At 45.3% G+C, this 72,089-nt stretch overlaps 1 pseudogene; it reads right to left on the reverse strand.

Moving 5' to 3' along the window:
- Nucleotides 1-1,190: 1,190 nt before the first annotated feature.
- LOC147710935 (MYCBP-associated protein-like) lies at nucleotides 1,191-48,135 on the reverse strand (annotated as a pseudogene).
- Nucleotides 48,136-72,089: the final 23,954 nt, after the last annotated feature.

Raw genomic sequence — 72,089 nt, forward strand, 5'->3', positions numbered from 1 at the left:
CATAGTCAGTGGAGGCCTGGAATATCCGCAGTTCCATGTCGATACTACTGTTTATGTTATTCCAATGCGCAGGGCCTAGTGGGAAACTAGGAACTACACTACAGTATCCCCCATTGATTCCTGTGGGCCTTGAAGCCCATAGGAATCAATAGTGAATATTCCGATTTTTGCACGGGTGCAGGGGGTGTCACTTTGACACCCTCTGGCACCCCAATTCCGGACTTGTGTGCCATGCGGCACACAGACATGCCCTAAGGGTGTCACATTGCACAGGTGTGCATGCACAGATGTGCATGCACACCTGGATTCGGTATTTTACCACCCAATTGGATTGGGTGGTAAAATACCGAATCTGAAAGGCCTGCGTCACTCAAAGATGTGCTACCTACATGTGCTTTTACAGAATCAGTATTTTTACCGAGTCTGTATTTACCGATTCGGTAATTTTACCGATTCTGTAAAAACAGATTCGGTAAAATACCGATTCTGTAAAGCATGCTCCTACATTAGAAAACCCTAATTCCAGTCGGAAACGGCCAAAATCGGCCGTTTCCGACCGGTATTAGGGCTCCTACATCGGGCCCCTAGATCCTTAGCCAGTGAGAGTGGTATCAGCATACAGTTTAACTCCCCAATAACTCAAGTTGTGGTGGGTGTGTGAGCAGGTAGACAAGAACAACCTCATTCTCTCATGCACATTGTTAAAACAAGGAAAATCAACTCTCACGTGAGTTGGTTCTTTCGTGAGATCGGGAGCCATGTTGGACACTGCCTCGTTTAAATAGCCATGCCCAGAATGACTATTTAACAGTTAGAAGCAACTTACCTGTCAATGCAGTTGGATCATCGCCAGCTCTCTTAGTGACGGTGTGATATTTGTACCTCCCAACACCTCTACATTCCTTGAAACCTTTGTCAATCTTTTTGGACTTCATTAGTTCCCGATCCCGAACTCATAGAAAAAAGCAGGGAAAACCAATGGAAAATTATCCTGCAGTTTATTTATTTATTTTTTTTAAACTTATAAAGCGCGCAAATGCCCTGGGGCATCTCGGCGCTGCGGACTTGGCAGAAAGAAAGAGAATTATTGATTAAACAGCCATGTCTTAAAAAGACCTGTTGCAAACAGAGCAGCTAGCAGCGTCTGAGATGATTCCAGGCTGCAGCGTCCGCTTCGAAATAAATCTATTTTACATGTACAGTTCTACTTCCTCCCCTTCCGTCAGGACAGTTTCATTCTTCAGCCCTTCTGATAAATACACCAGGCTCTCCACTAAGGACACCAGGAGTTGGTACACCTGAGTGTAGAGTTTTTCCTGGTACTCGGCCTGCACTGCTGGATCCGAATGCTGCATTTTGTGCTCCGGGGCTAGGCGATCCAGACTGACTGTGGAGGCGGTCAGGTCTTTAAAATCCCGGGATATCCTAACCCCTCTCTTGTCTTCCTTTCCTTTTGTCTTCCTGCTCACAGGACGATCCTCTTTCTCTGAAGATCGATCTTTCCCTGGAGGCTTCATTGCTCCTTTTTCTCGACTACCGGTTTTCTTTTTCTCTTCTTTCATGCCACCTGGACAACCTCCTCCAGCGACTCCTTCTCGGGCAGGCCCAGAATAGACCGGAGCATGATGGAATGATTGACAAGACCATCTATGGCCTCGCGCCACAGCTGCAAGCATGTCTGATAGAGAAGATCTGGCTGTGTTTCCTCCAGTGGAAAAGAAAGGTCTAAAAACCCCTTATTTAACTGGGATAGGATTGCTTCTCTCTGTTCCTCATCATGTATAGAGAGCATAGCCTCTGTGTATGGAAGATTCTTGAGATCCGGAACCTCTGTGACGGAGAGCACCTTGGAATCAACACCCACTTCAGTGGGGTGGATTTTCGAATCTTCATCTTCTTCAACTGTGGGAAAATCCACTTGGTGCTTCCACACTCCATGCATCTCTCTCACCACATGATCTTCGTAGTATAACTGTGGATTCTTCATTCTGAATAAGTCCTCCTCTGAAACATAAGTATTTATTGGTGACGGTGGTCGCTCAGGGCTCCGTACACCGCTGAGCAAATCAAGCAACAGCTCCTCTGCAATAACAACCGCTTCCTTAGCTTCCAGTTAACTCTCCAGCGCTTGTCTGAGCTCCGCTGTCTTATCCTCATACAGGGAGACACCGAATAGTGAAAGCTGCAGCGAAGCCCCTCCAAGCAGCACCGGGTGAGTGCAGAATTCTCAGGATTCGCTGAAAATTCCGGGACTTAGAGATCGGAACAGGAAAGAAAACGCCTTGGTGTCCCCTGGTAATATTACACCTGAGTTGGTGTTGAAGTAGAAACGCTGCATGCATCGGTCAGTGCAAATCTCTGGAAGGCCGGCAGGGTATGGAAGTCTCCGCCATTCATACCAAATGGCACTTGTGCCATCATTGGCTACTTCCATGACAGATGTGGCCTTGGCTCCTGCAACTGCCTCGAACGTCATGCGTGCTGAGATGCCAATCTCTTCCTAAGCATGGGCGGAAAATCCGTTTCGCTCGCGGATTTTGCGGATTTTTGGTAAATTCGCAATCCGCGAGATTCGCGAATCTCCCGCAAAATCCGCAAATCCGCGAGCAGCGGATTTTGCTCGCACTGTTCGCACTGTTCGCGTGAGTTTGCGCCCCGCGAATAAGTGCAAAATTGCAGAAATACGATCTTAGCAAAACTGAAAGTAACTACTTACCAGGTTCAAAAGTTCAGGCTCATCATTAGTAGCCATTTCCTGTAGTGCTTCCTGAGGGGCCCCTCCAGAGTTCAGTTGCCAGTTGAAACTATTATGTGACCCTGCTCTGAACCTCAGAATAGTTACACATATGCCACAAAGGTCCTGAATTACAGCTAAGGGAGACAAGCAGGAGCCAGGCTGGAAGTTCAAATCCATTAATCAGCCCCTAATGCATTATTGTCAGTTGGGGCAGGGCAGGTGTTGTAACTAATTTTGCAACAATGAAAGCACTTAGCAAGTGCAAAAGATCACTAATCAGGAAGCACTAAGGAAGCAGGTGCCAGCTAAAAAAATATTCTGTGACACATTAATCAGCCCCAAATTAATTCAGGTCACTTGAGGCAGGGAAGGTGTGCTTGCGTTGCCACAATAATGTACACTGACTGGACAACCAGAGGGTGCTGTGATGAAACAGAGGGTGGCATGGGTGGGCCAGAGGGTGGCATGAGTAGTCAGAGAGTGGCAGTGGTGACAGAGAGTGGCAGTGATGAAGAAGAGTGTCCCAAACAGGCTGGACACGTAGAAACAACAAGTTCGCGAAACTTGCGACCCGACAGGTAAGTTCGCAATTTGCGACATTGTAAAAAACCCTCGCGAACTGGCAGAAACCCGCGCAAACACACAAAAAAAAAATCCGCAAATTCGCGAGAATTCGCGGATTTTGCGGATTGCGAGTTCGCAAATCCGCAAAATTCGCGAACGCGAGATTCGCAAAATTCGCCCATGCTTATCTCTTCCCTATGAGAGCAGTTGCTCCCAATCCAGCGGGCTGGTTGACCACAAAACTGTATTGATGGTCCCAGAACAAGCTCTGGAATAACATCTGGGTAATCCTCCAGAGGGTCAAAGTTTTCTTTTCCATTCTGTGGCAATTCCTCCTTTTGCTCATGTAGACAATGATTCCATACAGATGTGGAAGTGTAAGGACGCCCCTTGCCAATAACTTCCAAGCCTTCAATTTCCGGCTCTGTAAAGTTGAGTTCCTCCAGAATTGGTCGCAGTTCAAGCCGTCTTTGAAGTAGATAAATACTCTTATCCCATGAAGCACTGACACAAGATCTCTTTGTAGGACAAACAGAACCTGCCTCCGGTTGAATAGTTCTTGGTTTTCGCACATGAATGAGGGGCTCTGGATATCCCTGCTCCTTCTGAGTTAAAGTTGCAGTCAAGCCACTGAGTTCATCTCCTATGTGTGTAGGTTGGTTCCAGAACTCACTTCCAGCTCAATAGCCCTTCCCGTCTTGTATTGCAGGGAGGCAACGATCAATGAGATACCTCTCTTCCTGGAGCATCCTGTAGTCATCGATGTTCATGAGCAGCTCATTGGCAGGTTTCGCTAGATGCTTTGACAAATTCCTCATCTGCTCTTTCCTCAGGCCCATGTGATAGTTCCAGTTTTCCAGCGCCCTGTGTTGATTTGGAGGAGCCCAGCAGCTCTGGTCCGTCCCTCTGGTAATGCAAGGGCACAGATTGCTTGATGTTTGAACTGCAATATTCAACCACTTAAGAAGGCTCGGCTGAGTTCTAGTATACAAGAAAATAGTCAAAACTCTCATTAGAGGTTACAGAGATCGTCCCTGTATTGTTTAAAATTAACAGTGCATATTATGGCAATAACCCTTAGTGATGGCCCTCAACCTTGCATCTCGCAAAGACTTTAGAGGTGCAAGGAATGTTGTAAATTCCTGGATTGGGACCTCATCTTTAGCTGCATAAGTGCCATACTCAGGTAATGGCGAGAGTAGGGAAGGTGCCATTGGGTATCTTTGGTGAAGATAAACACTGATTTATAGATAATTCCTATTTCTCATTTCACACACAGGACCCTCACTGCTTGTAATTTCAACATACCTCATACTGTCAGCAGGAAAAAGGGAATGGAGCAGTAGGCCCCTTTGGCTTCTCTCATTAGTGGGAAACGTTTATCAATGAAGCTAGATAAAAGTCATATGCACACTCTAACATATTGTTTATCCTCATACAATTCGCCAACCACCTTATCATGCCAACAGTTCGCCAACCACCTTATCATGCCATGCCCATAGGCGTGAGCTAAATTCAGAGGATGACTCAACAGGACAATACCGGACCACAGAAAGACTTCATAGAGGAAGTTTTCTTCTTTCACATCTTATTCCGATTTCCCCACAGCAGGGTGACGGATTCCCATTCAACCTCTAAATATTGGGTACAGTTAATCATAGGGTGGAGGTCGGACCTGACTTGGTGAACCCATCCCAGCCCCACGAGATAGTACTACTAAAATGTTTAGTGCTCTGCACCTTGACAGTTACATTGTAAGGGGAGATGATTTATACTGTGTGTTAGAAATGGGGATTTCTGGTTGGCTAAGGCTTGCGCCAAAGCCAGCAGAAACCACCACTCTAGTCAGGGCAAGGAAGTTACCCGCCAAAGATAACCCCTGCTCACCCCTTGGTAGCTTGGCACGAGCAGTCAGGCTTATTCTGGAGGCGATGTGTGAAGCGTTTGCAGGCACACCCAGCAACAACACCCAAGGCCCACCACAAAGGAAACTCCACACAAGGTTATATATAAAAATAGCCTTTGTATAATACCAAACACATTAGATAATAAACATACAATTTACACTGTGCCACTGGCACAGGCGGAATTTACAGGGGATTATATACACAGGACAGGGCCACATGGACCACTGTCAGGAATAAGCACTTGGTAGAACTAGCACTTTGTAGAACTAGCACTTTGTAGGAATAGCACTTAGAACATATAATAATTGTAGCACCAAATAACAATTGTAGCACACAACCAGTAACCACTGGTAGAAGCTAAGTACACCCTACGCAATCCTTACCACCTTGGCGTATATCACGTAGGGAACCATGAACTCACTAGCATAACTATACTAGGTAACACAACCTCCTAAGCATAAAAATACATTTAGTGGTATAGACAACAAAGCATTACAAATGATGCAGAAATCACATTAGGTAGGTCATCACATTTGCGCCAAAAATCATATAACTGACCCCAGGCCAACTTGGCCTCTCAGGGGCTCACCAGCCCAATATCCAGAAGCCAAAGAAGAATATGCAAAGGTTCAGGGCCTAAATGCAGCAGCTGCCCACTGAGTGCTGGACAGCTGGGGAACTGAGCCTGGGCACCAGCATGCTCCCTGACTCTCCTCTGGGGCTCTGAATATAGGAATGCGGCCAAACACGACGTGGGAGCCACGCAGGCTCTAAGCTCCAAAATGCCTCCTAGTACAACATGGGGCCTCGTGGGCTCTGCAGGCTGAAAATGCTGCCCCACTGGGGGGAGCGGAACGCTGCCAGCCGGGGCCGCTCTACCCTTTGTAGTGCCCCCTTCGTTGGAGCCTCGTGGGCTCTGGAACAAATGCCCCCTTGGAGCCTCATGGGCTCTAAATAACAAAATGCGCCCTTGGATCCATGTGGGCTCGATACAATAATGCCGTCAAACTAGGGGAGCGGCCCGCTGCCAGCCGGGGCCGCTCTACCTCCCGAAATGCCCCTGAGACATTGGAGTCCCCCCTCTGGGGACTTGGAAATCGACAAAGACTCTGGTGTTGGAGTCGCGCTCTGTGGACTCGTGAAACAATGGCCCCCGAAGCCCTCTTGAGCTCTGTATGCACAAATGCCCCCGTTGGACTGAGATTCGAAGGGGGAGAAGCCCGCTGACCAGTTGGGCCACTCGACACACACGGAGAACACTGTGCCGCTCTCCCGCACTCCAAACTTTCCCGGAGGTCTCCCCCGCCCGTCAACACTCACCAGGCGGCTGTCTCTCAGTGCTCTTCTCCCACGCCTCTGGAGACCGGGGTTTCGTTAGGGAGCCCACGAGGCTCCAGATACCTTCCGCCTCATGGCGCGGCTGCTGCTCTGTCCCTCGCGGCTCCTCTTCTCCCGGTTCCTCCTCTGGGACCGGGACTTCGTGGGGGAGCCGGCGAGGCTCCGGCCGTGTCGGGCGGAGTGGGGTGAGCTCCCCTCCTCCTGCCTCTCTTCCTCAGCACAGGAGCGGGGGGTAGGCTCCCGTCCACTTCCTGCTGGTGCTGGTGGCCCCGCCCACGTCCTCGGCAGGGCTGCCTTACTTCCTGTGTAGCCCGGGCTGCGACAGTGAACTTGATACCGTGTAGGCTCCCGTTACAACCAGACACAATGGCCCTGGTGGGGTAGGCACCCATCAGGGGTCAAAATAAAGGGGCAAATGCGCGGGGTAGGCTCCCGCTAGGCAAGGCACAGAGGTGAGGGGGGTCCCCACACGGTGCAGCTTCGTGCTGCAGGCCTTCAACAGCCCTCCTGGGGCAAGGCACAGCACTCCTTAGCGCGATAAATTGCTTCTCCAGCCAGGGAAGCAAGAAGTCCTCTCAAGGAGGAGAGCTAAAGTGCCCCCAGGTGCTGGGGCCCAAAGTCCAGGGAAAAGTCCAGCAAAAGTCTTTCTAGGAGGTGGGGGGCAAAGGCAGGGCCCAGAGGCCAGCTCACAGGGCCCTCCAGGCAGGGTGGCAGTCACAGTGGCGGTCCTCCTGGCGCCCAGAAACAGAAGGCCCCCCCACAAGGTAGGATCAGGAAAGAGAACATTTTCATGGGGTCACAGCCCATCTTTTATACACATAATTCCTTTGTCTCTAGCTGTAGGGTTAAGGGAAAACCAGACGCAGCTGATTTTGGAGCACTCTGTTGTGCTCAGCTCCTCTCCCCATTCAGATGATAGGCTAATGTCATCAGTCGCACCACAGGGGGTGGAGCCAGCATTGTGGAGGGAAAGCCCAGCCCTATTCAGGTCCCAGGTGCACTCCTACCTCCCATCAATATGCAGATCTCTCCACTCACCACTGGGGCAGACCCATCCTGACTCCTGAAGCCAGGCACACCAGCCAGCTCCAGCTAATCACAAGCCAGACAGTCAATTTACATTTATTACACATACATGCCAACTTCTAGAAGTGGCACTTCCACAATAGACACATGAACGCCACACACATCATCGCGCAGCATTCACTCTCACGAGTTCGCACATACCAAACTCGACCCCGCACTCCCCACACATCAGGAACTACCATGGACACTCACATTCCCAATGCTTTCCTATGGGAGGGTAGGCCAACCTCACCACACACACGCACTTTACACTGGGACACAGTCGTAAAGTGTGCAGAAGCCAAAAATCACTAACACCAGATCACAATTAAAAGCAAAAAGTTTAGGGGTGAACCTGCCAGAAGGTCCAAGTTAAGCATGGGCGAATTTTGAGAATTCGCAATTCGCGAATTTGCGGATTTGAGAATTGGCAATCCGCAAAATATGCAAATTTGTGCGAATTTGCGGATTTTTTTATTTTTGAGTGTTCGCGGGTGTTCGCGAGGCGCTTTGCGTGTTCGCGGGTGTTCGCGAGGCGCTTTGCAATTTTGCTGTTTTTTTTTTTGCCTGCTTAATCACTGCCCCCCTCTCGTTTTTTATGCCCATCTGCCCTCTGTACCACTCGTTTCTGTGCCCTTCTGCCCTCTGCCCGACTAATTTTTTGTCCCCTTCTGCCCTCTGTCCCACTTTTGTGCCCTTCTGCCCTCAGACCCACTTAGAATGGCGCAGGCAAGCTGCCAGCGCCATTCTAAAATAGCTAGAAATAGCTTCAACAGGAAGCACTAATAGATAAAGTAAAGCCGGTGCTGCAGTTGAAGGTCAAATTAAGTTACACAATCATTAATCACCCGAAGTTTGGGGTGATTACTGATTGTGTAACTGAATTTGAGCAGCACCTGCTTTACTTTATAATTTAGAGCTTCCTGTTGAAGCTGGCTTTTGTAACTATTTTAGAATGGCTCTGGCAGCTTGCCGGCGCCATTCTAAAAGAGTTACAAAACTCAGCTTGAACTTTTGACCCAATCCGTTCCGCTCGCGGATGTTGCGGATTGCGAATTTACCGAAAATCCGAGAAATCCGCGAGCGGAACGGATTTTCCGCCCATGCTTAGTCCAAGTCCAACACAGTGTGAACGACATTAAACAGAAACAACATTTACCATTTACATATATATGATTGAGAAACACTCTGTGAATGATGTTACTGTTTTGCAAATACGTAACTAGTATAACATTTGTGTGGAAATGAAGGATACATATATTAATAAATTGAGCATAGTATGCTTAATTGTTACATTACAGTTGTGCAACAGTATTGTATCAGGATGATGTTTGTTGACAGAGGATTATCCTTCTTTCATCATTGACATAACAATGTCTAAACGAAGTAATGCAGCAATAAAACTATCAGTTCAGAAGCAAAATGTGGCATCCAGCCAATAACATACCTTCAGTTTCTGACCTTGGTTCTCGTCCTAACACGGAAACCTGGATAGGGCTGTAGTTTACGATTGATGTTTATATGTATGGCCCTTCAGATGCTGTTGTTGGGCAACATACTATCACTATCTTACCCACAACTTCAGGGGGGTACAGCAGCATCCCCACTGTATAGTCAAAACAGATGAATTTCAACTTAAGGATATCAAAGGTGAACTTAAGAATGGTTTGTGTATGCCTGTGTGCCCTGTTTAGGCTTTGTGGTTGATTGCTGGAAGGGTTGGAGGAATGGGGAGAGACAGCTTAGTCAGCAACACATACAAGAAAGACATAGGATATTTCTGAAGATGTGGTTGTATTTCAAATGTACTACATCATTCCTACATGCATACCATCATTGTTAGGTTTGTGCATTTCTATTATGTAAGTAATGAGTATGTTTGACAGGCAATCACCAGATGTACATGCAGGCCAAGTGTGAGATGTTATAACAAATATATGGGAGGCATCTCACCAAAATTATGAGCAACTAACCAACTTCCAAGATGTGATTTACAAAATACACATCGGTCATGTGTGCTTCAAGGAAAGGCAGAGTACATATCAGTGAAGCAGCCCTTGGTCACACAAACAGCTTGCATGTCCATGTAGTGCTAGCAGTGTCAATTGCTAAAAAGGGGTTGCATATGATGAGGTGACTGGGAGCAATCAAAGGTAACTAATACATGAAAGGAGTGGGCAAAGGCATAGAATCCCTTGACATCCTCTCTCTTCCCGCCAGTGACTAGGCTATAAACCGATGTGCTCTAGTGCAAATATATCTCAGTGCCTGTCCAAGCATCAGCATTGGCCTGCCTGTGAGTTTCCTATATTGTCAAAAGTGACACTCTAGACAAGATCTGATAGCCTTTGAATGGACTGAATGCAGTAATTTGACTTGGGCAGGCATCACCTGAGCATGTAATGTAACGGAATCAAGCCCCTGCTCCCAGTCTGCAAACATGCCAAGGATCATGTCAGGTGACATGTGGTATCTGGCAATGACTGTTTCCCTGGACATGCCAGTGGCATTTTTCCTTTGCTTGTAAACTATCTCTCCTTCCCAAAAAATTGTTCCTCAGATTAGGGTAAAAGCTACAAAGACATTCACTGACATAGTGAGCCCATGGAGTTGTTTGGTATGTGACATTTCTTATATAGTCAACCTGTCTTTGATATGTTAGTGTTGTAAAGCATATCACCTGTAGATGGTGGATTCCTAAGTAATCACTCATACCCCTTGCATTATCAGGTGTGTTCCATGTGCTTGGAGCTTTATTTCAATAAGTTTTAAGAAATATGTGTGTTTAAAAATTTACAAATATTTTTTGGCAAAAAGTGTACATAAGAAAATATTTATAAAAAAATTAATGAAGCTGTAATGCATTTTACTATTACTTCTTTCATATTTTCTCTATCTGTTCTTAGTCTTTGTCCATACTGATTTGTATGAGTATGTGTTGCAGTAACTGTGATTGGCCATGTGTGGTGCTTGACTTCAAGGCATGGCTGATGTAAATTTGATTCTGGTTTGTCTCTATTACAGCTGTAGTAGAATTAAAAGTGTACAGAAATTGACTTCCTCTCTTGTCGGTATGTTTTATTATTTGCATGTCCCTCCATAAACCCCTCCTTTAATATCCCTAAACCCCATCCACTTTGCAGCAGCAGTTCACCATTTTCCTGCCACTTTCTCTTGTCATTCCCATATTTACTACAAAAACTCTACCTATACATGCTTATATGTCCACACATGTGGAGGCGATTTCCCTACAGAACATATGAGATTCGAGTTGGATGTCTGAACGTGGGTTTGGGAATTCCATTTTTTTTTGTGTAGACATCACTACTGCAGTACTATTGTATGTACTCCAAAATGCAGTTTGTGATTTTTCCCACAGTGTTAGACCATTAAACTTCAGTACTCTTCACTTGCTAATACTTTTTATAGGACTAATACAAGTAAAATATCACAATGACATAGCACATTAGCTTTCGAGATGCGAGTGACCTCTTTTAGAAAAGGCATTCAATATTACTTGCGAAGGATCAAGATAGATAATTATGAGAACATTTGTTTAACATTCGAAAAGTTTTCTGTCGGAGGGCTAGACATACATTCCTCAGAGAGGCTTTTTCTTTTAGCATCCATAAATCCTATCAAAAGGACTGTAATTAAAATTGTGTTTAACAAATTACAACTAGAAAGAATAATGGCAATGCAATTCCCCAGCAAACAAATGCAGCAATGTTTTTGAATTTACAAATAGATTGAGAACAAATGTGTCTCAAAAAAGGACCCCTTTTAAACCTGGCTGATTTGAAAAAATTGTTTCTGCATACTTTTCAGAGCTGATTTATAGAGTGGGCAATCACATTTTAACCTAGAACAGAACTTAATGAGCTGCCATTCTCAACCAGTTCATTATCAAAATATTGAATGTGCGACCCAGTGTACCTTAAGGTAGAGCAAAGCTCTAACACCTTTAAATTAAGACATTTTCTTACATTCAGACGAAATTATTAAATGTAGTTTGCAGTTTTTTAAAATAGATTTTTATTAGATTTTGACAATGGCAAAACATCAACAAATTAAGCTCATATAGCATCATCCTTTTTCAGAAGGTTAATCTTCACCTTATGACAAAATTAGCTTCGATAGTTTGGTTTCAGAGTGCAGCTATATCGCCAGACAATCATGTAAACAACAGAGAGGGACTTTGGCTCCACCCATATTTTTGGAGCTAGGAGTACATGTTTTGATTGGGAAGAAGCTGTGTGTTTCCACAAAAAAGTGCTTGCCCCCCACCCATGTGTGATCTGCTTGTATATTTATCCAGCTGGCTGAGGTTCAATTTTCAGGGACACACACATGCCATTGTAACTGTAAGTTTCTCAGATAACTAACCCCTTCGCAAACTACCTTTATAGTGCTGCACACGTCCGTTGGCTGACGCGGCCCTGCTTACGGCGCTGATCTGCCGCGGCGGAACTGCAGCTGCAGTTAAACGGCTAAATAATTTATGGTGTTTGTCGTTCACTGTCAGAAGCACAGATGGTAGGAGAAAACAACCTAAAGCTCTACACTGATAAGACAGAAGTAACGCTCATTGGAAACAAGAGCTCACCCTGGTACTGGTGGCCCAAGGAACTAGGACTCACACCCACTCCAACAGACCATGCCAGAAACCTAGGACTTAACCTGGACAATAAACTCACCAAGGCATCACAGATCAATGTCCTCACCTCCTCATGCATTCACATCCAGTGCATGCTGCAGAAGATCTTTAAGTGGCTCCCATTGCACACCAGACACACCATTACACAGGCTCTCATCACGAGCAAAGTGGACTATGACGATGAGCAATATGCAGGATTCTCAACCCAACTACTCTGCAGACTACAAACAACCCAGAATGCCACCAGACCAGACTCGTCCTTGACCTACTTTGTTGAACACACAACACACCGCACTTCAGAGAACACCAATGTCTCCCCTCACAGAAGTGATACCAATTCAAACTTTTCACACACACATTTAAGGCTCTGCACAAAATAGGATCCACTTACCTCAACCACCGCCTACACTTCCAGCAACCCACCAGACACTACGCTCAACATCACTCTCACTTGCACACAACCCCCGCTTTCAACAAAAGCTCAACTGAAGGACATTCTTTCTCATTCACAGCAGCATAGACCTGGAATAACTCCCCCCAACACATCAGGGCCTTCTCCTTGCTTCTTGAGTTCTGAAAGAACCTGAAGAATGGGTTGGTAGCGCACAGCTTGTCAATCACGGGGGTATCAAGGCACTGAACAGGTGTGTGGGAGTGAGACAGAGTCTTAGCTACAGGATGTCTCTTCAGGTCCCGCATGAATATCGATTAGTTGAAGAACCAGGTCTAACTATTCAATATCCAAGCGGGACCTGAAGAGACATCCTGTAACTCAGGCTTTGTCTCCCTCCCACACTTCTGCACACACATCTGCTCAGCACCTAGGTACCCTCATGTGTGAAAAGCTGTGCTCTACAGATCAATTTAACAGAACATAACAGCCATCATTAACCTACATGGATATTTAGATCTGACTTGACAGTGCAATTGTCACCTGACACCCTACACCAATATTTTTCTACAGTTCTTTGCTTCCACACAAATGCATATTCTTGCCCATGCTATTACTTCGTAATGCTTCATATTATCATACAACATTCCTTTAAAGCCTGACTTATTGTCATTGTCAGTGCTTGTTAACTTTATTCATAACTAACATAAAGTAGGGTTGAAAATAAATTGTGCAATAGACATGTGCTCTCAAGTTTCTTGCTCCATCTTTATGTCAGATCCTTTGGACCGAATTCACCAAGATAGTTTTATCCTCCTATACAAATGACGATAAAGTCACATAGATGTATCTAAGTGTGGAAATAATAACATAAGTCTAATATCAGATGACAAGCCTGCAACAGAAGAGAAGGCCATCATTTGGAAGGATTCTTACTGCCCAGCAGCATTTCGATACTAGTCAATTCTGTAATCCTTCAATGAATATGGCAGCAACATGGGTACAGTCTTTTATTGTTTTGTATTCTTGTGTCATTTTTGGATGATGTCATGTGGTGTAACACATTTGTGCCCCCCCTGCAAGATACAGGAAAGGGGCCTCATTGGCATCTACATGCCAGCCTCACCCCCTGAATTCACAAGGAGTCTCAGAGCTGTACTAGTTACACAGACTCGCAGTCTGGAATTCATACTACTGGTCTATCACTATATAACCCGCAATTCTTTTTCTCTCTTGTGTCTCTGTGCGAAACACTTACATGATGTTAATCCTCTTGACACGCCATGCACCTTCTTTCCAGAACCTTCGATCGTAAAATAAAAAAAATGAGAAAAGACTAGCATTAAGGCAGGGAAAGAAAACAGAGAAAGGCTATCGACACATGTGCATATAGAGATCAGAAAACTCCCCACAGACGGATGTGCATGATTTAAAAACACAGGGCCTGGGAGCTAGCATGGATGCGGGAGGAAGTTCACTGACCCTGAGACGCAGGCCAGCTGAGGAAGATGTGAGGGTCACTGCAGAAGAGAGAGATACCTGACTGGAGATGTAGGGGAAGACTATACTCTACGTCACCACGAGGAAGGAGCATTGAAAGAAGTCTAGGGGCAAAGACAGCACAAATGCTCAACCAGTCCAATTGGTGATACATAGGAATTTCCACTCTACCACCGATGGTTTTCGATGCTGCAAAACCCTCTCTACTAACAATTGTAGAAATGGATTTGTGGCAAAAAAAAAGATAAAACCTCTTCGAGGCAGGTGCTAACTAGAAAACATGTTCTAATTTCTCCTAACTTTTCACACATTTCAGTTATGCTGCACTGTACAGCACACAAACAATTTGGGGGGAAAATAATTTAGGTTTAGGCATAGCATTTTGTACTGGAAAGGTAGCCTCACAGTTCAAAACATGAGTTTGACATAATGTGCCCACTTTACACTATCGTGCAAAGGTGGGTGGGTGACACCATGCAGCCTGAAAGAGCACCAGGTCTGAGGAAGATAGCAGCAGCAGTATATTATAGTGGAAATGTTGCTGGCCTGTTCTCTCCTCTCACCACAATGAGGGCAGAAACGTTGGTTGCTCTGCTACTTTGTGCTCTAAATTGGTAAGTCTTCCCCTTCATGTTTGTTCTGCATATTTTTCAGAGGTGACATCGCTTGATTGAACCTTTTTTCATCACCGAGAAACAACACAGCACAGAGTATATGATCCTTCTAAAAAATAGATGTGCAATGGAATAATATTGCAAAGTTATAACAGTGACCTCTGAAACAGAATTCACTTGTATTACTGTCTTCTGCCCAACCTTTGTAGAGATGATTGTGTGCTATTTATTAACTTTCAACCCACCATGACAAATTATTGTCTATCTTCAGATCTTTTAATTTTGTCGTGTTTCATTTTTGTTCCAAAATGTAAAATGTATTTTCATTCTTTTAACATTTGAAAGATTTTGCAAAGCTTGACTGCTGTCATAAATGGAAGCGACGGTGACAGTAGTGACTTTCATGAAGATAAGGTACTTTTCAATGTACCTTAGCACCCTTTGTGTCAGCACGACTACGTGGTCCTTATTTAAATTATTTGTGAGGGGGCACAATGAAAGGGAGAGAGTGGAGTACAGTGAGAAGTAATTATGGGGGGAAATAAAACGGAGTTAAAATAACAGTTAAGGTAAGTGGAATTAAAAGATTTATGGGCCGGCCTGGGTATAATAATCAGGCATCGGCAGCCATGGATAAAAAGAATATTAAAATCAACTTGCTAGGTCAGCTCACTTCGTGTCTCTTAAGCAAGATGCCCCTGGCCTGGACCCATGCGTAAATCCGGATCTAGATGCAAAGCAACGAATTGTGCACAGATTGGTGTTGTACACGATTTGTGTAAGGGGGCACGATTTCACTTCTTTGGATTTTCCTTAAAAATAATTAAATGTCTTTTCATTGGGATTCAAATGATTCAAACCTGTATGATATTGTTTTCCATTTTAAAACTAAACTTCTGTTTTGAAACCTTTTCAGCAATCATTAATAGTAGTCAGTGCATATTGAAATCCAGAATTACCATTTCAAATTTACCGTGTTAGATGTGAACAATATATATTAAAATTGGGTTTGCCAATATCTTATCATCGCCTCTCACGTCGTTAACTTGAGATGATGTTAAAGCCATTTTTAATGGAAAGATGATCAAATTGCACGCTAGCTTATTGAACGTTGTCAGCTGCAAATAATCACCCGGAAACTGTTATAAAGGAGGCTTCTCAGAAACAAAGGGTGGAAGTGAGAAGGCATTAACAGAATTAAACAGGTGTTAATGCCCATGGCTTGCTATGTAGAGGATGTCACTTATAAGTGTGATCGTGGTGATTGGTAAGCGGATGCTTTAAAAAGCTTTCCTCTAATTTTAAGAGGTGCTAATTATTATCTTTAATTTACGGCTGCCACAGTTTACGTTCTACCTTTTGGCTCCATTTGTATCAATAATGGTGCGTTTGTATACTTTGACATATAGGCCTTAAAGCCCTACTGTGATATTCTTTTATTTAGAAGTAGCAAATCTTTTCAAACAATTGTTTCTGGGAGCATTTTCATGTATTTACACTATCACCGTAAGTCATGCCTCAATACAGTCTCGTTGACAGCTCTGCAAATCATTATGGTTAATACTCAAAGGGGTATATTCACAAGAAGGTGTGATAACTACGGCAAGAGTAGCGTAACGCAGCTTTCAACATCGCAGCCTATTGCGGGATAATATCCCTGTGTCAACGTGGAATTCACAACAAGGCGGTAGCATGCGATAGACACCAGATAACGCGGCAAATGTCTGCATGACGTTCAATGCCACGCGCTAAAATGTGATACGCGAACGCAAAATAAATGCGATGGGGCCAAACGGGGTACTATAAGTAGTGAAAATCAGCCACAGGCCTGCAAATCCCATGTGTATGGTAGGACAATGCACCATGAAAACCACAGAAAATATACACCAGAAGCAAGCCAATGCAGATAGCAACATGGATGCACCATGACCCAGCGCAGAGGCCAACTTGAATACAACAACCCCCACAGACCAATAGCAAGGAACAATGGGGTCAGGGAAGGCCAAGGAGAAGAGGGAGAGGAAGACAGTGTGCAGACCGCAGGAAAATAAGACCAGCGTCACTGAGATCACAGAACACTACCAGCAACTGACACACTACCAGACCACCTGGATTGCAGTCGTAGTGCAGAGGAGGCCAATCCAGGAGCCCAATAGGTGCCGGCATGATGTGACTACCTAAACCAGGGACCAACCCGCTGTCAACAGGAAGGCAGCAACAGCGACAGGAGGTGGCAGTCCAGCGCCCCCGGAAGATTTGGGGGAAACCAAGGCCACAGTCACCTGTGAGGAGATGGTGCAAGGAGTAGGGAGTAAGACCACAGCTCGAGGGGACTTGACACAACATCAACAGGGAGTGCAACGAACAGGGACTGGGGGAACGGGGGGAGATGGGCACAATGGCATACATGCACAACGAGGCATAGCACACTGCACAACCACCCGGGATTATGTCCCAGATCCCCTTGGCACACTGAAGCACACACACATAGCCCAAAGAGCACACCCACATTGACGACAATGTGGAACAATGCGCATAGCCAACACTGCAGAACAGAGAACACAACTGTATCCGCACATACACAGAAACATGCCCTCAACATCTGACAGTGCCGGAAACAGGGAAATGGAAATGTATGCGTACAACCTCACATCCATCCTGCAGTCAAAATGTACACTGTCCGGCAGAAGAATCCAGCACCCACGAAACAGTCCCAATGTACATCGCCATGCAGTCTGCATGAAAAGCAGCACAATGCGCCAACACATATGTCAACATAAATCCCCCACACACCTCCCCTTCACATTGCAGAGGATCACATAACACCTTCAGCAGAGCACAGAACACAACACATCAGTGATGCCGGAAATGACACCCTCCGTCGTCACCGACACCCTACAACAGCCCATGGACATCTCACGCAACCGCCACCAAGACCTAGCCTGCAACAGACCACACAGCACTTAAGCACCTTCAAGAACAGCTGGCTCATAACACTTCACCCACCCACACATGGCACCCCAATGCAATGTGTCAGCATGCCAAAAGGAGGTGGCCCACCAGGTGTGGGTGGCAGACAAACCCATGGAATGCAAACCAGGACACAAATGTAAGGGTCTATCACCCTTCAGGGCCCACCCACACCCGACTAAGGAGACCCACACTGCCATAGAGACACACACAGATGCACATTCACAGCACAGAACCACGTCCGGGGGAACGCAAATAGCAATCACACACCCATGTTGACTATGCGTACAACGGCCCTGGCCACTCCCATCACAAACTGAGTGGGTAACGACAAAGCTACATGTCCAAGCTCCAACCCGCTGCCTGCGGTGACTTGCAGATGCACATTCACAGCATAGAACCATGCCCAGGGGCACGCAAATAGCAATCACACACCCATGTTGGCTGTGCGTACGATGGGCTTGGCCACTACCCTCACGATTTGAGTGGCTGATGACAAGCTACATGTCCAAGCTCCAACCCGCTGCTTGCGGTGACATGTCTGCATCCGATGTACACAGCACAATGTAAAGTTGTAGGGACCAGGACCCACATGCATACTACAAAACCACAGGGACAAATGCAGAGATAATGGTTAACTGGCTATGGGCACATGCGCCCGACCCCTTTATTAGCAGTGCCACATGTACAGAGACACCTGTGCTGGATGTGTGTGGGGTGAGTGTAAGCCAACCCGCACGGAATGTCTGGTGCTGTCAACCACTTGAACATTGGACACCAGTGCAACAGAAACAGAAAAAACATGCAATACAGAGTCAACTGCTGAGCAAAATGGAGTGAGCAGGATAAAGTCCAGAGGACAGCCAACATGCAAACAGAAGTGTCTGTGAGTTGCAGTACACTGGGCTTTGGACACTAGAGATGAGCGCGCTCATGTGCAGAAAAAGTCTTGGATTGTGTCCCTTCGATATATTCCTGATGCAGGTGCAGTGGAGTGTGTTAGACCTGCATCATATTCTCCATCAACATCTCAGAGCTCCCACAATATTTGAGGTGACATACCTGTGCAACCGCTCCACAGCACAAAACACAATCAGCAATGGACAATGGCCTGCGGTGCACTGAGTCACTGGCATCTGTAGTGCTGAGCGGGAAATCAGGCCGATGATGGCATCTACGACAGGCCTGAGCAACTCCAAAGTCTGTCAGGATCACCACTTCAACTCTGCCAGATGGCATTTGGAGGTGGTTCTTGTGGTGGTCCGTGTGCCTCCTGCGGTGATGCGTTGTCCAGGCCGGTCTGGACTCACTTTGGTGTGTGAGCCCTGGTGGGTGGCATTTGGGCCCAGAGGCTGCGTACAGTGCAAGGCCACAGCGTAATGGCGTTGATGACCCCAACGCCAGAATTCCAGACAGGACCAGCACAGAGTTAGTGGCCCCGGATTCACTGCAGCTGGCACAGGAACCCAGCCATGGGACGGTGACTTGCGGTGCAGTCAGATGGGCCATGCGACCTGAGCGGGTCACCATCAATGTCCGAAGTGTATGTTTCGGAGTGTTTCGGGGGACAGTGGAAGGTGTCCTCCAGGACAAGATGCAGAAAAGTTAGATTTTATCAGGAAGCGGCAAATGGAGGAGTGGAATACGACAGCCTTGTTGCCACCACCAATTCCGTATCAGCTACATGGGGATGAAAACTGCCCCTTAGTCCATAGGCTCAGACGCCACCACTGGTCGACCAGAGAGTGTCCATGAATGTCGGGGAACAGACTTGGTGGTATAGGGGCTGAGTGGGGATGCAGACTGCGATGATGTCGCAACACTGATATTGTCTCTGCCATTGCTGAATCATGACTCTGTGACCTACTGGACCGCAGTGTAGGCCGTAGGCAGCGGTCAGCAGTGACCCTCAGCCAAGTGATTTTGGCTCATGATGCACAGCACTAGTGACACCAGGACTGTTGTCGGTAGTGTACAAACACCTCCGTACCAATGATCCTTTTCTCTCCACCAAGTTGCAAGGGAACATCCTCTTAGGCCTCTCCTTGCATGCAATGATCTGTAATCAGCCTTAGCATGCTCGAAGTTCTGTTCCAAATCTGTGGCCTACTCAAGCACAGCCTAGGCTGAGAGCAGTGTAGGCCGGAGGCATTGGACAGCATGGGCCATTCACAGAGTGTCGCCGGCATAGGTTGGTGGCCCCACCGGCCTGCGTAGTTCAGGTTCAGTGGCACGACGTGTTCGGTCACCTCGGTGAATGTGACCCGGCTTTTTTCCGGGCTGAGTCGCATCTTCCTCTTACTTCTATCCATGTGTCCACTGGTGTGGACTCAGCCATTCATGATTTGCGACTAGGTACTGAATGTTAGACCTACTGGTCCGCAGGGTTGTCCTGGTCCCTCATCTACGGTTCGCTGGATGTCGTTGGAAAGGGTTTGTGGCAGCACAGCTCGCCAGATGGTGTTGGACAGGGTTTGTGGCAGGATGTGTTGCAAGAAGCGCATTTGGCACCATGCTTCACTGATTAAGGGGAGTCTCGGGCTTAGAGCTTACACTGGCACGTGTTGGGCCCTCCATGACACATGCCAGTGTCGGATGCTCATTAGTATGGCCTGGCTGCGGAGGGTCGGGCATGATAGGTTTGAGGTCCAGCAGGCCGGGATATGTCAGGCGCACAGGATCGGCGTCGGCCTTTGGTGGGGTGGGAGGCCCCACCCTGGCAGAGACGTTGGGCTTTCCGGAAGAGGACAACCCAGGGCTACGTGCTTTTTATTCACACCCCTATGCTGGCCTGGCGTACGCCGGCCCATCCCACTCTGCTCATGCTTACGGGTGGGACGTAACAAGCAACATGTCCGCAAGGACCCCCACTGGCTGGGGTGACATGTTTGCGTCCACTGTCCACTACACTCCATTCACCAGAGGTATATGTCACTGTGGATATGGGTGTGTTCTGCATACTGCGGTTAGTTCAGTACTTCGCCGCCACTCTTGGCATTGTATACTTTCCCAATCATGGTTCGATTGCATCCTTCACATATGCCTGTTTGCCACCTCTCCCACATTCGGCTATTGTGTGGCTGAGGTTCCATGCCGTTGATACCCATGTTCATGGCTTACCCAGGTTACCATTGTAAGTTGTTCTGTCGTGTCTGGTGGGTGGGTGGTCATGTTAATTGGGTGTTAATTGGGAAGTTGCTACGGGTCTGTGCATTTCCCTTTGTACCATCCTTGGATGGCTGGTTGCTTTTGGACTGTCGGAGGGTGAAGGGATCATCCACACTGGCTGTGTGTTTGGAGGTGACATTGATGAATGTCCCACGGTGTTCGGATGTTGCCTGCACATTGATGTGTGACATGTTCTTCCTTGTGCCCTGATTGTGTGCTGTGTCACCAGGGTCCACAGGTGGGACATGTGTGCAGGGGATTGCCCCCTACATGTGCATGCATCCGGCTATGGCAAATGGTCCTTGCTTGGTTTCCAGTGGTTCCTGCGCATTGTGTTGGCTGTAAGGGGACTGGGGTGCAAGGATGATGGTGATGTCCAGGACAGGCGTCGGGGTCTTGGACGTGCTGGGTGTGAGACTCCCCCACTCTGGCGGGTATTGTTTGGGGTGTGTCAGGAGCCAATAGGTGGTGCACAGCCAGCAGCTTGGTGTGGGGTGGGATGTTGGTTGTCCGCAGTATTGGTGCTGTAGGCCTGTTAGGCGATGATGGCCAGGATGCGTAGCATGGTTGTCCCTTTCAGGCTGTAGTGGACAGTGACATTGTCAGATGTTGTGCCTGGTAGGCAGTTGCATTTCCTGGGGGCCACTGTAATTGTTTGCGCTGCCTCGGTGGTGGTCTGGGAGGGTGCCGGGTGGGTGTTGTGGCCCTCTTGGGTGTCCGTGCTTCACGTTCAGTTGCTCCATGGCATCTGTTGCCCTTCTGATGATGCCCTGGGCAGGGCTCCCTATTGTGGTGCAGGCTGTGGTCCAACTTTACACCTGTGAATGGTGGGGTAAATTTATCATGGCTTTGGCTGCAATAAAGTGCAGTTAATTTTACGATAGCTCCTTGTGAATATGCCCCATAGTGTTTTTTGAATGGCTAATTCTAGACACTCACAGTGAAGAACTCCACCAATGAGAGATAGGACTGGGGTTGCATAACTATATACCCATAACGTTGTGTCTTTCATTTGTGAGTGAGAGAAATACCATTCCAGGAGTAGTCATACACACACCCGTTAATGCCTTTGTGATTCACCCACTTTGTATTTAGTATAAAAAAGCACTTAGAATTTTTGCTTGATTGCTGAATCTTATACAATGGCCTATTTTTCCATACCTCAATTTGGTGAAGCATGGGAAACATATATAATCTTTGTAAATACAAGAATCCTCAATTAATCCATTTGTGACAGGGTGACTTTACATACAACCCATTTATAACACAATGCAAAAGGTCCAATTTTGTAAAATAAAAAATCATTGTTTCTCTCCTTCCATATTAGATGATTGTCTCACATCTGAATGGGGATGAAAGAGATTTATGAAATGCATTTCATGATCAGCACCACAGAAACCTTATTCTATGTTCACATCACTGTGACGGAATGAATAAGGATTTTAAAAGATTTTACACAACTATAATGTGGGAAAAGAGGTGGCAAAAATATTCTGCCAAAGAGTGGAATGAGTACAGACAGATGTTATATCAACAATTTGTGCAATATACAACACTGTGAAGAGGCATGGGACACTAATTGCCCTTAACTTGGTATTCATGCAGAGCAAAGTACTGGAACATCAATAACTAGCCATTTTATAGGGCCATCATTAAAAGGAAAGTTCAGTAAGTAAAAAGAGCATCCTGTTCTGCTTCTCTAGTTGATAAAATACCATTGATGTTGCTGTTTAGTTAAGTTATTTGGGATGGCCCCTGGCCCATGGAATTTCTTTGGTCCATCCCCTAAGAACAGTTCCATTAACTAACTTAGGCAATCTGGCAGCCTTATTGTGCCGCTACACATAGACATTTGATCTCCAATAAGCACAAAAGCATTCTGAGCAGCCTCAGCCCTCATGCGCATCTGTAAATGGACACTGCTTCCGCGGATGAGCAGTCCACATTTGTGAAGTGCATCTTAACACTAGTAAGACCTATTATTATCAACATGGTAAGTTGAACTCAATTAAAAGTGCGTCTTATGATTAAACTCTGAACTGTGGTATCACAACATTTGTAAGCACTGAGGTTCTTTAAAAAAGCACATAAAGAAAAACATAAAGATTCCCTTCAATTTGCTTTGTCTACTTGTGCACTGAGCTATGTCAGTACAGAATGGGCTCTTTCATGGAATGCAGTTGGCTCCTGCCCTTCTTCATAGCACAGAGTCTGCCTTGTTGTTCGCCTCTGAATCAGCCAGGAGGATTATAAATGAAGGCAACACTGTGGCCATTCGTATGTTCGATTTCAGTGCCACATTTGACTCTTCATCCCACAATATTTTAGTCCAGCAGCTCTGGGATAGTAGCTTTAGTAGTAGTGCTCTGCAGTGGTTGGCCTCATTCTTGCTGGGGTGAACTTTCTGGGTATCATAAAAGTCTTTTCTATCATCAATTCATCCCTTGCAGCAAGGAGTGCCACTGAGCCCAACTCTTTTTAATGTTTATGTGAGGTCTTTAGCTGTAGTCATTTAGTAGTATGGTTTTCACTGATGACACTCAGCTTGTCCTCAAGCTTTCTCATAAGAATGAGCAGATGGTGTCCTCTATACGGCCATGCCTGTCTGATGTCAATGTTTGCATGGACCTCAACTGTCTACAACTGGATACTGAGAAAATAATGGTCTTGGCATCGGGCAGACACCGGAACACATGGTCTAACGTGTGGTAGCTAGACAACATTGGCCCCCTACTATCCCCTAAACCCAAGGTGAGGAATCTGGCCATCTGGTTTGGTGAAAAGATTTTGTTTGATGCTAAGATCAATGCTCTCTCAGAGAAAAGGTTTTTGGAATTCTAAGACTTTCTAAAGGACTGCAGTCCAGGCAATTGTTACTTTCAGATAGGATTGCTGCAATATTTTTTATTTAGGTTTCAACCACTCGCATCTGAATATTCTGCAACGTGTGCAGAACGTGGCAGCTGAGATACTGCTCGGGATCTCAAGGCGTGCCTCTATTAGAATGGCACTGGGGAAACTTCACTGGTTGCCAATTAAACAGAGAATCCATCGCATTTAAGGCTCTCTGTTACAGTCACAAAGCACTTTGTGCCAAGGCCCCACCTATCCAGAGGACACTTAGTAAGTACCAAAAAGAGCACTGAGATCAGCTGTGGCGATATTGATTTCCATCCCCAGGGTTTGGAAAGCTAAACTTGTTGGCTGCACCTTCAGACCCTTGGCTTCTAAAATCTGGAACTCTTTTCCTGTGGAAACTTCAGTTGGCTCCCTCTGACTTCATTTTCAGAAAATAAACTGAAAACTTGGTTCTGTTTCCGTCAAGTTCTTCTGGTGTGTTCAAGTTTTAGTAGTGAAGTTCCTAGCACTGGGACAATTCAGGTGAAGTAACCATGGGCTTTACAAATTATATTATTAATATTATTATTATAATAAGGTGCGAGGGACCATTATTTAAGTTTTATTTGTTTTCCTGATGGTTTGTATTTAATATTTTTCAGTGCTCACAGTTCCTCAAATATTGTTGACTGGGCAGCGGGAAGCTTTGCCTTCCCGTAGCAGCTCTTAGCATTATAGCTCGCTGATGGGCCCATTCTAAATTTTCTGACCCCATTTAATTCCTATTCAGGGACATTTGGTACACCATTGGCGATACATTGTCTCTCCCCCTCACAGCGATCCTGTATGGTGTTTTTCATTCAAGTGAGGTATTCTCCTTTTGACACCACACTTGTACTCACCTCCTTTTGCGGAAGAAATCAATTTAATCTATATGCCCCTTTATTTCAGGTTAATTGAGCATTGGAGAGCTTTTTTGTGTAGGTTCTTCACATTATTTAGTAATTTTGCACTTATTCTAAAGTGCAACATATCTGCTATTTTTTTTGCAAGTCATTCTATTTGTTTAGACTTCAGTACATCCAACCCTTGTGGTGGACCATTCTATAATATAATATACAACCACCTTAGGAGTGCCATCCTTAAGTTAAGTTACATTATCCAACGATTACACACATTTCTATGTGTAATTCATTGTAAGCCACCTGATATATGGTTTTTCATCCTCAGTGTTTTCCATCACTCTTTCTTTGTCCTGAAGGTGACCCTCTTTAGTAATTGCATGGCGTCGAAGCATTGACAAAATACTAGTGTACTGTTTTTTATTTGATTTGGAGCTTATCACTCTGATGGAGCAAGGTTGCCCATGTAAAGCGACTTGCTTGTATTCAGCCCTCTCGAAATAATTTGTAACATACCAATTAACATGTTTCGTTTACTAATAATTGTACCACACGACATTTCTAGTATCTAGGGGAAGCTCGCCTGTGTGGTTTTACTAACCGTAACTCGATTAACCCAAAATGGCCACCGCAACGCGGGAATTTTTCTGCGCATGCATCTGTCATACTCACGTGACATGACGTATTCTCTCTGCTTGGTGGGAAATCTTTGCTTCTGCACACAAGAACTAAGATGGCTACTCTGTGTGTTAACGCTTGCACTATTGCTTTTACTAAGTTGTTCGTCCTGCATAATGACTAATGCCATAGTTAAAATAAAATAATGGGTATAGAGTAGAGATAAGTGGTATACAGTGCATTCATTTATTTCTTACACTAAAATTCTTTCTCTCCTACTTTGCATGTATCCTATTTTGGGCCTGATATGTATTTCTGAACTCCATCTTTAGAGGAACTGTGCCTGTGCAGAGAAGCTCAAATTCCTGAAGCACTGGCATTGAATTCATGCCAGCTACAGACTTGCTGGAAGATATTCGTGAGAACGCGACCTCCTGAATCTCCAAGAGGATGTCAATGTATACATTGTATTTACTATTGAAACATTCATTGCCGGGTGGAATAAAAGTGCATGGGAAATAAAATATTGGGCAGGAACATCGATCTAAATATTGAAGAGCATGACCTCATAACTGGTATGGTGTGATGACGTCTCCTCATTTTTTGACCAATCAAATTGATGGAATTCACACATTTGCAATAATGGGGGGTGGTACACTGCCCTGGAAAATGGTGTAACTAAGGTAGGCTTAGCTAGTTAGATTGTCTGACTTGTCTGAATTGCTGACCTGTCACTGACCCAACGCACTCAATAGGCGATCAAGAGCAGAGGTGCTGGCAGAGAACTCTGTCAGAAGATTCGATAACCCAATCGGGGTCCTGGAATGGAGTTTGATAACCCAATCGGGGTCTGACTGTTAGCTGCAGAGAGAGTTTACAATGCTGGCGTTTGAACTTTAGCTGTGGGTGCCGGTCCTAGCCTCTGGTGGTCCTGTCCTGATCCAATTCGGTCCGTAACCTTCCTGATTCTGGTCTGCACCTGTTCTTTCCTGCTGGCACCTACACTTTGGGGTTCTATCCTTTAAACCACCCCGTGGCAAGGGTTGGTCTTCACAGCAATCTAGGTAACTATAATAAATGTGGGTTTGTCATTGTATTGTTTCTTTTTTCTACCCACCCTATGTTCAAATGTGTTGTAAATAGAAGCCGGGAGCCTGGTATCATTTAGGTTGCTTTATTCATTAAAGTCAAGTCTTCAAGATGTTATTAATAAGAAGTAGCGAAGACCCACCAGGAGTGACCAGCTTGCCACTCAGCCTGCCTGGTTCCAACTGCCAGTTGTCACCAGGCTAAGCCCCAAACACTCCATGATGTCACCCAAGGTTCTAGTGGTGACATCATGTGAATGAGTATGAAATCCCAGAGGTAGAAAAGAGACAGGCTAAATACAACACATCTCCTTTCTTTAGGGAAATCAACAAGATGAAAAATATAATAGATAAAATTAGCTTGAGTGCACACGTCCATATAAAAGTACACAGTACAAACTAAAAGACAAAGTTACTAACACATCCCAAACAGTTGCGAACACGAGTCAACCACAACTCGTCCCAAACACAACTAGTCCCAAGTCCCATCCCCTTTCCTTGGGAAACACAAACACAAACTGATTTTGTGCCAAAATTAATGGAGTTCACTTTGCTCCGTAACGGGGTACAACCCTCCCCGTGAACTACACCTTGGAGTAGCCATTGCTCCGTCCCCAATTTTCTAAGTGGGGCACTCAACGGGGTACAACTCTCCCCATGAACTGCACCTTGGAGTAATCATTGCTCCGCCCCCAATTTCCTAATGGGATACTCACCACCCTTAAATTTTAAAAACAGACTCTAAACCGTAACAGGGTACTTCTCACCCGTGAACCATAACCGTCCCAAAACCATAGATGAGACAGGGTACACTTCTTTTAAATAGAAGTACAGAAGTTTATAAATTCCAACTCCTAACCACACATGCAAACCGTGTATACAGATTTCAACTCCTCCTACAATAAACTGTACAGGGCCCTCCTGACCCCAAATACAACATGCTATAAATGCACACCACCCTGTAGGTGCACAATAATACGGCACTTGCCACTCACACGCCACTCACGACACCTGGAAATACTCAGTGTGACTGACAACAGTCCAAACACAACACACTATAGATGAACACACTGTACTCGCCATTAACCTGCCACCAACCATACCTAAAAGAAAACACTCTCACCCTGAAACATACTGCGCAAGGCACACTTCACGCCAAAATGAACAGAAAAGAGACTAAAAAACCATTACACACTCACCAACCACCACTCCCTGAAAGCACGAGACAAACACTAAAAAAATGACCTTCAAAAATAATGTTAAAGAAAGTCCCATGCTCCTGTGAGTGGTCTCTCACCCGAGGGTATCTTGTCTTCAAAAGGCGGAATGCTCTCCAAATGACACCTGTCTCAGCCCATGTAGCAGTAGCCTTGTAAAAGTGTTCACAACCTCCAGTCTGCCCGACAATCTCGACTCCTACTTCTGTCAGCCGCAGTTTCGCTGCACTTTCCCCCCTTGTTCATGTAAATACGTCTTGAAAGTAATGGTCGCGCTTAGGCTCCTCCGTAAAACAATGACATCCCAAGGCAGCAGCAAGCACCCTGCGTCGCACCGGGTGGCTCTGGACACGCCACCGCTCACAACGTGTAATTGCAGTAAGAACAAACGTCACAAGGAGCTGAAGCGAGAAGGTAGGCTTCTGGCGTTCCTCATGCCCTTCTCTTTTAAAAAGTGACAGTTAAGCATTCCAGACTGCGCAGCTCTGTTTATGACATTACAACAATGATGATCTGTGATGTTCAAAAAGGCAACGATAGTCAAAGTATCTGTGGCGCACCTCCAGTCGCGCATTTCCCATCAGTATGACCTCACTCATCTTTCAAATACAGCCATCTCCAGTCGTGCCTTTCCCATTGCGCAGTTCGAGTAATGTTGAAGAAAAATATTCCCAAACATTCCCAAAGTACGTGCATGACTCCAGTCAGTTTATAAATACAAGCGCTGTGTGTTCTTCATTTTGACAGCTCAAACCGCTTTTAGCACATCTGCTGCGTGCTGCGTGTTGTTCACTTTGAAATGTTCCAGGCACACGATGTGACAGCTTAAACTGCTCAAAAATACATCCGCCACGTTGCTCACTCCCAATTCACGCAAGCTCAAGAAGTGACAGCTGAAGCCAATGCTCGTCCTTCACACCCTCACGGTGCCTTTCCTCTCAGCCGCTTGATAACAGAGAGTAAATACAGTGCTGAACAGCAGTCCCAAAAATCGCTCGATCTCAATGAGTGATTACAGGAGTGAACAGCACACTTGCTGAATTAAGATATACTGAACTGCACGCTTGTTGAATCAAAGTAACAACATCGTTCCAATGGCCATATGCACATAATATTGATTTCAGCGTTTTCACACACTAGTGAATTTCACCGACTGTGCCACAATATCTAGCTCATGTATCTACACCCTGGGTTTGCAGGCCGTCCTGATTACGTAGGACACTGGTGGGACTTACCAGGATGGATGTCTTGTCTTCTTTTAAGCTTCAAACTTTCTTTAATTTTTTTTAAGTTCTTGCAACACACAGGCTCTAGTACCTTAAATAGTTCCTTAATACTTGCTTTTCCTTTACGCTGTGGGTTCTTTACTTCTTGTTCCCGTTGTCTGCACGTTGTAAATTCGCTCCAAAATGCCTCAAAGTCGCCAAAAATGTTGTAAATAGAAGCCGGGAGCCTGGTATCATTTAGGTTGCTTTATTCATTAAAGTCAAGTCTTCAAGATGTTATTAATAAGAAGTCCGCTGGCTGAGGTTGTCAGGCATTGGGGTATGACCATGGTGTCATATGCCGATGACACCCAGTTAGCGGTCACGATCAGCGGGGATGCGGATGTGGATGCCCCCAGATTCCAGAAGGGACTTCAGGCGGTCGCCAGCTGTATGACTTCCAACTGTTTCCAGCTGAACACAAGCAAGACGGAGATCATGATCTTTGTCAAGCAAACGGAACTCTGGGGAGCCATCCCCGGTCGCTGAGTTAAAAAACCTTGGGGTTTGGCTCGATCCAACTCTCACCTTTGTCTGCCATACTAAGCGCACGGCGGCCTGCTGCTTTGGCATTTTGCGCGGACTACGGCCTTGACTAAAATTTTTTGATGCCACCACCAGGCAACTTGTGATTCAAGCAACCGTGATTTCTCGGCTTGATTACGCCAGCTCCCTTCTAGCGGGATTAAATCAGTCGGAAATCACCCGCCTGCAGCGTGTACAGAATGCCGCGGCGAGAGCTGTTGTGGGCATTCCTAGATTTTGTCCAACTGCTAACACCTTGCGTAAGCTGCATTGGTTACCGATTGCGCAAAGGATTCAGTTCAAGGTCCTTTGTGTAGCCTACAAGATTCTCAAGGGATCCCCTGTTATGATCCTCTCCAACCTTTTGTCCCGCTATGTTCCGGTCTGGGCTTTAAGATCTTCGGACCTAGAACTTGCGGTTGTCCCCCGTTTCAAGCGTTGCAGGGCAGGCGGCCGCTCTTTTCAAGTTCGCGCCGCAGTGTTGTGGAACTCCCTTCCCCTTGCGATTCGTGCCCTTGGGGATCTGCTCTCTTTCCGTCGAGCGGTAAAAACTTTTTTGTTTCCTTAAAATTCTTTCTGCTTTGTTATGTCCAGTTGTGTTGTGTTGCTACCTTGTCGGGCGCCAGGACGCTCCTTCGCTGGAGCATCTGTGCGCATAATAAATGAGCTTAACATAACATAACATAACAAGTAGCTAAGACCCACCAGGAGTGACCAGCTTGCCACTGAGCCTGCCTGGTTCCAACTGCCAGTTGTCAACAGGCTAAGCCCCAAACACTCCATGATGTCACCCAAGGCTCTAGTGGTGACATCATGTGAATGAGTATGACATCCCAGAGGTAGAAAAGAGACAGGCTAAATACAACAAAATGCTAATGCCATTTTCTTTTCAATCATATGCATATTTATGCTTTAATCATTGTTCTACTTAATAAATGTGATTTAATTGAAAATTGATAATGGACCTTAACCTTTAAGAAATTTACATAAGATAAAGAATGTAAACCTTTCTCGAGTTTGTGGTATTTAAGAGTGCAAACGTTTATTTACTGCCTAATATGCTAACACCCTTGATCCTTTAGGACTCTAGGTACCAGTGACTAGGATTGGTAAGTCATATGGTATAGGTCTTGAATGGTTAAACAATTTGGTTAAGCATAAGTTTGCCATTTCAAAGTGTGTATGTTGTTTTATGGACCCAGGTGAGTATGGTAAAACGAGCAGGTGAGTCCGCGGTCCGTCAATCTGTTCCAGAGTGTGTATAGAACACCATTGCAATCATATCAGTCACTACTCTTGTATATGTATTGCATAGCACCTGTGCACCGTACATACTCACCTGTTTCACTTTCACTGTGCCGCTGAGTGTTTGGCCACTGGATTCAAGATAGCCTGGCTGATGAGGATTATGAATCCGAAACCGGTCCCAGGATGCTTGTCTCCGGTCCAAGGAAGACATGGCTTGGCAGTTCGAGCTGGACTGTTCCCATGAGGCACAGGGTCAGACTGATTTGCATATGGCCATGTCTGAACTGGGGTGGCTGAGTGAGCTAAAGAATGGTGATGGATTAAACCCAGATCAGTTGACTGGGGGTGAGTGTTTGATTTGCTCAAACGCTCCGTCCATCATCCCCTTTTGTATCGCTGAGTGTTTGCGAGCACCACTTTGTCTTAAAAAGTATTTAAATGAAAAAGCTTTATTTATTTATTCTGTTTTTGTCAGATTCTAATTATGATGTCATTAATAAAATTATTCAGTTTTTTTCAAGACTAATCCTTAGATGGTTATGTGTCATTACCAAGGAAGTTGAAGTTTACACTTCCCCCACAGGGACCACTGTTTCTTTGAATTATTGTATCACCCAGGTACCAGGGGCACTGGGTTCCCCCTTGTTTCCTAATACATGCTCTCCCATCAATGGTCCAAAGAAAATTTTCAATTGAGCAGTTAAATTGAAAGTGGCTTTTAGGATAGACTTTTCATAGAAGAAACCTGATATCTATACAGCCGCTGAAGCATAATGAAAATGTCTCGCTGACATCCACAAATAGTAGGGACAAATCAGTGGTTAGATATCAATGTCCATTACAAAATTACTTACATATAGATTATAGCAAGCCATTGACACCCCACCTACAATACATGTAGAAGATACATTCACTAATACAATAAAAAAACTAATTAAAAAAGCCAATAAAAACAATGAGAGGCCCTAAGGCTCTTTGTCACAGTACATCAGCATGAGAAACATAATTTGCTCTTTGTTGGTAAATTTGTCTTTTCAGTCCCATCACACAAATCTCAAGCACCATGGCCATGATGAGGTGTCGGTCATTGATTTGATCGTTCTCTTAGGCTGTACGTAAGAGCACTAAAGACATGAAATGCCCTCTTGTACCTGGTGGTGAAATCTATAGAGCGAAAAAGATCAAGGACGCCAAAAGCAATATAAGGAGGTAATTCCAGAAACCATTAGTCATAATCAAGAAGTAAAATTCGACAACGTCATACGTTCCTAAGATAGTTATTCTATATCTGCATCTTATCTTAAGGTCTATAAAACTTGAAACCTCCCTCTACACCTATCTCCTGTTACCAGACCAGGTGGAAGCTTTAAACATTACTCCATTAAATGTAAGAGTGCACTCTAGTCAAATGGATTGCGGCAGTGCTGAATTTGGTAGCTGCAAAAGTGTTTGTTGCAATCAGGAACAAGGCATCTCAGGACATGACATAATAATGGCAGTTGAAGACAGTTGAGGCAGGAGCTGGCAGCTGAATTTTTCCAAAATTGATATCCTTGTATGACCACAGGACGTGAGAAAAAAACGACAGACTATATGCACTACTTGGAAGGGAGCGCTAATGTACCAAAATCTGTTAAGACTGAGCAGAGAATGGATTATATGACTACTGCTTTGAAAGAGATGAAGAACACTTGATGAGGAAGACTATACACTCTTGGAGCATTAGTGTAGCAGAAAAGAGTATGACGGTGCAGGTTGGTACTACACTATTGTGCAATAGCAGTTCAAGCATAGGCGAGGAACATACAAACAGCTGCAATTTCAATCACAAGAACATGGACATATATGGAGAAACTGCAGGTCATGTTGGCCTCTTTCAATAAGAAAAATATACGAGAAATATCTTAAGCAAGCTGCTCAAAAAAAGGTGCCTGCTTCAGTAGTGAGCATCCATGTCTGTTTGAATGAATGCGAGGAACTGATCACTTTGAAACCAAAGAAACCCATTGTTGGAAAGTGCCTCTTTTTACATAATCACCCACATATTTCGAGTCAAGTCAAGAAAGCTTTATTTCGATAAAAATTATCATAAAAGCTTCATCTAAAATACACAATTTCATATTTAAAATGACAAGATAAACAAAACACAAGAAATTTAATATACAGTTAATTAAAAAAAAATTCAAAATTCATTGGGAAAAAGAGATATTTCATAATGTGATTTAAAAACGGATTAAACAATTGATTTAAGCCTCTTGGATCTAATGGACCAAGCCCATGATAAAAATTTTGCAAGAATGCAAGCATATAAGGTACAACAGTCAGACCTGAGTATGCGTATTGCCTCCGCATGACGCCTAGTGCCTAGCTGGCGACATAGATGTTTAAGCCATTTCTTCCGTGGCAGGGTATACTCTCCGCATTCAAACAAGAAATGCGCCACTGTCTCTGGTCTGCCTATGCACACTGGACAGAACTCTGTGGTTTGCCCGGGCGGTTTCCACCGTGATGAAAATGCATACAAAGGAAGAGTACCTGCTCTGAATTTAAAATAAAGGGCCCTGTCAAAAGGTTTCTCGATTAAGTCTAAGTATAGTTCTCGTATTGGCAGGTCCTTATAGTTCAGGAAATATTCCGTTAGTCTGCCCAAGCAATCATTAGTGTCCCTTTTTGACGTTATCCAATTCCAGTACAGAGTTTTGAGAGTTTCTTTTGGTGGAGAGGATCTGTTTAGCCATGATTCTTTTAGGCCCAAATTGGATAACAAGATTTTCATATCTCTCAACCATTTAATTTTCTGCCATCCTGGAAGTGACATCATTTCTGAAAGGCCTTGCGTATATTTGTCAAGTTCCTGTACTCGCCACAGGGGGGCCCATAACAGCAATGGCCGAAGTTTTGCTTTGTCGTCAATTGGGCGACAACCTAAATCCAGCATTAGCGGGACCTTGCGGGAGGGACATAATTGCTCCGCAAACTTTCCTCTTAGATCTTGGCAATTCATTTGTAATAGATGAGCCCCATAACTCAGCCCCATAAAGAGCAGAGCTAACCCCTTTGGCTGTATAAATTTCAAGAACAGTAGATATGGGTCTAATAACACAAGAGTGTTGTTCTTTCAATAGGGCTCCTGTTAGACATTTGTGGGTTAGCAACATTTTATCCAAATGAGGGGCCCATTGCATTTTGTGGGACAACCGTATGCCTAGATAGTCAAAAACTTCTACTTTCCCCAAAGGTTCTCCATTCAGGGTAAGAGGGCGAATTGTTTTTTTTGAGGGATTCAGCACAAGATACTTCGTCTTTTCGGTATTAATAATCAAACCCCGTTCAGAGCAAAAGGACTGAAAATTGTTCAAAAGTCTTTGGAGGACATTCGGGGTTTTCGATATCAAAAGCGTATCGTCCGCGAAGAGTAGGGTTGGTATACGCTCTCCAGCCAGGGATGGTTCATCTGAAGGATGTCTCCGAAGATGCTCGACCACCCCATTGATGTAAGGGGAAAAAGGGTGGGAGCTAGGACACATCCCTGGCGGACCCCCCTCTCTACCGGGATGCTGCTAGTTTTTTCACCCTCTGGGCCCCACCTTATCTGGGCAAAACTGTTTTCATGGAGCCTAATAAGTAATGAGAGGATATAGTGCGGCAACCCCATGTCTGCCAAGACACCCCAGAGGGTCTCCCTCGGTACAAGGTCAAAGGCAGTCTTTAAATCGATAAAAGCGAGATAAAGACTGCCCTTGCCTATAACCACTACCTTCCAATATATCATCATTAGCCTAAAGGCTTGCTCGATTGTGCCAGTGCCCACTCGGAACCCTGCCTGGTAGTCGGAGAGAATATTATTTTGATCTATCCAATCCAATATTCTGACCAATAGGACCTTGCCAACTACGTTTTGGCTAATATCCAACAGACTAATTGGTCTATAATTGGATGGATCATCTCTGGCGCCTTTTTTATAGATGGGGACAACCTCCGCCCCTTTCCATGATGTGGGAATCGGTGCACCCCTACAGATGGCAACGAGAAGGCAGTAGATGAATTTTCCCCACTTCTGGATATCTGATCTCAACAGATCCCCCGGTATGCCATCCGGTCCAGCTGCTTTTTGGGGCCTGATAGAGCTTATGGCATACTCCACTTTTTTATTGTAAGTCAGAGCTTTCCTGTAGAGTCGCCCAATCCAAATCAATCTCAGGTAATTTCCCTGCGCTAACTTCATCAGCAGGGTATAACTTTGAGAAATGGTTGACCCACGCCTGACTTGCGATATTACATGTTATCTGATCAGTGTCGGGTCTGTTTCTGGCTCTTATTGTGTCCCAGAAGCATTTTGAGTCCCTCTTAGAGCTAGCCTCTTTAAGAGTACGCCAGTACTCCTCTTCCCACTATACTCTTTCCTGGCTATCTGTACCAAGGGTTGGGATTTTCCTTTAACGGCCTCTATTAAAAGTGACTTTGCCCGTCTGCATGCTGGGGTGTACCAGTCGTGCTTCCCCTTGGGTTTACACTGAGATGGATTCCCCCCTACGAACCCCTTACCCTGGAATACATCCCCTATAGACTTGACAGCTGCCTCGAAAATAGACGTCGCCTTTTCAGCTGAATGGGCCAGATTGGTAGCATCTAATTCGGTCTGAGAAGTCCGAAGTAATTCCTTAATGGTAGAAAGTTTGACAGCGTCAGTGGCAATTTTATTCCACTTAAGACGTCGTCCACAGGATGCAACAGTGGTTTTATGAGTGCATTTGGGGAAGGGTGCGATTACTTTACTAGGCCAGGGATGTGTAAAGATAAGGAAAGCGAGTTATGATCGCTCTCCACGGTGGGTTGGACAACCATATCCTTAACCAGTCCCCAAAGTTTTAAATCCAACAGGATATAGTCAATTCTCGAGGTTTGATCAACCCTGTTGAAAGTGGGAGCACCTAGGCAATCAGAAATTGTACGGCCGTTCGTGGCTCTTAAGCCAAACTCCAATGTTAGAGCATTTAATTGGACTGCAGTTCGTGACCATCTTTTTATCGGGGCAATAAATAGTACTGGAATACCCCATCTACTATCATCCTCACTTAGGTCTGAACTACCCTCCATAGGGAGTGGTTCATATGTACAATTAAAATCGCCTGCTATTAAGGTATAATCGCCTTCTGCGTGATCTCTTAGTTCTGTTTCAAGGGTGGATATTACTAGGGACGTCAACCCATTTTTAGTTCCTCTGGCATAAACATTGTACAAGGCAAGGGATAAGCCCCTATTATGATTTCTCAGTACAATTGCTAATAAATCTGGGCTATTACCATGCTTAGATAAAATATGGCAGTTAAGAGAAGTGCTTACCCAGATAATAAGCCCCCCAGAGGGACGACCCTTTCCTTGTGTGGCTTTCACAGCGGGCACAAAGTACGTTACAAAACCAACCGGTGGAGTGGTTCAACACTCCAAGTCTCTTGGAACAGGCAAATTTTATGCGCCTCTACCAAGTCCAGTTTCCTATGGATGCCTGCAAGGTTCCAGCTAAGTATTTTTATTGAACCCTTATCAGGATTACTATCGCTCCCACTGTTGTTGTGCAGTCCCGGACACTCTATTGGTTGAAAAGATGATACTAGTTGGAACTATCTCAGTTGATAGCTTGGGGCTCTTAGTGTGCCAACCGGTCAGTGTATGCTCCTCCTCCCCTTGTTTCAAATATAAAGAAGGGATACTAATTGGCTCAGAGATGAGTCAATCTACCTCATCGAGAGCACAAAACCGGTTCCAATGGGTAAATTGGGTAAGAAAAGGATCAACTACAGATGGGCCAGGCCAAGATGATTGCCACTGATGGAAGGCATGCTGGGGAGCTTGAGGATAGGCCCTATTTAGAGTGAAATTAGTTTTCGGAGTGTATTGTCTATGTACCATCGGGTAGAAATAAGAAAGGGGAAGTGGGTGAATTTGAGTATTTGCTCCACTAGTGGGTGCACTGCATATGTGGTTCACTACCGCTGTATTTCTGAAATTAACGGTTATGACATCCCCTGCTATAGTTTTAGTGTTTCTACCCACCCACTCTCCTCTTCTAACCGCAAGTATTTCCCCGGACATATGTGGGGGTAGGGGTCTGTTGATCTGTAACCATTCAATCAATCAAAGACATTTATAGAGCGCACTACTTACCCGTAGGGTCTCAAGGCGCTGGGGGGAGGGGGGTGCCGTTTACTGCTCGAACAGCCAGGTCTTCAGCTTCTTCCTGAAGGAGAGGTGGTCTTGGGTCAGGCGCAGGTCGGTCGGCAGGGAGTTCCAGGTCTTGGCGGCCAGGTAGGAGAAGGACCTTCCTCCAGTTGTCGCTCTTCAGATGCGGGGGACGGCGGCGAGGGCGTGGTTGGCTGATCGGAGGTGGCCTTTGGGAGCGTAGAAGTTGATTCGGTTGTTGAGGTAGCTCGGGCCTTGGTCGTGTAGGGCTTTGTGTGCATGGGTGAGGAGGCGGAAGGTGATTCTTTTGTTGACGGGGAGCTAATGCAGGTCTCTCAGATGTCCGGAGATGTGGCTGGTTCGTGGGATGTCGAGGATGAGTCTGGCTGAGGCGTTCTGGATCCGCTGGAGTCTCTTCTGTAGCTTGGCGGTGGTACCGGCGTAGAGGGCGTTGCCGTAGTCCAGTCGGCTGGTGACGAGGGCCTGGGTGACGGTCTTCCTGGTCTCGGTGGGGATCCACCAGAAGATCTTCCGTAGCATGCGTAGGATGTTGAAGCACGCCGAGGAGACGGAGTTGACTTGCCTGGTCATGGAGAGGGAGGAGTCCAGGATGAAGCCCAGGTTGCGTGCGTGGTCTGTAGGTTAGGGTGCGGTGCCCAGGGCGGGAGGCCAACAGGAGTCGTCCCAGGCGGAGGGTGAAGAGCCCAGGATGAGGACCTCCGTCTTGTCTGAGTTCAGTTTCAGGCGGCTGGTCGTCATCCATTCGGCTACATCTTTCATCCCTTCGTGCAGATTGGCTCTGGCGGGGTCGTTGGTCAGGGAGAGGATCAGCTGGGTGTCGCCGGCGTAGGAGATTATGTTGAGGTTGTGTTGGCGTGCGATGGCCGCGAGGGGGCTCATGTAGACGTTGAAGAGGGTGGGGCTCAGCGAGGATCCTTGAGGGACGCCGCAGATGACTTCGGTGGCCTCTGACTTGTGCGGTGGTAGGCGGACTCTCTGTGTTCTTCCGTCGAGGAAGGAGCTGATACATTCCAGAGCCTTCTCCTGGATTCCGACGTTGCTGAGGCGCTGTACTAGGGTGCGGTGGCAGACAGTGTCGAATGCCGCGGAGAGGTCTAGGAGGATGAGGGCCGCTGTGTCTCCGTTGTCCATCAGGGCTCGGATGTCGTCGGTGGCAGCGATGAGGGCGGTCTCGGTGCTGTGGTTGGCTCGGAAGCCAGACTGCGAGGGGTCGAGGGATCCATTCGTCTCGAGGTAGGCGGCCAGCTGCTTGTTGACGGTCTTCTCGATGACTTTGGCTGGAAACGGGAGGAGCGAGATGGGGCGGTAATTCTTGAGTTCGGTGGGGTCCGCTGTGGGTTTCTTGAGTAGAGCGCTGAGTTCGGCGTGCTTCCAGCTCTCAGGGAAGGTGGCGGTGTCGAAGGAGGTGTTGATAATGTCCCGCAGGTGGGGTGCGATGACAGCGTCGGCCTTGTTGAAGACGTGGTGGGGGCAGGGGTCGGTCGGAGATCCGGAGTGGATGGAGTTCATCATGCTGACGGTGTCTTCGGTGCTGATCGGAGTCCAGGCGCGGAGGGTGGTGGTGGGGGGCGGTGGTTCGGTCGTGGTGTGCGTAGGTTGGGTGCTGAAGCTGTTGTGTATGTCCGCGATCTTGTTGTGGAAGTAGGAGGCGACCGAGTTGCAGAGGTCTTGCAATGGGGTGATGTCGTTGTTTCCTGCGCTGGGGTTGGAAAGCTCTTTCACGATGTTGAAGAGTTCCTTGCAGTTGTGTGCGTTGTTGTCCAGCCGGTCCTTGAATGCAGTTTTCTTGGTGGCGCGGATCAGCTGGTGGTGCTTCCGGGTGGCAAGCTTGAAGGTGGTCATGTTGTCCGGTGTTGGTTCCCTTCTCCAGACTTTCTCGAGGGCTCGACAGTTCTTCTTGGAGCTCTTGAGTTCGTCGGTGAACCATGGGGCTTTCTTGCTGCCGGGTCTGCTGGGCGGGGTCCAAAGCGGGGCGAGTTCGTCTGCGCAGTTGCTGATCCACGTCGTGAGGTTGTCGGCGGCCTGGCTGGGGTTCGCTGAGCTGGCCGGAGGGTGCTGGCTCAGGGAGGTGGCGAGCTGGTCGGCTGTGATCTTGTTCCAGCTTCTGTGGGCCACCTGTTGCTGGTGGTGGTGGATCGTCGTTCTTTTGAAGGTGAAGTGGACACAGCTGTGGTCCGTCCATTGAAGTTATGTGGTGTGGCTGAAGCCGATGTCTGTGCTGGATGAGAAGACGGCGTCGAGTGTGTGTCCGGCGAGGTGGGTGGGGTGGACACCAGCTGCTTGAGTCCAAGATTGGCGAGGTTCTCGAGCAGGGTGCTGGTGTTGCGGTCGTTGTTGTTCTCCAGGTGGAAGTTGAGGTCCCCCAGGAGGATGTAGTCAGCGGAGGGGAGGGCATGCGGGCTGAGGAAGTCTGACGAAGCTGACTTCGTCAGGGGAGGGCATGCAGGCTGACGAAGTCGGTGATGTCCTCGCTGAATTGAGGCGTGGTCCCGGAGGTCGGTAGATCAGGGTGCCTGATTGGGCACATTTATTTCTTAATTCAACATTTGTCTCCCTTTTACCTTCCTTCAGTGGTGGTACGCCCGTTAGTACGACTACAAAAGGTGCAGCTTCCACTGGCAAGTTGATTGTCCTAAAACGAGCTGGTCTTGGCTTTGACTCTTGGGTTTTAGTAGGGGGGGAAATTGATTTTGTGTGTTTGCTAGGACTTTGGACATCCTTAGTTGCTGAATTAGAGGGTTTTCCAGTTCCCAACTCCTGCTGGGTCTGCAAAATGGAACCAGCAGAGCTTGGAAGCGGGACAGAAAGAACATCTTTTTTACCCCCAATTTGGGTCTGACAGTGTGGGTCTTTAGCTATGTTTGCCGGGGGCAATTTCGGCTTTGTAGCTATGTCTAATTTGCTAGCGTTTCCCCCCAATGTCACTCCTTTCGATCTCCCTTGGGATAATGTGCTCTCAATACTGCCTGGCTTATTGGACCCCGCCCCTTTGGTGTTCATTAGTGATGTCAATCTATCAATTTTTGACATAAGGGGCTTGATGTGAGCAATAATTGTGGCTTCTAAGTCCGCTTTAAGGTCCGCTACCATGTTTGTTACCCAGCAAGGTATACCTGGTGAGTGACTAGGAATTGAAGTCACTAGATTATGATTACCTGTATTAGCGTTCGTCCTTTCCTTTTTCCTATGTACACTACTAACATTGCTTACATTCCCTTTTCCTGAGCATATATTACTTGTTGTTTCGCTATCCCTTATGGAATTTAAATTTGAATCGGGCATAGAGTTCTTTGGGACCCCTGGTGACTCAGTAGGAGGCTGGCCGCATGGAAGTTCCGCGAAAGAAGAGTTAAGTCTAAATCCTCTGTAATGTTTAGGGATGGAGACAAGCGATTAACTGTTGCCTCCTGGGAGTTGTGCAGAATTATTGTTGGTGGCAAGGATAGTCTCCTTTCCGTGTTGGCTATAGCTGAAGATACAACCCCAATAGTTTGTTGCAACATAAGGTCAATAGCAGTTAAAGTGGGGACAGTTTGAGGTGCAGGTTCCTTACCCTTGGTTTTGGATCGTAAGATAGGCATTTTGCCGGTTTTGAGACCCTTCCTCATGCCAGTAAACGTATGCAACGGAAAGAGGGGTGGCCCAGCCCGGCCTCTTCTGGCCGCTGAGGGCCGAAGAGGGCCCGCCCTTTGCCCGGGCTTAGCCCCGGGCGTCCCACTTGCGTCCCGCAAGGCTGGACCTCACCTGGTAATAAGGATGAGAGGGCGTCTGTGGGCGGGGCACGCAGGGGGCGCTGACCGGATGTTTCTTGGTCACGCAGGGTCTCCTGGGAGAGTGAGTCCCTGCCGCGCTACTCCCCCGCAGCCTCTCTGCACCACAGATGTACCCCAGGCTCGGTCGAACAGGCAGCAGACAGAGTTGGTGGGCGGTGCTCCCACGAAGCGGCTCCCGCGGAGCGGGAGCGGCAAGAAGTTGAGGTAAGGGGCAAGGCAAACAGAGTATCCCCACGGCGTCCAAGATTGCACGGAGGGTCACAAGAGTCTGACTCCACAAGGTCCTTTTCAACCGTTTGCCGTGTGGGCGGGGCACGCAGGGGGCGCTGACCGGATGTTGCTTGGTCACGCAGGGACTCCTGGGAGAGTGAGTCCCTGCCGCGCTACTCCCCCGCAGCCTCTCTGCACCACAGATGTACCCCAGGCTCGGTCGAACAGGCAGCAGACAGCGTTGGTTGGGCGGTGCTCCCACGAAGTGGCTCCCGCGTAGCGGGAGCGGCAAGAAGTTGAGGTAAGGGGCAAGGCAAACAGAGTATCCCCACGGCGTCCAAGATTGCACGGAGGGTCACCCACATATTTAGTGGACTGATGTTTCTGTTTTTTGGTCTTTAAACTTGTGGACACTATTAACGAGGCCCCGTTGCATGTTCTCTGACTTCTAAAACATGTTGAAATTGGTTGAAGGCCGAACTAGCATATTTAGCTTTCCCATAAGGACATAGAATATAACACCTAAAGTACATTCATGCAATATCAACAAGGTGATGGATGGAATGTTGAATTAATCTCAGCCACTGGCAACCACGTGGGGAGCAATCCAGTCCATTGTTTGCCACCCACCATGCCACTCTAGACAAAGGCACATCTTATGGAAATAGGTACTGGCCCTGCTGCTCATGGCAACAGTCCACCCCAAACTTCCAGGCAAGGCCCTTCCAGAAGTGACAATAAGCAACCCAGACCAGTTTCGACCTACTTGGGTCTTCTCATCAGTGAGGTATGCTTCAACACTGCCAGTTGCTCAGGCTGCATTGCAAAGATGGGGAAAGCAGAACAAATATTAAACTTTTTTATAAGTAGTTTCTCCTTTTCACAGATTACACCAGGGTTGCCTCTATGTTTTGATTAGAATGCAGTAAGTAATAAAGTTATGGTCTAAAAGCTATCAACAGCCACCCATAAAGTGACCTGTCTCGCTAAGGACCTATCTTCAATTTCCTGCTCTTAACATTCATCAACTGTCCCTTTCCATGGTGACCAATAAATAAAAAACGATATTCACTTTCCCCGCGTGATGAGACTTCGATGCTCTTGTAAAGTATAACCTCATCATTTAAAGAAAAATTACAAAGACTACTGTGTTGAAAAATTGTTCAATCAAATGATTAACGCTGCAGTACTCTCAGAACGATGTTAATAAGATATTTGCAGCAGTTTGTGCTCCTGAACTCTCCATTCAATAGGCTTGATTGTGCTACGTGAGTTGATTTGTAAACGTAGATGGTCAGCCGATGGATGTAATACAATGCATAAGCTTTTTTCATCTGGCCACTCGATTTTCAACAGCACCTGAGATTCCTGTTTTAGTGGGAAAGAACTAAAATATTCTCTGTCTCCTTTTTATTTCAGGGTGTATGAATTGTTCTACATATCGGTGAAGCTCAGTATGCACATGGTTAGCAAACACTTATGCGATTTCTAGATAACACAATTTAAAGGCACTTTCATCGAAAAGGTAAGCATAAGCAAAGTAAGCACAAGCCTTAGCATCTAAAATGTACATGAGTTACCAGAGCCAACACTAGCCGAAAGAATCGCGGGAATGCGAAAAGTAAACAACAAGCTACACGTACATTACAATTATCACATAAAATCTCATTTGAATTCTGAACAAAACGTTTATACTCTCAGGGGGATATTCACAAATACTCAACTCCGATTTATCCCCACCCTATCGCAACAAATGTGGAGATAGATTAAACACCCCATTCACAAGCTGGTGCAAACTGCCGACATCACCTGAATTCCCGCGATAACTGCCCCAAAATTTAACTCCACGGTGGGCACCACCAACCAACCCTAATGAGATGCAGAGTAGGCCTTCCCGTGCAAAAACACACAAAAAAATCACAACACCACATTCACAACAAAATGCAAGATCTGCGAAGCAAACCAACAATAGGCGATAAGCCGTGGTAGCAGCAGGGAATTAACACCTGCCTTCTGCTGGTGTTAAGCAGGACAACTACCCACAGCACGAAAGGGAGCTCAGCCAAGAGCCACACCTGAAGACCCAACAGATGCCACTGAGACAATGATCATGCACCGCAGATACCCATGAGGGCGACAACACCCACCGCCACCACTGCAGGCCTGCCACCACCCCAGGACCTGTCCCCCCCCCCCAGAACACCACAGAGGCAGCTCACACAATGACAGCGGACCCAGCTGAAATGCACCTGCCTCCCACAGTCATGCAACTCATGACACTACCAATGGGCACGCAGCTCAACTACATCCAACATGACACACAACATGCCAACCAACCAGACAGGACACCATTGGGAAAACGGCCCTGCCATGCCCACAACCCAGCCAAGGCTTGGCACCACAGACACACAATAGCAGCATGTGAGGAGAGGCTTTGAGCAGGCATGTGCAAGAGCGGCAAGTGACTAAGGAATGTGTACCTACCCAATGCCAGGTGTGGCGTGGAGGTGCCGGACAGACCACAGAGTGCAAACCACAGAAATGGCCATATGGCAAACAACCGCTGGTGCATCATGTAGAGTAGTGGCCAGTAGACGCTACCATGACCCCACAGGCTGAGGGGCAGAACGCGGATATGTTGCATGTTACGTTCCCCCTGCATGCGCATGCGTAGTGAGTCAGACCTGCGTACGCCAGGCCTGTGTATGAGTGAGAAGAAAAAGCCTGTTGCACTGGACCTGGTCCTCATCCGGAATAGACCACGCATCAGCCTGGGCAGCGCCTCTCAGCTCACCACTAGTCCTGCGCCAAGCGCAGAGGGGCCTGCGGTCCTGAGCACCTGCTGCACCCCGGGCCGCTGGTCCCCAGACCCATCATGCCTGCACTAGGGCACCAATGAGGCTCCGCTCACATGCCTACTCCTGCGTCTGTCAAAGAGGGCCCACCAAGTGCAGGTGCAAGCTCCAAGCCCCAGTCCTGCGACCTCTGCTCCGCCCAGAAGGTCCCACATGTGGAACTGTGTCCTTAGTGTTGAATGGTAGTGACCCTAAGTCCGTGCCAGCGGCCACAGCACCTGACCCCCTTCGATCAGTGAGGCATAATTCAATATGGCAAGCCGGCCACACGAGGTGCCACTAACCCTGTACAACGCCAGCCGGCCACACGAGGAGCCACTAACCCTGTTCAATGCCACCCGGCCACATGAGGTACCAATAACACAGTTCAATGCCAGCCGGCCACACAAGGTGCCACTAATCCTGTCCAACGCCAGCCGGCCACACAAGGTGGCACTAACCCTTCTGGCACCTTGTGTTTCCAATGTTAATTCCGCTTTTGCTTGTTTGTTCCAGATTTTCTTGCGTGCTATCATCAACTTTTGAATATACAGTGAGCTAGACAGCACCTGCTGCACCCCGGGCCGCTGGTCCCCAGAACCGTCCTGCCTGCCCCAGGGCACCAACAAGGCTCCGCTCACCTGCCTACACCTGCGTGTGTCAAAGAGGGCCCACCAAGTGCCAGTGCAAGCTCCAAGCACCAGTCCTGCGACCTCTTCTTTGCCCAGTAGGGCCCACATGTGGAACTGTGTCCAGAGTCTTGAATGGTATTGACCTCGAGTCCGTGCCAGCGGCCACAGCACCCGACCCCCTTTGATCAGTGAGGCATAATTCAATATGGCAAGCCGGCCACACTAGGTGCCACTAACCCTGTTCAACGCCAGCTGGCCACACGAGGTGCCACGAACCCTGTTCAACGCCAGCCAGCCACAAGAGGTACCAATAACCCTATTCAACGCCAGCCATCCACACAAGGTGCCATTAACCCTGTCCAATGCCAGCCGGCCACACAAGGTGCCACTAACCCTTCTGGCACCTTGTGTTTCCAATGTTAATTCCGCTTTTGCTTGTTTGTTCCAGATTTTCTTGCGTGCTGTTGTCAACTTTTGAACATGCCGTGAGCTAGACAGCATAGCTTGATTTTTATTAGGGAATTTTAACTGGTGTTGCCAAGGGCCTGCAGAAGGGTTCAGTGTTTCATGGATGCCCCTGGTTATGAGAGCCCAATGGGTTAGTAAGAATTCACCATTTTGTGACTGCAGAGATTGTGCAGTGGTTACTTTCCATGATGCTAAATTCATTCTTCGAGTTAGATGCACTGTTTCATTGTTGCAAGAGGTGCCCAGAACCAGATGGCCTTTGCGTTTGGATAGTTTAATATTAAGAGTTGTACAAAGAGGCATATGGTCAATGTCATTAGAGGGGTGCACTTGAAAACTCACAAGGTTGTTCATGAGTTTTCCTAAGGCGAAAACATAGTCAATGGTGCTTATCCCCCTGAAGGTTTTTAGGAACTGAGTTGATTGTTCAAAGTTATTAGCTAAAGTATGTGCAGATAGTAGACCATGTTTTCTTAAGATATTATTTATTTGGGCACATAGGGGATTTAGGGGTGACACATGGTGTTAAATGATCCTAACTGTCTCACTCAGATTAAAGTTGCCACAAATTATTATATAGTGATCAGAAAGAATTTGATCCAAGTTGTTGCTTAGCTCGCTCAGTCTTGTTGCGCGTGCTGAGCCAAAGCAGTTGAAGTAGACATTAATCAGGAGGATCTTAATTCAGGGCATCTAAGTCTTGATGCTCGCCAGGACGAGCGCTTAAAGCATTTCATCTTGAGTTGAAATTGACTGTGTTTTTAAAAAAAAGTATATTGATAGGCCTCCAGAGGTCCACCTAAAGATGTTTTTTTTCTTACCTGCATGGTGGATGCCCTGGAAGCCAGCAATTGTTAGTGGGGCTAATGCCCATGTTTCTTGAAAACGAAGAACATCGGCTGCCATTAGCAGTATTTCAGCTGTGTTCTTGCGAGCCCAGGCACGTTCCATGACAGAAGAGATATAAATTGTTGTGGCTCTGAAGAGCGCTTCACACTACTAGGAATAGACTGGGACTTCGCTGGGTAAAAAATGGGGCACTCATTACCAGTCTGGTTGATGTTTTCCCCCAGTTTGTCCTGTGGCTATTTTCCTAATGGTGCCCCTTGTTGATGAGTAAGTGTAGGATATTTTTATGCTATCTGTCCGTAGTTGAGGGAGTGTGAGCCCGGTTCCTCTTAGTATACTGTAGGGGTGGATATTTTGGTTGGATGAATAGAGTAGCTTTCTTAGGGGGGGCTGGGTGTTTTAGTGCTTGTATTTTTGATATTCCTATGCCTCATTCCTTAAGGATGGCCTTACAGTCTAATAGGTCTTCGGCCAGTGAAGTTGTTTTTAATGTTATCAGTGTGGCTTCCCTCCTGTTGTATTCCTTATTTGTTTATTTCCCCTATGACTCTGATCACTTTACCACTGCTAACCAGTGAAAACATTCACATGTTTTTCCCCAAAAACATAATGACATTGGTGTATACCCGATTGGCTTATTTGTTGTACTGGTATGTCCCTTGTAAAGTGGTACATCATATACCCAGGCCTGTACTTTAAATGCTATTAGTAGGCTGCAGCACAGATTGTGCCACCCACAGAAGTAGCCCTTCAAACCCATCTCAGGCTTGCCAATGCAGTGCCAGCATTTGCAGTTTACTGCCACTTTGAATTGGCTTTTAAAACTACTTGCCAATCGTTAAACTCCCCTTTAATTGCATATAAGTCACCTCACGGTAGGCCATAAGTAACTCCAAGGGCAGGGTGCTATGTAAGTAAAAGGTAGGAGATAGTTCTTTATGTTGCGCATGCCCAGGTAGTGACAAACAGCCTATTTCGTTTTTCACTACTGTGAGGCCTACCCCTCTCATTGGCCAGCATGGGGAATTCCCTTAATACATGTTTTAGCTGTAAATCCTAATCAGAGAGGAGGAGTTTTTTCATGTTTCATATCTTTGGAATGGTAATGATAAATCCTCCCTACTGGTGAAGCTGGACTTAACAGTACTGTTTTAGCGAAATGCCATTTTTAGAAAGTGGACATTTCTCTACTCTTAGCTCTTTACTTACTTACAGCCTATCTTACAGCCTATCTCTAATACTTGTCTGGTTTGGGTGACAGCTACACTTTGTGCCGTCCCTCAGCCACAAACACAGGAAGGTGAGGCTCATCTGTATCCTGAGCATTCACCTGCATTCTGATGGGTATTTCTGGGCAGGGAGGAATAGGAGGGGCTCATACTTACTTTTCAATAGCGAGCATCCTGTCCACACACAAAGCACTGATTTACCCCCCCAGGGTTAGCCTTGCAGACAGGAATGGGTTGAAAGGGATCCTTGTGCACTTTAAAGAGTTCCTTTGAAGTTACACCCTACATCAAAGGCAATTTTGGGTATAAGTACGGTCTCTGCCCCCCTTAGATCAGACACTTCTGGATCTTAAGCTGAACTGAAGTACGGGCTCCGGAAGCATCGCCAGCTATGGGGTAAGGTGTGCCGGGCCATGTATCGGGAGTCCGGGGTCCGGCGCACCTACAACCAGACGACGCACCGGTGGTCCGACATCCTGGACCGGGAACATGACCTGCTCAACCTGCTTGGCATCGAGATCACTGGGCTTGGTGAGTATTAGTAGCTATTTAATCACTACTTTGTTTTCTTCTGCTCTGTGTTATGATATTGAAAATATTTGTTTTTTCCGAAAAGCAAGCTTGCTTCCGATTACATTGCAGGTAAATTATGCTTCAAAAGCTTCTGTGATTGCAGGTGCTCGCCTGCTCACTGGTGGTGCTACTATGCTTACTTGTTTTCAATTTTGTGCTCATTTGGCCTGGGTGATTATGTATGAGTGTACTTTACAGAACTGCGTAATGCTAGACACTAGAGACTCAAGTCCAGTCCTTCCTTTGTACTCCTGCCACTAAGAAGAGATAGTGGTGGTGGATTGATAGTTTGAGTATATTATGACTGGCTATTTAGTAGGACACTTTTTACTGGTCTGCAATCATGCCGGACTGTGTCTGCCACTTCGCGTGCTGCGGAGTGCTGCCTGCCAGCTAAATGGGAAACCATTTTGCCTAGTAGTTAAGGGAAAGGTGGCATATGAGGAGGGGGTCTATAAAATAAATCACACATAAAAGAAGACTGGGGAGATTCACATTTCAATATTCGTCTGTCATCTTTTGAAATACCTGTGATCTCCAATGAGGTGAACTGTAGTTTCTGGTGAATGGTGGCTGCGACCGCTCCCCCGGCTTCACCCGGGGGCCTATTGGCCTGAAGAATATAATAAATATCAGGTACTGCTGCCAGGATATCGGGGATAGACTCGGCAGTCAGCCACATTTCAGAGAGGATGAGGATATCTGGTTTATCAGAGTTGACAAGCTGGACAATTTCAAGTTGATGTTTTACCATTGAGCGGGTGTTCAGGTAGCTAATTGTAATTCCCTTTGCCTCCTGTTGCTCAGGGATAGCTGTAACTTGTGTGGCCTTGTCATTGATGGGGGACTCCCCACTGCAGGATGTGTAGGGGATTTCTGAGTGGATGTCCCTAAGTGTCAGAATCCCTACCTCATTGAGAATGGCCCGGGTCTCAGAATCAATGGTCCAGTTTCCCGTAGCCGCCTCAAGTCTGCTGACGAGTAGCTGGAAAAACGAGCATGATGTATGGCCCCTGGCCCCAGTCGGCCGCGGATGGGCATAGGCAGGCTTGCCTTTGGTGCGCCGGCAGCGCGTCCGAAGCGTGCGCCCGCTGCGCACATCAGCTGCCCGTCAAGAAATAAATATTCTCAATTTTTCTAAAATTGCGTGAAGTCTTTTTATGGTGTTCTCATTATATTACTGTCTGTGTGTGTCTAACAAGGATTATTCAGTTGAGCTTGTGCGATCCTTTCCCAACTACAGTTTCACTTTTGAAGAAAAACTAGACTGGACCACGTTCCTGGTAGGGGTGGGCAGAACTCACTGAGTTATCCAAAAACTCTGTGGGATTCCACAGAGTGCCTCAAGCAATGGAAATGTGGTCCATCATGCTAAACAAACAAAACCACTTGCAGTGCACTGTGAGTGAGACTGAGTGCACATTATCAGTGTCTCACACTCCTGCCACCTGAGGATGTCTTAAAGCTCTTTCCCAAGTGGATGCCTCAATAAACTCACATAGAGTGCATCATGAAACCACCAGAGACTGCCAGTATGTTGCTGCACCATGCATAGATGGCACAAATAAGTATAATCAACTCGCCAAACACAGTTATTATGTCTACTATCATGTGCCTGTCTCTTTTGCTGCCTGACAAACTCACTACTCTTTTCACCCCCTCTGTTACACCCTCTCACCCACAAAATGATAATCCTCCCATTTCCTTCCATGCCCCTATCTCTGATCTCGCAGTGCTCTCCTACTTGGACTGTGTTGGGCATGGCTAAAGCTTGTTCCCCTACACTCTCTCCTCACTGGACTGCCTGAGCACCTCTATGTCCAGGATGGGTCTGTTCCTGCATGTGCTAACCATTGGCACACAGCTGTCGAACTAGCGGTGACAGTGTACAGGAGCGGGGCCAGGGCACACACCACTGTCAGGAGAGCGGTAGGGGCAGTGATATAAAAGAAATACTGTCGGACATAGTCACCTCAACATGGATTGCCATGGAAATGCACATGTACAAGAGGTACGCCTGTTGCGCTGCCATCAAATATTATATATATAGATTACAAAGACAAGGGAACCCAAATGGTGATCAGAGACCTTAGGTACAAAATGTTTAAAGGAACAATGGTCCCTAACTTGGAAACATTTACAGAGATGTACAATATTTGGCTGTCCAACTGGTCATTGTCATTTAATACAAAAGTAGGAGACATACAAGTAGGAACATATATAACACTAAAACTAGAAGAGCTCAGGCAATACAGAGGTGTGGCTAAATACAACAATAAGGCCAACACATATTACATTTAGAACACACTAGCACATACTAATACAAAAGATATGGTTGTATCAGAGTGTTTAAGGTTCAAAGTCTGCTGTTACACTTCTAGCTGAATAATGTGGGTTGTAACTTTATATTTTTTACTCGTTATAGTGTATTGTTTTGTTTGTGCTTTTATGGTCAACATCCTTGGCCGAAATAAAGATGATACTGATTCATAGTGTGCACTTGGTGTGCGATTCCCTAATCTCTGCCTTTTCTGAATACGGAAACTATTGCAATGACTACATCAGGTCAAAACAAGTCCCTCAGCAAATAGGGCAGTGTCTACTCTCCCGGTTCTGGCAAACACCTTTCGTTTGCCCGATAACCAGGGTAATCGGGTATCACATGTGAGTCTTTTGTCAAAGGCTTTTGCTACTGATGCCATTTTTAAATTCGAGCAGGGCAGCAGTTGCACAGATTAAATATACAAATACCCCTTAATTCTAATCCAAGAAAATAAGGGTAATTTTCTGATTTTGAGCCAGACTTTTAAGTCTCCCCAGTCATTAATAGAATCACTACAATACATATTTTTACACATCATTGTCAACACACCACAGGATACCTCTGGGAAGACAAAACATGGCACCATTAACCACAATCATGTTCAATATGGACCAAGTGGCAGAATCATAAAACACTGAGTAATAATATAAACTACAAAATATATCACTTTCTGAGTCAAACTGGGATAAAGGTATGCACAATATTCAAAAGAACTACAAAACGAAAAGTTAGGAATGGAGTTATTCCTTTTTTTGGAATAGCCATGGTGTCTTCATTGAGTAGGAACCCTACTGGAAGGGTGGAGTATTATAAGGATGGATAGGTAGTCAAGGCTGTGGATGGGGACAAAAATCCTCAGAGTGCATGGACTGGGATAAGGAAGGTTGGAGTGTGGTAATATAAACTTCACAAACCGTTAGACAAACGAAAAGCCCTGTCAGTAATAGTGCAATGCCTTTATTTCACAAAGGCTAGGTGTGGCTAGTAACACTGCTTTAAAAACTGTAGTGCCAGAACAAAGGATAATAGGGAGGTTTATTGCGACGTCCTTCCCTGAGGAAATTATTTTTCATCTCCAAAGCACCCAGTACAAAAAGGTATGCTTTAAAAATGCGGATCTGCGCCATTATGTGAAGATTGCAGGGGTACTTCAGTATAAATGCCTCCCGTAAGATGATGATTTTCTCATTATTGAATATGTGATATCTCTTGAATTACAAGACTCTTCAATTTAGAACAGGTGTACCTTAATTGATCTCTTGTCATGGCGCTGATAAACCTTCTAGGGTTGTGGTGTCTGGTGTACATTGTAGAGCTCTCAAAAACAAAACAAGTATGTGGAGGGTCAAGGGGAATATTTAATGACCTGTCTGCTCATACCCCTATACACGATATACAACACACAATAGAGCTGACCAGGTCTAAAAAAGTGTGTAGCTGTACTGGCGAGGGTGCAAACATGGATGCATGCATGAACGCATGGTGCTGAGAATCACTGACTAGTTGAATCCCATCAGACCACCCATTCTGGTGGAGTTTACGTCATGTGGGATATTACTGATCATTCCAGAACACAACCGACCATGTAGTGCCGATATGGGAGTGGATGTCAGGAAACTAGCCGTGTTATTCATCATGAAGTGATGTATAATGAAGTGCAGTGCTTAAGTGACAAGTGAAATAAAATTGACTACACAGGCGTTTGTAAAATGTTCAAACCATACTCTTTGTGTCAAGACTTAAAAATCCGCCGGGTAATACGATTACCCTATGGCATTGTGCAATTCGGTCGACATGTTTCAGCCGATGGGGCATTACCCCGGCTTTCTTCAGGACCATAACTAGATATGCTACTGCACAGATGAGTGAAAATATTAAATCAATAAGAGAAAATGTACTAAAGAAAAGGTACATATCTACCAGAAACCATCACATTTGAATGCCCACTGGAAGGAAAGGAGAACATCTTCTTCCTACAAAACAAGGTATGTTTTTAACAGCACCATCCATCAATCAAACATCCATAAAAACACACAAGCCGCACAGACAGAACACAATTGCATGAATGATTTGCATTCAGCGTAATATGAAAAGCAAAATTGCTAGAAACAACATGAGGCATTTCCTCATGGTGTTACTCACCCAGCTTTGTGTGGGTGAAGGCCTCACCTCACCCGGCAACCGCTCAGGAGTAAGAGGCCCCGCTCTATAGTGTAGAAAAAGGAACCATGAGTGCACAGCTCTATAGTATCCAAGCCAATTGCTCTACACCCTAACCCAACAGACGTGTGATAGTTCCCCACTGTACAACCTTACAATACCTACATTGATGTCCATAGGACATAAGAAAGACACAAATCCTGTAATGCCCTTTGTATTGTAGGGCACGGAGAAGTACTAATGTCGACCTCAGATTGTGTTCTTAATAGGTCATAATAACCTGTCTCATAACCACAATATGGAATTATGTGAGCCATTAGAAACTGGTAATGGAGAGCCCATGATATGGCGCTTATCAAATATCAATTGAATAGGTCATAAGAGCCTATCACATAAACACAATATACAATTGTGTGTGCCCTTAACAGAGACACTGGGTACTGTACATAATAGGGGGCTTATCAAATATCCAATTACATAAAGTAACAAAGTCCTCAGTAGGACCATGCGTCTAATCGATTTAGAGGGCCGTCCAAAAGTCGACAGCACATAGTAACTCAACTGAACCACTCAATGAGGGTTAACTGCAGCGAGAAAACAACACAGGAGACTAACCTGTCCGTCGGTGCCTCCGATGGTAATAAGAGCGGAAGTGGAGGTATTGGTCAGAGCGCTCAACCCACTTTTATACCCGCCGGTAATTGAATGGAGAGGCAGTGATAACCGTTCACGATCAACAAACTGTTGACGACGGCGTCCAAAAAGAGACACTGCTTGTACGCGCATGCGCAATGGCCTAAATCAGACCATGGGCGCCAGTATGAGCGGAGAGACACTACTCTTGCGCATGCGCGCTTTGAGGTGAAATGCGGTTTGTTTTAATCTTTGTTTATTAAACAAACCGGAGAGGGAGGACGGCTTTAATCCTGCGGGTGCGAGTAGAATAAAGGAGACCCGAATGACTTAGGTCTAGAGGCCACCCTGGATTTAAATGCATATCCGGTTATTAGACACTAGTTATATGTCGTACGCCCAATGGTCCTTGCCACGGGAGAGATTAAACCGAAGTATCTCTTATGCAGTGTAAGTGGAATGAAGAGACTAAGCCCCAAAGTAGGAGTAAATAAGAAATGTCTATGCATCATTACTCAAAGATGTAGTTTGACATCCGCTACACAGTATTTAACATAAAAAAGACTCGACCTCAGATGAGAAACCAGTAGTAACACCCTGAAGAGTCATGTTGGATAAAGCGCAACGCGGCCATTGGAACACATCATTATGCTTATGATTTTATGACTATTGTAATTATTGCAAGTGTATAAAAAGAAGGTATCAAAATAGGTTGTCAGAACGGGGGGCATACACAATTCTGTTAGGTGAGCTTAGCTGGTGCAACCAAAAGTGCGTTGCATCCATTTACAAAAAAGACCCGCAACTGAAAAGTTGCTCTTTAATTCTCAAAAACAAAACAAGTATGTGGAGGGTCAAGGGGAATATTTAATGACCTGTCTGCTCATACCCCTATACACGAATGGGTGGTCTGATGGGATTCAACTAGTCAGTGATTCTCAGCACCATGCGTTCATGCATGCATCCATGTTTGCACCCTCGCCAGTACAGCTACACACTTTTTTAGACCTGGTCAGCTCTATTGTGTGTTTTATATCGTGTATAGGGGTATGAGCAGACAGGTCATTAAATATTCCCCTTGACCCTCCACATACTTGTTTTGTTTTTGAGAATTAAAGAGCAACTTTTCAGTTGCGGGTCTTTTTTGTAAATGGATGCAACGCACTTTTGGTTGCACCAGCTAAGCTCACCTAACAGAATTGTGTATGCCCCCCGTTCTGACAACCTATTTTGATACCTTCTTTTTATACACTTGCAATAATTACAATAGTCATAAAATCATAAGCATAATGATGTGTTCCAATGGCCGCGTTGCGCTTTATCCAACATGACTCTTCAGGGTGTTACTACTGGTTTCTCATCTGAGGTCGAGTCTTTTTTATGTTAAATACTGTGTAGCGGATGTCAAACTACATCTTTGAGTAATGATGCATAGACATTTCTTATTTACTCCTACTTTGGGTCTTAGTCTCTTCATTCCACTTACACTGCATAAGAGATACTTCGGTTTAATCTCTCCCGTGGCAAGGACCATTGGGCGTACGACATATAACTAGTGTCTAATAACCGGATATGCATTTAAATCCAGGGTGGCCTCTAGACCTAAGTCATTCGGGTCTCCTTTATTCTACTCGCACCCGCAGGATTAAAGCCGTCCTCCCTCTCCGGTTTGTTTAATAAACAAAGATTAAAACAAACCGCATTTCACCTCAAAGCGCGCGTGCGCAAGAGTAGTGTCTCTCCGCTCATACTGGCGCCCATGGTCTGATTTAGGCCATTGCGCATGCGCGTACAAGCAGTGTCTCTTTTTGGACGCCGTCGTCAACAGTTTGTTGATCGTGAACGGCCATCACTGCCTCTCCATTCAATTACCGGCGGTTATAAAAGTGGGTTGAGCGCTCTGACCAATACCTCCACTTCCGCTCTTATTACCATCGGAGGCACCGACGGACAGGTTAGTCTCCTGTGTTGTTTTCTCGCTGCAGTTAACCCTCATTGAGTGGTTCAGTTGAGTTACTATGTGCTGTCGACTTTTGGACGGCCCTCTAAATCGATTAGACGCATGGTCCTACTGAGGACTTTGTTACTTTATGTAATTGGATATTTGATAAGCCCCCTATTATGTACAGTACCCAGTGTCTCTGTTAAGGGCACACACAATTGTATATTGTGTTTATGTGATAGGCTCTTATGACCTATTCAATTGATATTTGATAAGCGCCATATCATGGGCTCTCCATTACCAGTTTCTAATGGCTCACATAATTCCATATTGTGGTTATGAGACAGGTTATTATGACCTATTAAGAACACAATCTGAGGTCAACATTAGTACTTCTCCGTGCCCTACAATACAAAGGGCATTACAGAATTTGTGTCTTTCTTATGTCCTATGGACATCAATGTAGGTATTGTAAGGTTGTACAGTGGGGAACTATCACACGTCTGTTGGGTTAGGGTGTAGAGCAATTGGCTTGGATACTATAGAGCTGTGCACTCATGGTTCCTTTTTCTACACTATAGAGCGGGGCCTCTTACTCCTGAGCGGTTGCCGGGTGAGGTGAGGCCTTCACCCACACAAAGCTGGGTGAGTAACACCATGAGGAAATGCCTCATGTTGTTTCTAGCAATTTTGCTTTTCATATTACGCTGAATGCAAATCATTCATGCAATTGTGTTCTGTCTGTGCGGCTTGTGTGTTTTTATGGATGTTTGATTGATGGATGGTGCTGTTAAAAACATACCTTGTTTTGTAGGAAGAAGATGTTCTCCTTTCCTTCCAGTGGGCATTCAAATGTGATGGTTTCTGGTAGATATGTACCTTTTCTTTAGTACATTTTCTCTTATTGATTTAATATTTTCACTCATCTGTGCAGTAGCATATCTAGTTATGGTCCTGAAGAAAGCCGGGGTAATGCCCCATCGGCTGAAACATGTCGACCGAATTGCACAATGCCATAGGGTAATCGTATTACCCGGCGGATTTTTAAGTCTTGACACAAAGAGTATGGTTTGAACATTTTACAAACGCCTGTGTAGTCAATTTTATTTCACTTGTCACTTAAGCACTGCACTTCATTATACATCACTTCATGATGAATAACACGGCTAGTTTCCTGACATCCACTCCCATATCGGCACTACATGGTCGGTTGTGTTCTGGAATGATCAGTAATATCCCACATGACGTAAACTACACCAGAATGGGTGGTCTGATGGGATTCAACTAGTCAGTGATTCTCAGCACCATGCGTTCATGCATGCATCCATGTTTGCACCCTCGCCAGTACAGCTACACACTTTTTTAGACCTGGTCAGCTCTATTGTGTGTTGTACATTGTAGAGCACCAGATCAAAGCCAAAATATCCACATGAAATTAGAAGTGGAAAGAGCCAACAAATTAACGGGGACATCCGATCCAATGGTCTGGCTTGGCTCTTAATGTCTGCATAAACCAAGCCCTGAAAATGTCCAGCGGCGTCGCCCCATGCCAGCAGCCAAAAAGTGAAAAATAAAATTATTAAATACGCTAGTTTATTATCATTTAATTTTGGCTTTCAGAGACGAGGTTTGGGGGAGGGTCAGATATGATAGGCTGGTGAAAGAGTGTTTTGCACTGTTATCAGTGAGCATGATGGTTCCAGCCGTCTCAGGATGGTCAAACAACCATGCGCACTGTAGCTCTCTCCAACCCCAACTGCATTCCTGGGTTAGAGAGAGCAGGGGCAGGCTCCTAGTCTAGCTAGAAGCACAAATCCATGGCACTCAGGTTAATCCTGGCGCTGCTTTAATGCAGCGTCAGGATTGGCCACAGGGGATATCGGGAGTCTGTGCATGCAGTGCACGGTGCGAGATCCGAGCGTCGCAGCCAGATCAGAGAGTGGATGCAGCTAAGTTTTTTAAAATATTTTTTTTTATTTTGTTGTCCGTCTCTGTTTCCCCCCTCTTCCCGCCTAGCCACTTTGCCCAGATACCAGAAGCTACTGAAAATGTCTGCTGTGCAACTCATACAACAAACATCACATATGATAAAGTCTCTTCAAAAAAGTGTATTTCTTTAGCATGTAGTAGCTTTGATATTAATATGACACAATATAGTACTACACTGAGAACTACTTATTAAAAGGGATTTTTTAAAACATGAATCATAAGTGAAATAACAAGGCAAGGCATTTGCCTTGTAAATTCCACTCATGAGTGTGTCAGTCTCAACACCATGGACTCTGTGGATAGTGTGGGATTCTATAAGAAGCATTTTGTGTGGTTGTTCGAGCAAGTATGAGCTCTTTACAAGAGCTCCGGGGTTAGGGATCACCAAACGGTATAAATCCCTGAAGTCAACCCCTCCAACGACTTACCGGTCATCTGAAGTAGAACATAGCTGGGAAAGGATCTTTTCGGGAAAGAGAACAGCCTACCTAAGGATCTACTCGGGAAAGAATACAGCCTACCTGGGTCAGCGTCACGATAGCCTCTCCTCGCCAGACTATAGGGTGAACTGGCTCTGTGGGAGACAGAGGATATCTCTCTCAGCATCGCCTGCAGTTGCACTGCCTCGGCCAGCACCGGGAGAAGGCGCCTGCAAAGTGGACTACGTCGTGGTGGATGCTAGCGGAGACAGAGCGCTGCAGTCATCAAAGGTGTCGCCCGCAGTGGAGCCGATGCCCCTCTTGAGCGGTGCTGCCTCGAACGACATCGGGAGATGACGGCTGCAACGTTCAATACATCGCGGTGACTAGGAGCGGAGACGGCACATCAGAGGTGCTGCAGGAGGTGCAGTCGGAACGCTTTGAGGTAGGGGAAAGAATCTGAGGAAACGCCGCATTCAAAATATAGATAGGCTGACGACTTCAACCCTCAGCCCTCTAGCTCTCGTTACCATCCCCCCCGCTTGCTTCCGGTGGGGAACAATCGGGACAATCAGGAAGGGGAAGACGAGAAAGGCAGAATCCGCCCGCCTGACCTCAAAATGGCGGCCGTTGCGGACAATTAGCCCGTAAAGTACATTAAATGTTACGAAATTGCAACAAGAGGCATATCGAGGGCTGCAGCTGACACCATCCCCTCCTATGCGAATACAACAGCGGAACAACAAAACGGGGTCCTCGTTTGGACCACAACTCAACCGCCTGACTTTAAAATGGCGGCCGTTGCAGACAAATAGATCGTAATTGCGGCATAAGGCAAACCGAGGACTGCCCATACACCTATTTCATCATTGCTGGAACAGAAGCGATGCTAGAAAACAAGGGGCGTAATTTGGAACACTGCTCGCAAGCTAAAAACAGGACTCGCCCTGCCTGACACTGAAATTGCGACCCTAAAGACATCATGAGTAGAAAATATCCACAAGCAAGCACAACCAACTAGTAAAAACAAGACCCTGGCCCGACTGATCATAAAAAGGAGGACAGAGCGGAAAACAACACTACACTAGCAACACATGAACAAATTTGCTTTTCGCAACCGAAGGCTATACTGCTGCATAATACATAAAGGAGAAAGATTTGCATTAAGGAGAATTTTAGAAAGCAATCTAGGTTGGAGATGAGAAAAGACATATAGGGGCATGAATATAATTTTACAAAGAAACAAAACAAATATACAACAGAGAAGGAGATCACATAAAGGATCACAATGTTGGATACAAGAAGAAAACATAAACAATAGAGAATCTCACTGGAAGACATTTTAAAGAACTCTCACCACTGTAAGAGACATCAACACCATAGATCGTGACACCAAATAGCAAAAATGGCCGATAACAACTTAGAAGCGGCAGGCTGAAACGCACATATCATAAAATATCCAACTTATGTATCCAAAACCTCAGCCAAAAAATGTGAGCACAATCTATTGAGGAAAAACCCAGACACATTGATCTCTGACCCTCGCTGTAGTCTAGACCAAAACATGATCGTAAACAACATGATATTTTTCAACAGAAAAATGGCTAAATGGCGCACAGTCTTTACAGAGAAGCTCAACATAAAAACTATCAGCAATATACCACATGGCACTAAACTATTGATCATACCGTCACCTAGACTCAAGGCAGATCTGTGCATAACATTACATAAGAATGGAATAGTGCTTATACAAGCAGCCAATGCCGAATTAGAGAAATTTGACCACATATTCTCTACTTTAAAAGAATGTGTAGAGAACACAAGGAAACAACAACGTCTTCGGAACGCGCAAGTTGACATTCCAGACCCCATCGAATCTACCAACACAGGCAGCATATTGCCGAGAGAACCACAGGACTCTCAACATGTAACGCCACCAGGTGACACAGACATTGCTCGAACCAGTGAACCTCAACACCCTCAACAATCAATGCCATTAGAAGACACAACTGAGACAAAAGATAGTTTGAATGGAGAGGGTACAGAGAGCTCAGAAACAATGATACCACGGGCTATCACAACTCCGGCTCATGCACAGAGGGAAGAAGCATCACTGCCCCCCCAGGAAGTGGGTCCGCAACACCCAACAACACCAGAAGACTCAACGGAGAGTGAAGACAGGTTGGATGAAGAGATTGTAAACAGAGAAGAAATACCTATAAACACTAGCAATAATGCCCGCAGCAAACACTGAGGAAAGAATCAAGGCTGCTCTCACAGGCAATGACTTCGCCTTTAAATAGGCCACTCAGTAGGAATCTAGACACAAGGGATATGGAAAACGCCATCACTCCAGCAAACTCCCCATGTACAACACAAAGGTCAGATAGCAACACACAAAATGTTCGTCACCCAATACCGACAAAAAGTTCACACAACAGAGTTAGTGTCTCACACATCTCACATAGTGGAGGCACGGACATCAGAACTAAGGGCACCAAGGAAAGGAATCTGAGAAAAGGAACAGAGATTACACATGGGAAAACAAACGGTGAGCACCGAACCGAGAGGAGGAACACTACTAATACAGGGCCTCAGACTCAGAGAGAAATTAGAGGAATACAGACACAAATTGACAACATGTCAAAAGACATCCTAAATACACTGAAAACAATGGAAAAGATCCTGGAAATCACGGTAGGCACACACTCCAAAGTTGAGAACATCCAAGAATTAATGCAGAAGTCAATCACAAAAAGGAATGAGATGGCAATGCCATTAACAGATAGGCACAATTGACCAGAGAGGACTCTTAGGTACATAACAGAAGAAGAAACCCCTTTCCTTACTAAAGAGATACGAGCCCAAAGAACACAGTAGAGGGGAGATAATTAGAACAGTTCCGATTGATACTAATAGAACATCCAGATGAACAGTAAGGAAACCAGACGTCAACAGCTTACATCAAGTCCAACTATCCACGAACCTGCTTGAACAGGACCCTAGTAATGCAAGAAAACCTTTGAAATGTCTATTGCTCAACTCTAGGTCAGCAGTAAAATATGCGTCAGACGTCGCTGCACTTATCATTAACCAGGAAATTGATCTAGCGATCCTAACAGAAACATGGCTTTCGGAATCATCATCTCCATGCATGGATCTGTTAGTGCCCCCTCATTATAACATAGTAAGACTGGATAGACCAAAAAAGATAGGGGGGGTAGCCTGCATCCACCGATCAGACATAGAAATCAACAAAATACAATCCGATCCTCTGGAATCCTCTGAATACCTAGGCCTTAATGTACGATCAACAGACAGTCAAAGATGCAACCTGCATGCCATATATCATCCTCCAGGAAACAATGCTATTTTTATAGACCAGTTAATGGAGATTATCACGGATAACTCTAACATTCACTCTAACGACATATTCCTGGGTGATTTCAACTTACACTGGGACGACAGGAAGGACAAACTGATCAACACTCTGAAAGACTTCTTGACTGAGCTAAACCTTACCGAAGGCTGCACACAGTCAACACACTCAAAAGGAGGAACACTAGACTGGATACTATCAAGAAACAATAACATAGAGATCCTCTCAGTTAAGCCGTGCGACTGGTCAGATCACCACGCCAAAACCTTCCTAATACCAATGCTGAATAGGGGAAAGATCAGGCAACCTATTAAACTCAAAAAGTGGACCCGGGAGATTAAAGATTCGAACATTGAACGATTAGTAGAAGATTGTGAGAAAGAACTTAAGCCACCGAACAACTTGCGGAACGTGAATGACCTAATAGACCACTTCAATACGACAGTAACTAATATAGTTAACACCACTATGCCACTAAAGCTAAAAAGAGTCTCGGAAAAGGACAAAAACCCTTGGTTTAATAGTACACTGAACGATGGCAGACGGAAACTAAGAATGGAGGAAAGAAAATGGAGACAACATCCTGCAACTCCAGAGCTGAAATTACTAAGAAAAATCAGAAATGAATACAACAAAAAGATCCTTAAGTCCAAAAAAGAATATATTAGATCAGAATTGGATAACGCCAAAAACAGGCCACGGAAACTATTTGAGATATTAAAGCAACAGTCCAACAAATCGGCAAAATCGGCCCAAGAAACCACTAAAACCCAGCTGAGCTGTGAAGAATTTTCTAATTTTTTCACCGACAAGGCCATCACTTTGGATACAGAGCCCAAGATGGCAGCGGACAACCTGCACAACCAACCTCACAGACTGTTGAATTCCACTCTGACAACTGACCTTGAGGAAGCTAAAAACAAAGCGCATTGGGATACCTTCAAGATAAATGATCAGAATACCATCGCCAAAACACTAGCGGACATCAAACCAAATAACCACTACAATGATCCACTCCCCACCAAATGTCTACAAAACATCAACCACATCATCATCCCAATATGAACAAAAATAATAAACGTCTTGCTATCACAAGGGGGCCTTCCAGAATGCTTAAAGGCAGGCCAAGTTATACCGATCATCAAGAAACAAACAGCGGACCCAGCAGATCCTAATAACTTTTGCCCAGTTACCAATATTCCAGTACAGGCCAAACTAATCGAGAAATGTGTACAAAACCAACTAAGCCAACACATCACAAATTTCATGCTATTGGACAAGTGCCAATCGGGATTCAGAACAGACCACAGCACGGAAACAGTGATTCTACATATCGTTGATGACGCAATACAGGCCCTAGATCTTAATAGAACATGTCTACTAGTCTTTCTTGACCTATCATCTGCATTCGACACGGTAAATCATGAAAAACTACTAGACAGACTACACAAGAGGCTGGGAATGTCGGGAATTGTACTGAAATGGTTTGAATCCTTCCTTCAGGACAGATCTCAAAGATTCTTGGTCAACCAGTCACTATCCCAATCTTGTCCAAACTCAATCAGAGTCCCTCAAGGATCTACACTATCTCCTTCACTTTTTAACCTATATCTTGAACCGTTGACAGAAATCCTCCGAGACGCAAACATATCCTATCAAATGTACGTGGACGACACCCAGGTTTACATCAAAGTAGCATCTTTGGAGGACATCAAGTTAATAAATGAGGCCTTAAAAAAGAAAATAGGCTGGTTAACAAGCAATCACCTGAAGCTGAATGCACAAAAAACTGAATTCCTATTAATCTCACCACCAAAGAACAACACAGAGGCGATAGAATGGACCAAATTGATCACAGCACAAAACTGCACCCCTACGCTAGTGGACTCACCCAAATCATTAGGAGTCACATTGGATAAGAATCTAGACATGAAAGCCCACATCAAATTAATGGCAAAAAATGCCCGCTTTCATCTGAACTACTTAAGGAAAGTGAAACCATTTATCTGGTCGGCAGATCTCAAACTGGCAATTCAATCATTAGTTATCTCAAGGATTGAATACGGATGTACAACCTTAGCAGGTCTACCAAAAATGTCCATGGCACCACTAAAAGCATGCCTCAATGCAGCTGCAAGGCTCATTACCGGATCGAGGAAATTCGACCATATTTCACCACACCTAAAAGCGTTAAACTGGCTAACTTATGAAGCCAGAATCCAATTTAAAATGGCATGTATCACCCACAAAGCACTCCAGTACAAAACACCAAGATACCTGGCCCAGAAGATTGAGCTTTCGGGAGGATGCAGACCAGCCAGGAGTGCCAAGGAGCTGCTGCTGAGGCCACCCATCTTCAGGAAGAAGAAAACATACAACAGAGCGTTCTCTGGGGCAGCCCCCAGAATATGGAACTCACTCCCTCCGAATATCAGGAAAATTACTAACACAACATCATTCAAAAAGGAAGCTGAGATCTTCCTAATGAGTAAGTTCCCTACATAGACAAGAACGGACTTCACCGTCACCACATCTGAAAGGTGCCAAAATGGATCATCGAATGGAAGCAAGAGAAAATCCCCAGTAAACGGGGAACAACCTAGAGGCGCTACACACGCTTAGAACTAGAGGAAGATTGCACAGACAAAGACAAGTCAGAACTGTTTGTACTGGAATACAGCATGCATTATAGTAGGATATAGAATAACGTTTATGATAACTTGGGGGATAGACGCAGATAGAAAAATTGAGAACTGTGTAATCCCGGTGTTAAAACTAGCCTAATTTTAACAAACTAGTGTACATATTCAGAATATATCTCCTCTTTGACATATACCTCATATCAGTGTGATACGCTTACTATATAGAGCTATAATTACCTACCTCATTCCCTATATGGTAATGCTATGTAAATTGTATCTCAAATCTACCTCATGTATATGTATCTGTGAAGCGCTCTGAGACCCAAGGGTCACGTTCGCGCTATATAAAACTTTCTAAATAAAATAAATAAATAAGTTAGTGTCTTAGAGGCTAAACATTCCCAATTTCAAACATTGAAGGAAAAGCTGCATGCTCTAGAGGCTGAATTCTTAAACTGTTTGTTCTGATCACTGCTATTTTGTTTGACTGATGAGGGTGGTTACTGACTCTGAAAGTGCGATTGGCTCTGATAACCAGTCCCTGGGCCAGTGCTGTGTCCTCTGAAGGGATACGATAATTTTTATAATTCTGATTGGCCAAGACAAACTACCTGTATGTCCTTAGTTTATGGTAGGGGAATGTAGGTTTACAGACCCAGTAGACTTAATGCATATAAGTGTGGACTACTATGTTGGCTGGTGTCGTTTTAAAAGAAGGCCTGCCTTGCAGGCTGGTTTTAAAATAAAACTGTGTGAAAATTCAACTTTGGAATTAAAAGTACTTTCAAAGTCCAAAACTGCCTTTTTTATATCTTATAAGTTGCCCCGAATTGTTGCCCTAGGTGCCCCAATAGTAGGGTGAGTTGCTATAAAAAGCAGGGACAAAATAAAATATATTTGATATGCCCTGGTATGAAAAAAAGTCATTTTCCCCTATTGTAGTGCTGCTATCCTGATAGGCTAACATGGAAAGCCTTCATTAAACTTAATAAAGTCAATCTTTGCTTCAGAGCTAGCTATCAATGGCATTCAACATATCAAAATAATGGTTACAATAAATCCAAAAACTTGCTAAGGTGGGTTTTATTACAACTGTTACAAGAAAGTAGATTCAAAACTTACTACCCGGAGGTTACCTAAAGCAGTCCTGTAGCAGCCTCGTCTGATTGGTCAGCCTTTGAAAGCCTGAGCCAAGCTGCTCCCTGAGTAGGTTTGAAGAGGCGTAGAGCTGAAACAATACAGCTACATGATTGTAGGAGATTTGCTCCTCGAGAAGCTAGGGAGAGAAAGGGGGCTGATGAGATAAGCTGGACTTCAAAGGCAGAAGAACAGATGTCACAGGACCCAGGCCCATACTTCCTTGATCCGCATCCAGAAAGGAGCCCTCCCCCAATTAGATTAGGAGTGGGGCTGGAAGGGGAGTGTAGTGATGTGTTAAATGTATATTTGGGTTGATTTACTCAGACACACACACCAAGGAGAGTTTCTCAATTTTATTATTCGTGAAAACAGTGCATTCTGGGTCAGAAATATGCCACACATCACAGAAAGTGATCATAGCAGAGGGACATAACTTTAGCTCTATTGGTTGGGGAGTCCCACCCTCTTGCCAACACAGAATAGAGGATAAACATAAGAGAGCTGCAGAAGCTTCCCAGGTTGCTGCCTGGATCACCAGAGGAAGGACTGCCCTGCTGGACCCTTGGGCTGTACCACAGAAGACTTGCACTCAGAAGGATTTCCCCTGCTGCACTCACCAGGCTCCACTAAGAATGGACTGTTCCTGTAGCAAAGGAAAAAGAGTGAAGTACCTAGTCAGCAACATTGTACAACAGAACTGGAAGAAGTCACCTCCAAGTCAAAGAGATGATCACCCCAGCTGACCAGTTGGATTCTTCCTCGACTGTGCAGATAGATTGTGGGAGATTACCAGCCCAAAAGAGGCAATCAAGATCTCTGAACCTTTTGCTGGTGCTACTGGACATTTCTATCTTCAAACGAACCAACACGGAACAAGGGGCCTCATTTACAAGTACTGAATGTAATTGCGGTGCCGCAAGCTGTTTGGCTGTGCCGTGCTGCGTTAAGTCTGTAGCACAGGTATGCTTCATATCTACAATGATATGACAGATTTCTATGTTCTCCCCTGTGCTGGCGCACAATTTTCTGCCATGAGCCAAATCAGGCACCCAATGATTGTTTATTTGTAGGAGGACGTTACTTCCTGTACATAAACAATCTGAAATGGTGTTTTAAACTTCTATGTGTGCTGCTTAAAACAGCACACATAGAAGTTAAAAAACTAAAAAAAATCTATAATTGTTTATGTGCAGGAAGGGATACCTTCCTGCATATAAACAATCACAAGAGGTGATTTCCTCATTCTTTGTGTGCTGTAGAATGCTACACACATAGAAAGAGGAAAAAAACAAGGAGAAATTAAAACATTTCTCCTCGCTGCGACTCCCTACGCCTTCCCTGGGGAGGCGTAACATTCTGATGCATTTCCAGGTTTACAATTTCGTGGGAGATCTGGAAATCTGGCAGAAGCCATGGGTGATGGGTGGGAACACCCACAGCAATACCCATGGCACGACCTTTTCACACAAAGTGTTGCGTGTAAAGGGGCCATATTTACAAGGACACAAAAAGCCACACAGGGTGGCTTTACGTGTCCTTGTAAAAATGGGGCAGAAAGTTACGGTGCCGGCGCGCCACAAAAAGTGACTCACTGGTGGCACAAGGGGCTTGTAAATAAGCCCCAAGATCTGAATATTTGGACCCTTTCTACAAGGTTTGGCTGAAAAGCTCCAAGAGGAGACCGGCTAGACGTCAAAAGTCAAGCTGCTGTTGTTGACTTGTAAATCAACCTGACTGCGCTGGTTTGATCGCTGAAAACTCCAGAGCTCCTCGCTGCCAAGGTAGAGGACAAAGACTTCCAGAGGCTCACCAATGTATCGAGTTGTAGCAGCCCACCATTGTCAAATCAAACTCCCGATCCACGGAACCTGAGGACTCTATGTTAAAAAAAATCTCCAAGAAAAATACTTATTTATTTCTTTATTTTTATTTAAAAAGTTTTATATAGTGCTAGCTTAACCCGTAGGTATCAGAGCGCTTTACATACACACAGTAAAACAGCAGAAGGCCATTACATTACCTAGTTGACCGGCAGTAAGGAAGCAAACCAAAGAAACAAAATTGCAGCAAGGGAGATAAATATATAGTACAGCGGAGGGTGGAGGGAGCAATAAAAAGAAAAAGGTGAGAATTACATAGTCCGGTCACCCACTATCCTTGAATGTCCGGGGAGAGAGGAGACAGCTCGGATAAACTAGTGTAGGTAATTTGACGTTGGTCATGAAAGTACTTGTTTAAGAGATGGAGTTTCAGGTCCCTTTTTGAAACAGGAGGAGGGGTTGCATCTGAGGACTACAGGGAGAGCTTTCCATATCCTGGGAGCGTTGCCCGAGAATGATCGGTATTGGGTGGTTTTCTTTTTCATTTTCAGGGGAATAAGAAGGAGTGAGTTGGAGATACTCAGGGATCTGGATTGACCTGCTCTTTTCAGTTTGTTATTTAGGTAGTTGGGGGCAGGAGAGTGAAGGGTTTTGTGTGTGATGCAGGCCAGTTTATAGACACATCTCCCTTCCATGGGAAGCCAATTGAGGCAATTAAGAGCTGGAGAGACTAAGGGGCTTATTTACAAGCCCCTTGCACCCCAAATGCGTCACTTTTTTAATGGGAAAAAATGACGCACCAGCGGCATAAGGTGCTTGTATTTAAACATCAAACAAATAAGAGTAAATTTGGGTCTCAGGGATTATTTTTAATGACCACTCAGCACTACACTCCCCGGAGGTAACTGGAAAAAATACAAATAATAGTGGAGGGTCGGAAGATATGGAATTCACAAGAGACGACTATGTGATGGAACTAGTAGCAATAGTCCACTAGACAGGGTACATCAGTCATGGTTTTTGAAAAATACCCATCAGTAGCTCTTCCTGGACGCCCTTATCATCATGTGGGTTCCTTCTAACCATGAAGGATAGGAAAAGAGTTCGGTCAAAGACCCAGGTGATACCTTTTCTTTTTATATTTCTTACACAACACTAGCAGTAGCGACACAGGTCCTGAAGAATGCAGTGGATACCAGTGTGATCCGTAATTCCTGCTGAAACATGTCGACCAACCTGTTGGTAGCTATTAGTTGAAACTACCAATTTCGCTCTTTTTAAGCCTTAGAGACTCTGAGGTCTCCAATAAATAATTATTTTCCTCAGAGCTATCTAATTTTATATATCACTACCTTGCACTTTTTGCACTTTTTCACATTCCCTCGCACTGCTTTTCAGTAGCCCCGTGCGACCCAGATATATCAGCACAGGTTCCTATGTTGTCATTTCTTTGACCGAACTCTTTTCCTATCCTTCATGGTTAGAAGGAACCCACATGATGATAAGGGCGTCCAGGAAGAGCTACTGATGGGTATTTTTCAAAAACCATGACTGATGTACCCTGTCTAGTGGACTATTGCTACTAGTTCCATCACATAGTCGTCTCTTGTGAATTCCATATCTTCCGACCCTCCACTATTATTTGCTTGTATTTAAACCCCTAGGGGCCTGATTACGACTTTGGTGGTGTAAGAGCAAGGTGCCATTCCCACTCCTCCAAAGCCGACCGCCTACTGGATTACAAGTTGTAATCCAGGCGGGCGGTCCTGCGGCGGGGGGCCTATGGTGCTGCTTCTCAAAGGCTCATAAGAGAGCCTTAGAAAGGCAGCACCATGGACCTGCCACAGCATGCTCCAGTACAGCATGGGCTGTAAAGTCCATGCTGTGCTGGAACTGTGGGTGCATGCATGCAGGAGGGCAGATGGGAAGGCACACCATGTGCCCCCCCTGCATGCATCTCCAGGCCCTGAACAAACAGAGGGCCCTGTAGGGTCCATGTTTACTCACCACCAGCATTTTCATGGTGTGAGAACCACCATGATACTGCTGGTGGTGAGGAAACTCGTACTATACTCGGCTGTGCCACAGCAGCACCACTAACCATATTGCTGCCTCAAACCAGCTGTGCCAACACCAAGGATCATGGTATAGATCCTGCATCTGTATAAATAAAACATATCCTATGACAAAAGCCCTCGCTTCTTGCCTCTGAAGTCCCTTGTAGGTCATCTTTTTTGAAAGAAGAACACCATGTTGAACACCTCATAGTTCACCACGAAAAGGGACACAATCATTGGTGCTCTGTGAAGCATTTAAAAAATGTTTCCAACACATTATTCCTAAAGTTGCCTTTTAGAACTGTATCCACCAGTGCTCGTATTAAAAATTGTGAATAGAGACGGTTGTTATCTCACAAAATCTTTACTTTTGATTTTGTGAACTTTGAAGCAATCTCCACTAGCATTACGCACAACATTAGTGTTTGCGTGAATGCATGTGTGAGTGATTTGGATTTGTGCATTACTGATGGCAAGGAAAGTCCAGTTAGTTGAGGTGTGCACTTATTTAATTATCTGGGTGCTTCTTTCTGCACTCCCTGTTCTCAGTAGGAGCAGGTCTGGTGCAAACAAATGTAAAGAGAGGCAGGCATCACCCCTGGTATCTGCCTACCCTACTGGACATTATGTGACTTAGCTAACAGGCAGCATGAGTGCAGCCGCAACGTTACTCTTTCCTACCCTTCAGAGAAGGGTGGGTAACATTGCAAGCATTTTCAGAAGACCTTTAAGGCCCATGCTCTTACATTTACTGACATGACCCAATTGGTGGGGGGAGTGACTTGTTGGCATGAGCATGGCTCACAGTTCCTTAAGCTGAATAAGTAAAGGAAGTGAATTCATAATGAAATATTTGGGACATTATGGGTGTTTGGAATAGAGCGCTTTCATACACTTACTGATTAACCCTTCCACAGCATGGCAGTCAATGACTTATATCTGGAGGTCTGTGTGATGAGGCTTGCCTGAATTAAGGCAATGAATGCCATGGTTGGAGTGGTATATGGAACAATTGAGCAGCGCACGAAGTGCTTGTCTAACAGGTCAGTGCATAGGTAGATGTGGCTGTTGTAGATTTGGCTGTTGTGGGTTTACTTCATGGTCTGGTGGGCCTATTTCCTTTTCTGTTGATTTCCCTGACTCAAACATAGTCTGTATCAAGCACAAAGTTATGCAGTTTTTCATACCTAGCAAAGCTTGTCCTATGCCTCATACCTATGCAGCTTGTCTTTGCAAGTTAAAAGTGACACCGATTTGCACATTTGAGCCACTTTTTTAGCTGCCTGACTCACTAATGGGGGCTACTTTTATTTTAGAGTGGGAACCTATTTTCTGTCCCAGTCCGACCCTGATGGATACTATAAAATCAAGACAGGAGCGGGGCTGGACTGGGTAACCAAACACAGCCTTGTAAAAAATGCACAACCAAGCCCGGCTCTCATCCTCTCCTTGCTCCAACTCTCTCTTTCCATCGAGACATTTTTTCTCCGCTCTCTCGCACTCTCTGATCGCTTTGGTGCTACATTCCCTTTTCCTCCCTCTCTTTCTCTCTCTCAGTGGGCGCCTTCTCGGGCCTCCTGAAATTAGCCTAGTGGAGTAGGGAAAGGACAGAGGAAACAAGAGCGGCCCCGGTGTCAAAACCGGCCTGGAAGGATCCCAGCCCACTTGGGGATTGACAGTGCAATAAAAGGCAGTAGAAAAATATTAATGACAACGTGATCAAAATAATTATTTATACAGTAATAATTAAGCTGAGAACCTATGGCGGACTGGGAAAGAAACCCTTACGTGTAGAGCCAAACGGATTTACCCAAATTCTGCAAGGTTGACCCAGCCTTCTAGATTAAGGCGCTTTCTTTGTAGATATGTATCAGTCGCAGTTTCAATCTGATGACGCAGGATGAGTTTGTCAATTCAAAAGGTATTTAAAAGTAGGAAAACACCACGTGGAATTTGTGGAACAGATGAAATGTAGAATTTTTGTTAAGGCGAAAATCGAGCAAAGAATCTAATATCTGCAGGGAAAAGAATGGTTAAAATGTAACACAATACAATGAATCTTCCAGAAAAATAGGTTTTGCTCATAGATTGATTATATACGCCTCTGTGGTAAAAAGTGAAAGTATGTGCATTACTTTAAACAATTAGTAGACAAGCAGATGAGTGTTTTTATTCATTCTTAGATTGGCACAGCCACACTTATAAATAAAGGTGCTACTACATGGGAGAAAATAGAAGGTGTGATATTGAGTGAGAGAATGCGATAACAGAAAAGTGTTAGAGGAACTAAAAAAGAAGTGGTAAATGAGGCATCTTCACACCATAATTAGCACACTGAGGTGCCACTCTGCTGCCATATCCGGTTAAGTTCTCCTAGTACCAATCATTGTAGAGGAGATAAATTAAGACATTTGACGTTTGTGCTAAACTCTGGAGTGCCTTTAATTGTTCATGTTCTCGCAATTAACGTTCTTTTTAACTCATATTTTATTCTTAGACATCTCCAGGGGCATAGTTTTCCTTCAAAAGTTGATGTACTTTGTTGCTGTTTCATAGTGATTTTCTCCATAAGGTTTTAAATGAATGAATGGCTTCTGATTCTTATACGAAGCTTGTATATAAACCAATTTGCTGAACCTACTCTGAGGCACTGTTAGTTGATGTTCAATAGACGGATCTTAGGGGTAAATGTACAAGCCCCTATCACCAAAGGAGCGTCACTTTTAGGACGTTCCTGTAGCAAAAAGGGCTTTGCCCTATTTAAAAGGCAGCGTTAAGCCACTTAATGTGGCTTAACACTGCCTTGTAAATAAGGCCCCCTTTCAGTCTATGATTAGCGTGAAAGGGGTGGGCATTTGATGTTACATGGGCGTTCCAATGCAACACCTATTCATTTTTACGCTGCCCCCTATATACAAGGGTGGTGTAAATAGGGGACAACACCAAAATTAAGACAAGGGAAAATCTGGTCTTAACTGGGCGGAATGAGGACAAAGGCTTTATTTCTCCTCGTTTATTCTTTTTCTATATGTGCTGCCTTGTGCTGGAAACATGACAAAAGCAAAACGCCTTGGATTGTTTATAACTAGGAAGGTCTCCCTTCGTGCACATGGACAATCTAAAAAAAAAGAAGACATTTTTTGACTTCCATGTGTGCTGCATTAAGCAGCACGCTTAGAAGTGACAACACAGTAATTAAAGATTGTTTATGTGCAGGAAGGGCCACCTTCCTACACACAAACAATCTTCCCCTGCACGCAAACACCCTTACACTATGGTGCAAGGGTGCCTTTGTTGGCGTCAGGCAGCTAAGTGTAGCCCTAGCATAGGGGAAATGCAAGGCTGCACCATATTCTTGTAAATATGGAGTAGCTTTGCGTTTCTGAAGTAGCAGAGTGAGGTGTTAAGCCTTGACTGCTAACGCCTCACTCCGCCACTTCTTTGTTCACATGCCCATAATGTGCTCTGCACTATTCCCAAATGCATCCCTGATACCAAGTGCCTTGGGAATCCAGACGAAGGAATGCAAAAAATAAATGGACATGGGAGTTTAACAGGGATTTGACACTTTTTCTTTTACTCGCATGGTAATTTATTGAGAGAACGTGTTTGGCCCCTGTTGTCTCCATATTCCTGAAATATGAGCACCAACAAAAATGCATTGTGATGCTAATAGTTCACAATCCTTGAGGTGGCCCCCTTTAAAAAATGCAGTGACTGTTCATGAAAGGACAGTTAATATAGTGCCAATAAGGGGGACATTCAAGGACCCAACAATAATGGGTGTATATTGGCATTGCGCCCACACTTGTGGCAACCTTAAGTGTTCACACAAAATGTTTAAGGCCATAAACTCAGACACACTGACAAGTTAAATATAAAGAATATGAGACACCCAGTATGGGTGAACACTGGAAAGTCGTAGCAATCGGAGAGCAAAAAGTATGACATAGATTACTTGTGGTCTACAGTATTATGGCACATAGGAAAATAATATTTATTATGCCAAAACCAATTGATTTTTGTTTGCGAGCAAGACACCACATGTCACCTGTAGACTGTTTCAGAGCATTAAAATATTGGAAAGGTAGGTTTTCCAGTTTTCCGTTTCTATTTGTTGTGAATTGCAATGTTTTTTCATTGTTTCCATGATATTCAAAGGATGTTAAAATCAGTGGTTATCAGAGTTTATTCTTTTTGCTCC

This window comes from Lissotriton vulgaris, chromosome 5 (assembly GCF_964263255.1).
Source record: "Lissotriton vulgaris chromosome 5, aLisVul1.2, whole genome shotgun sequence".
Lineage (NCBI taxonomy): Eukaryota > Metazoa > Chordata > Amphibia > Caudata > Salamandridae > Lissotriton > Lissotriton vulgaris.